At 32.2% G+C, this 58,883-nt stretch overlaps 9 protein-coding genes across 14 annotated transcripts; 4 read left to right on the forward strand and 5 right to left on the reverse strand.

Moving 5' to 3' along the window:
- The first annotated feature begins 1,217 nt into the window (after nucleotides 1–1,217).
- Nucleotides 1,218–2,237, forward strand: LOC101209142 (FCS-Like Zinc finger 2). Its single transcript, XM_004147200.3, has 2 exons — nucleotides 1,218–1,539; nucleotides 1,647–2,237. The coding sequence occupies exons 1-2, from the start codon at nucleotides 1,310–1,312 to the stop codon at nucleotides 1,855–1,857; spliced, it is 441 nt and encodes a 146-aa protein (XP_004147248.1). The 5' UTR covers nucleotides 1,218–1,309; the 3' UTR covers nucleotides 1,858–2,237.
- A 4,895-nt stretch (nucleotides 2,238–7,132) lies between these two features.
- On the forward strand, nucleotides 7,133–12,383 carry LOC101208900 (poly(U)-specific endoribonuclease-B). Of its 2 annotated transcripts, XM_004147199.3 has the most exons (8): nucleotides 7,133–7,350; nucleotides 7,432–7,500; nucleotides 7,597–7,665; nucleotides 8,640–8,690; nucleotides 8,780–8,848; nucleotides 9,554–10,162; nucleotides 10,866–10,937; nucleotides 11,824–12,383. In XM_004147199.3, exons 1-8 carry the CDS (start codon nucleotides 7,234–7,236, stop codon nucleotides 12,055–12,057), a joined length of 1,290 nt encoding a protein of 429 aa, XP_004147247.1. In that variant the 5' UTR covers nucleotides 7,133–7,233; the 3' UTR covers nucleotides 12,058–12,383. The 2 variants fall into 2 exon arrangements, with proteins under 2 accessions (XP_004147247.1, XP_011650368.1); XM_011652066.2 differs by lacking the exon at nucleotides 8,640–8,690.
- Nucleotides 12,384–13,856: 1,473 nt separating this feature from the next.
- LOC101213689 (eEF1A lysine and N-terminal methyltransferase) lies at nucleotides 13,857–15,227 on the forward strand. Its single transcript, XM_004147217.3, has one exon. It carries the CDS (start codon nucleotides 13,857–13,859, stop codon nucleotides 15,225–15,227), a length of 1,371 nt encoding a protein of 456 aa, XP_004147265.1.
- Nucleotides 15,228–20,447: 5,220 nt separating this feature from the next.
- Nucleotides 20,448–23,076, forward strand: LOC101213455 (beta-amylase 3, chloroplastic). The gene is made up of 4 exons (XM_004147216.3): nucleotides 20,448–20,977; nucleotides 21,117–21,327; nucleotides 21,540–21,650; nucleotides 21,974–23,076. The coding sequence occupies exons 1-4, from the start codon at nucleotides 20,469–20,471 to the stop codon at nucleotides 22,757–22,759; spliced, it is 1,617 nt and encodes a 538-aa protein (XP_004147264.1). The 5' UTR covers nucleotides 20,448–20,468; the 3' UTR covers nucleotides 22,760–23,076.
- A 671-nt stretch (nucleotides 23,077–23,747) lies between these two features.
- LOC101208656 (probable serine/threonine-protein kinase PBL19) lies at nucleotides 23,748–28,370 on the reverse strand. 2 transcript variants are annotated; one of them, XM_031882752.1, is made up of 5 exons: nucleotides 28,212–28,370; nucleotides 27,238–27,564; nucleotides 26,324–26,584; nucleotides 24,668–24,790; nucleotides 23,748–24,483 (listed from the first exon to the last, which is right to left on the reverse strand). In XM_031882752.1, the coding sequence occupies exons 2-5, from the start codon at nucleotides 27,355–27,357 to the stop codon at nucleotides 24,019–24,021; spliced, it is 969 nt and encodes a 322-aa protein (XP_031738612.1). In that variant the 5' UTR covers nucleotides 27,358–27,564; nucleotides 28,212–28,370; the 3' UTR covers nucleotides 23,748–24,018. The 2 variants fall into 2 exon arrangements, with proteins under 2 accessions (XP_031738612.1, XP_004147246.1); XM_004147198.3 differs by lacking the exon at nucleotides 28,212–28,370 and having other exon boundaries at nucleotides 27,238–28,191.
- A 4,014-nt stretch (nucleotides 28,371–32,384) lies between these two features.
- LOC101208413 (novel plant SNARE 11) lies at nucleotides 32,385–38,643 on the reverse strand. 2 transcript variants are annotated; one of them, XM_031882156.1, is made up of 9 exons: nucleotides 37,888–38,643; nucleotides 37,656–37,748; nucleotides 36,553–36,646; nucleotides 36,396–36,433; nucleotides 35,731–35,819; nucleotides 33,440–33,519; nucleotides 33,093–33,317; nucleotides 32,927–33,011; nucleotides 32,385–32,806 (listed from the first exon to the last, which is right to left on the reverse strand). In XM_031882156.1, the coding sequence occupies exons 1-9, from the start codon at nucleotides 37,962–37,964 to the stop codon at nucleotides 32,799–32,801; spliced, it is 789 nt and encodes a 262-aa protein (XP_031738016.1). In that variant the 5' UTR covers nucleotides 37,965–38,643; the 3' UTR covers nucleotides 32,385–32,798. The 2 variants fall into 2 exon arrangements, with proteins under 2 accessions (XP_031738016.1, XP_031738015.1); XM_031882155.1 differs by having other exon boundaries at nucleotides 32,385–32,816.
- A 1,433-nt stretch (nucleotides 38,644–40,076) lies between these two features.
- On the reverse strand, nucleotides 40,077–43,807 carry LOC101208169. Its single transcript, XM_004147196.3, has 3 exons — nucleotides 42,691–43,807; nucleotides 41,743–42,001; nucleotides 40,077–40,755 (listed from the first exon to the last, which is right to left on the reverse strand). Exons 1-3 carry the CDS (start codon nucleotides 43,521–43,523, stop codon nucleotides 40,579–40,581), a joined length of 1,269 nt encoding a protein of 422 aa, XP_004147244.1. The 5' UTR covers nucleotides 43,524–43,807; the 3' UTR covers nucleotides 40,077–40,578.
- A 4,152-nt stretch (nucleotides 43,808–47,959) lies between these two features.
- On the reverse strand, nucleotides 47,960–51,580 carry LOC101207927 (coiled-coil domain-containing protein 97). 2 transcript variants are annotated; one of them, XR_004214848.1, is made up of 5 exons: nucleotides 51,205–51,580; nucleotides 49,804–50,375; nucleotides 49,177–49,461; nucleotides 48,288–48,416; nucleotides 47,960–48,204 (listed from the first exon to the last, which is right to left on the reverse strand). XR_004214848.1 is itself a non-coding variant. In XM_031881603.1 (4 exons), exons 1-3 carry the CDS (start codon nucleotides 51,389–51,391, stop codon nucleotides 49,189–49,191), a joined length of 1,032 nt encoding a protein of 343 aa, XP_031737463.1. In that variant the 5' UTR covers nucleotides 51,392–51,580; the 3' UTR covers nucleotides 47,960–48,416; nucleotides 49,177–49,188. The 2 variants fall into 2 exon arrangements, 1 of the variants encoding a protein (XP_031737463.1); XM_031881603.1 differs by having other exon boundaries at nucleotides 47,960–48,416.
- A 2,126-nt stretch (nucleotides 51,581–53,706) lies between these two features.
- Nucleotides 53,707–58,124, reverse strand: LOC101207677 (calcineurin B-like protein 1). 2 transcript variants are annotated; one of them, XM_004147194.3, is made up of 9 exons: nucleotides 57,731–58,124; nucleotides 56,903–57,043; nucleotides 56,555–56,637; nucleotides 56,029–56,088; nucleotides 55,668–55,776; nucleotides 55,524–55,576; nucleotides 55,010–55,090; nucleotides 54,290–54,402; nucleotides 53,707–54,174 (listed from the first exon to the last, which is right to left on the reverse strand). In XM_004147194.3, exons 2-9 carry the CDS (start codon nucleotides 56,979–56,981, stop codon nucleotides 54,111–54,113), a joined length of 642 nt encoding a protein of 213 aa, XP_004147242.1. In that variant the 5' UTR covers nucleotides 56,982–57,043; nucleotides 57,731–58,124; the 3' UTR covers nucleotides 53,707–54,110. The 2 variants fall into 2 exon arrangements, with proteins under 2 accessions (XP_004147242.1, XP_031739254.1); XM_031883394.1 differs by having other exon boundaries at nucleotides 56,903–57,072; nucleotides 57,731–58,039.
- Between the last annotated feature and the right edge of the window lie 759 nt (nucleotides 58,125–58,883).

The raw sequence follows: 58,883 nt of genomic DNA on the forward strand, positions 1-58,883 counted from the left end.
AACACATCTGCGTATATAGGAATGAAGAAGGAAAACATTTTATTAGTTAAAATTGTTGTTATTTTCTTATAGCTTAAGGAAAATAAAATTGATAATGAAAAAGAGAGAGTATTTCCATAAAGGGAAAAAAGAGATTCTAAATTTAAAAGGAATAATAAAAAAAAAGAGAGAGAGAAATGGAAGGGTTCACGAGGGAGCCGAGAGCGTGGGAAGGTGGGTTTATGTGTTCGTACAAATAAATGACGTCACTAACGCTGGAAACTTAGAGTGTTAGGGACGAAAAAAGAAGCCCACCGCGGGCCCCCACCTACTTATTTCTCTACCAAAAGATCTTTTTTTATTTTTACTTTTTCCTATAAAAAATGACTAATACCTTTCCATTTACGCCCTTTCTCTCTCAACTTATTTACGTCCATGCCACTGAGTTGGTGAAACTTTTTACTTTCCTTACAAATTTACCATTCGTCCCTTATTTTATTTTCTATTATAATAATAAACATTCTAACCCATAATAAAATAATAAAATAAATTAAAATATTTATAAATTATAACCAAAATTTTGGATTATGTTAACAATAAAAACTGATATTTCTATTACTGTTTATCAATGTCACTGCATATTAGTATCTATCAATGTTTATTATTATTGATAAAATTTGAATTTTTTTTTGTATATATTGTAAATATTTTGTCAAATTTTCTATTTTTTTATAGTTCTTTTTATTAGTATCGTTTTAGACAATTCATGTTCCAAATAACTCTTAAGTTACTTTCGCCCGTAATTTTATTTTAGGGTTTATTATTAATTTTTGTCTTGAAAATCTAAGTAGCATAGCATAACATGTATCTCTTAAGAAAAGATATGGAATTTGGATGTTTTAAACGTGATTTGTAGAACAAAAATTATTTTGTAACAGTCGAATTTAGAAGAGGAACAAAAGTTATTTTGTAACACTCGAATCTAGGAGAGGATATAAATGGATCGATGTAAAATAATGCATAATTAGTATGCATACTAATACGATACACTTTTATTTCTTTTAAGTAACTTATTTACGGGGGAGATGGTAGGAGAGACTAACATTAATAATTGGACAAAGTTCAAAAGGGACAAGAAAGTAAATTGACATTGATTTCTTTTTATGTTTTTGTTTTTTCCTTTTTGCTCAATTTGCAAATTGGAGCCAACGGATTTTCAGTCTCTAAAAGAAAAAGGAAAACCATTTATAAAAACCTGAAATGGTTTTTCATTTTCTCATTTCTTCTTTAAAAACCAAACCTTCTTCCTTCTTCTCCATTTCTCTCTCCCATGGATTCCTCAAATCCCACCGCCGCTCTTACTAAACCCTGCTTCCTCCCCTCCTCCTCCGCCGCCGACGACGACATGGAACCCGGAATCTCATCTCACACTTTCTTCTCCAGAACCTACCGTTCACGATCTTCCCGTTTCGACGATCCTCTCCCTCTTCCTCATTTCTTGGACTCCTGTTTCCTTTGCCGGAAACCTCTCGGGAACAACACCGATATCTTCATGTACAGGTTCGTTAATCGTTAGTTAGTCCTTCATCTTTTTCCATTTTGGATTCAGTGATTTTTGTATATCAAGGGTTTGACACTGAACAATCTTGTAATGTTTTTTTTTACAGAGGGGACACTCCGTTTTGTAGTGAAGAATGTAGACAAGAACAAATAGAAATAGATGAAATGAAAGAGAAGAAATGGAGGAGATCATCAGCTGCTGCTGTGAAGGCGTTAAGGAATAAAAAAGACCAACAAAGAAGAAGATCTACATCTCCTAATAAATCTTCTCCTCCGTCGGAATACCCTTTCTGTGCCGGCACCGTCGCCGCCGCTTAGGTTTTAAAAGGAACTCATAAAAACAACCAAAAAAGGAAAAAAAACAGGGAAGAAGAAGAAAAAGAAGAGATGGGGTTTGAGAATCTGCAAAAGGGGGAAGAGATTTATGTGAGATTGATGTGTTTTTCGTTTCCTTTTTTTGGGATTTTTTGTTTTTGAGTTTGGAAAACTGAGATCACTCTCTGATTATACATATGGAGTTTTAGGGAAGAGGGTGATTAAATCTGTATCTAAACTATGGATTCTGCCTCTTCTTCTTCTTCTTCTTCTTGTTCTTGAGACTGTTTTTTTCTTCTTTTTTTTGGCCCTTAAATCTTTTGGGGTTTGATTTTGAGATATTAGATGATAAATAACATTGAGATTTTACTATATTTCATCAATATTCTCTTAATGGGTGTGTACAATTAGTCGTTAATTTACACTAATCTACTTCAAAACAAATTTTCTTAACAATCTGTTCTGTTTATACCATAAGTAAGTTTTTATATAATAAAATTCCTAATTGTCATGTCAGGTGTTCTTTGTGTAAAGGAATTTTGATTGATTCGTTATTTTTCCCAATTTTTTTTACAAAATTGTTTGAAAAGGGCTATACAGAGTATTAGCTTACTGAAGAACCATCTCACAATTATGCAAAAAGAAATGCATAATTGTTAATTTTGTTGACAGTGAAAGTAAGTTGGAATTAAATGCAAAAGAGTGGAGTTGTAAACTATAGTGCAGTAAAGTTTGAGATTTGCATCAGTTTGGAGGATTATAATAATATCTTTGATGCCAAATTTTTCATGAACAGTAAGAGAAGATTATTATAATTTTGCTAAGAGTCTCGAAGATAAAAGGTAAATAAATTTGTAAAACAGTTCATAAGAGAAAGAAGTAAAAGGAACCTGATTCATGCAAAGAGATATTAGTAAAAGGAACCTGATTAACAAATAAAAAATCCCACTAGTTTTTTTCCTTTCATTTGCTAACAAAAAAATAAAAAATATTTACTATTAGAAACAAAACTTCATAAAATCCTTTAAATAATTTTATAATATTTAATCTTTCTTGTTTATTCTTATGTTTAAATCTTTTATTTCATCCTTATCATAATTGTAATACATAATCATTCGAAACAAAATTACTCATTTTATTTATGCTTTATCACCATTTTACATATTCTTTTTAAAAAATATAATATTACATAAATTAATTTTATATATTAAATATAGGTAAATTATTGTGAATAATAAAAACATAAAAAATATTTACCAACCTACCATGAAAATTCAAATTATATGTCTATCCATATCAATTAAAGTTTATTATATTAATATGCATTAGTGATATATTTAAATTTTTATTATATATATACATATATTTAAATATTTTGATTTATTTTACAAGGTTAAAAAAGAAATAATTGCATACAATAAATATGTTAAAACTAATTGTAATTTAAAATGGGGTTACGTGTTATTTGAGATTTGTAATATTTTTTTAAAAAAGTTGTCAATTTTGGGTGATATTATAATAATTTAAGTGAATGTTAATTTAATTGAGTGAGGATATAAATAATTATGTATTGACCAATGAAAATAATTGATGAAAGAAGATTAATTATTGTATTGGGCCACAAAGAAATTGGGAATTGACACCTTAGACTTTACTTGGAGGAATCCATTTTCTTCCCAAGACTTTGGGTGCTTTTTTTTTTATATAAAAATAATTTATATAATCACCATCATCCATTATATATATATATATATATATATATATATATTAACCTCTATTTCCCCATTTTATTTATTTTAAAACATTACAATCATGTGGAAAAATGTCCTAATACAAAACTATCGAACTGTTTTACACGTAGATTAGGTCTTCGCTCGCTCTCATGTTCATTCCACTATAAAGTTTTCATTCATCGCTAGATTTGGTTTGATAATCGTGATTGATGATGATGTAATTAAAATGTAAAATAATAATAATAATAATAACTAAAACATACTTTATTTTGAACAAAAAAAAAAGTTAGCCAATTAAATTAGCCATCTTAAATTTCCTTTACCCATTCATGTAATTTACTTCTTGCGTTGGAATTTACTTTTTTAAAATAACAATTTAGTTATGAATTTAGTCTTGTAGTTTTAAAATTGTAAGAATTTAATTCATATGGTAAAAGTAAAATGTTGTTTTTTTTATAATTATATTTAACAATTTTGTGTACTATATTTATTTATTTATTTAGTTTACTATATGTAGAAAATGTTTGGAATACGTATATATATGTGTGTGTGTATGTATATGTGTATTATGTATATAGATATATAGAAAAGAGAAAATGGTTAAAGCTTGGACCAGAACTTAAAGGCCCAAATAATTTGTATGTTAAACTAAGATTGGAAAGACAAAAAGAAAGCCCAAAGCAGAAGCATACATACAAAAAAATGAATAAATTATAATCATTTCATCTTTTGTTTTTGTTTTTTTAAAATTAAAGTTATAAATATTCATTGCATCTCCAAGTTTCTTATTCCTTTTTATCTATGTTTTTAAAAAATCAAGTCACCAAACTGAGAAAAAAATAGTTTTTAAACGCTTATTTTTTTCTCGAGTTTTGGGTAATTTTTTGACTCTCTTGTGCTGTAAAAAAAGATAACCTTGATTTTTTAAAAATAAAAAATAGTTACAAAACACAACCTAAACGTTTCATCTTCTATAGTTGTTATTTTTTAAAGTAAGTGACGTTATGTTTATACATCCTAAAAGAAAAGGCAAGAGCATATCTTCAACGCGTTTGTATCTTAGTTTTTTTCTAAAATTGTATAATTTTCATGTCTCACATGGCCTTTGTATCGATAAACAATCTCGTATTGGAACTTTTTCCTCGATTGAGTGTTTAATGGTATGTTTGAAACTATTTATAAAGTAATTAAAATTATATTTTTCATCTTTAAAATCATTTCAAAACATGTTTTTAATAATTCAAAATTAATTTTAGTATTAAGAGAAATGCATTTAAAAGTGTAAAAGTTATATATAAAATTAATTTAAAGCATGTTTTGGTGTAATTTTGAAAAAGAAAAAAGTGGTTTTAACAATTTCAAAACTACACCTTAACATGTCGTTATTTTTATAGTATTTTTTCAATCCATACGATTTTGCATAGTGTTGAATTCTAAAGAATTGTACTCTAGTTTTCTATATTGTGTGCATTTTACGAGCTTTTTGTCCATACAAGCTGTCTAATAAAAGAGAAAGAGCCTTTCAAGAATGGAAGATCGAACGGTTGATGTTCGAGATAGTAATTAGAGCCTTATATATTAAGCTATACTTGAATATCTACTTGAGTCGTCACATGTTTTACAAGAACATTTTGAACTCTTTTTTCTACATAGTTTGACTTTCTTATAATGATGAGAATTCTTTGTTTGAAATTTAGAAAATTGATTTGAACAGTTGATTTGGTTTGATGTCTTTGTTAAAATTTATCGTACAAAACTTATTAAATATAAACTTGAACTTAAGTTAAAAGCTTCTTATATTTTTAATGTCCAATCTTAATTTTTCTACTTTTAATCATTCTTGAATTTAGTCTTCTTACAGCTTACGTGGTTGAAGACTAGGTTTAATGGTGTGACTGGATTAAAGGAAGTCATGTACGTACATGAATTCCTTTAAAAAAAAGAAACTAATCCCTAACTTAATCTATTATTTGAAATATAAATGATAGTTATTTGAACTTTGAACTATTCAACGAGTATTCCCACTTAGCACAAAATTTTGTTTGATGCAACAAATTGTACATTTTAAGCTACTTTAGTTGGACAAATTTTTTTAAAAAAGAAAATTTTAAATCTTTACATGCCATTTTTTTATAGGGTTTCAAACATTTTTATTTTTTATTTAAGTTTATAAAAGGTCTATGGTTTTGGTACAAATAAGAATGCAAATCTGTATGATCTACCTTTAAAATTGAAGTTTATATAAATTATTAAAATTTACAATTACGAACCAAGCATGTTCGTGATCTCCCTCTACAACATTTTCACCTTGTAACCATCGTCTACGTCGAATACATATTTTGATATGTGTCTGCAATATTGAGTCGTCTTGTCTGTTGAATAAATGTTCTATATTTTTTAAGGTTTGATCACACGTTGAACTCAAATCTTGTAAATAGTGTTCCACGGAGTAATTATGCACATCTTGAACAAAGTTATTCTGAACTATTGCAAATAATATAATTACATAATGTGCATGCTATAAAATTAGAAAACAAATCATATTAAAATTCTTACCATGCAATAATAATAAGCACCATCGGGTGTGATAAATATCATGTGGTAGAACTTTCGAGAAATCTTCATATACTAATTGTTTTCAGTTATACCTTAACAGTTCTGCAACAGGCTCCTCGTGCATAGGTAACCCCCAAACTAGATCACAATGTCCTGAAACATGATGGTGCATTCCCCACAAGGCATATGAAATATGTCAGTCAACGCTGTCGATCCACGACTTCAATGCCTTGTTATGTATCTGGTCCACGACTTAACCTAATCGTGAACAAGGTACACAATTCACTATTCTATTGTTTACAATACGTTTCTGCCTACTCTATTTTTAATATTATATTTTAAAAAAATTCATAAATAGCAAAACATTTGGAAAAAAGAAAAAAAAAAAAACAATCAAACCTGCAATAGTGGCAAGATTTAAGATTAAGTACACAAAAAAAAAAGGGTGTATACTCATTCTTAGACTAATGAAAAATGTGGACAATAATTTGGAAGGCTTAAATGCAAATTAATGCATATTGGATACAAAATTGAGGAAATCAATTACTTAAATTAGTTAAACACATAAAATATTGTGAATTTAACATAACCCATTATATTAAATTTCCATTCCCAAAAATTAATTTCATCCATATTATATCATTTTTATTAATTCTATAGAGATGAATTATCTAAACAAATACGTAACACAAAAAAATAAGAAACAAAATAAAAAAATCTACGTACATTTTTATCAAATATTTTACAAACAATTATACGTGTAGATACAAAATAATAATCTATCTTAACGTGTTTGAGCCTAAATAAAAAGTTATATAAATAATTTGGTTCATTTTACTAAAACTAAAATATCTATAAAGTGGGAAGAGTAAATAATAGTCATCATAATTTAAGACCACTCAGCTGTGTCGGCAAGGAAAAGAAGAACTAATGAGAATCAAACACGTGGCATTTTCCATTTAGTTTCAAGATTGCCATTACCCGCCATCTTCAATTACCTTACCTTTTATTCAACCACCTTCTTTCAACTTCGTTACTATCCTTTATCACACTCTGATCTCCATAGCTTCACATCTCAAACAATCCAGAAATGGAAGGTTTAATCAAGGGCCTCATAGATGTTGCAATCGGAAACGACGGCGACAACAACGATCAACAATCGCCTTCCCAATCTCGCGAAGATAGATCCAGATCCACTTGGGCACAGGTTAGTGATCAGTGAGTTTAGTAATAGTGTCGCTACTGAGCTATTGGGGTTCGATTTCTTTTATGTTTTGTAATGATTCAGGTGGTTACTGGGGAGGAAGATGGAGGAGATCGGAGAGATGGGTATCATCGGAATCGGAGGAACAATGAGGTTTATTTTGGGCTTCGATTGATTCTGGAATTTCATGGGTTTGGATTGGATTTGATGTGGGATTGAAATGTGGGGTTTTATTGATTGATTTTTTAGGAAGAGGGTCGCTCACGGCGTGAGGAATGGGAGGTTGAGGATTCGAGGATTTCTGGTCAACGGAAGCAGGTTAGATCTGTTTACTTTACCATTCGAAAAAGTTGAGATCGTTTTCTTCTTCTTCTTCTTTTCATTATTGTACTACTCTCAAGACGCTCCAATGCCGTCGTTTCCTTTGAATGAGGTTTAGTGTTTTGAACGCTTAGATCAATTGACGTTTTGGTTGAGTGTCTTAAGTTGAGGAATTATAATGTTGAATGTATGAGAGAAATACTATATCGAAGTTTTTTGAATTTGTACTCAAACGGTTATTAGGAGTATGCAGATTTTTTAATCTTTATCCTACGGTTATTGGTAAGCTGTCACATCAATAATTTTCTAAGGAGTGACGCAATTTTAAGATGCTTAGTATATGAGAGACATAATGAGTTTTGGGTGTTAATCTCACTTCAAGGTTCGAACTTGCGACCTCCTCCAACCAGTGTGATACCATTATTTATTAGAAAATTTAATCTCATTGAAGAAAACACAAAAACTTTTGGTTCTACCTAAAACACTTTTTAAGAATGGAGTGGTATCATTATTTATATATATATTACCATGATCTTAACTACTTCTAATCAATTTGGGGCCCTGTTAACTGTTTGGAATGTCAAATCTCATTCATATTTATTCATCGAGACTAAAAATGGAAACTCTACATCTTTTTTACTTGCCCTTTGTTGTGAAGATTGGTATACTATTCTTGACCATTTTTTTTATCTATAATGGGTATCCTTATACGTATATCGAGTAATGCTTCACTATGTTAGCCTCTTCCAATGACTTTTGATTTAATTTTTATCTTGGTATCACTCAAGTTGCTTATTTAGAAAGAGGACTTTTCCTTCAAGTGGTGATAACTACTGTAGTTGGTTTTATTAGATTCACTTATGTGGAATCATGTTTTCATCTATTTTTTTAGTATTTTAGTTCCAATAGCATTTTCATTTCCTCCACTCTCATTGGTATATTGCTTACTCACAAACGCAATGCATAAACAGAGTGAATATGGTAGTGAGCATGGTTACAACAGAAACCAGTGGGCTAAAGAGGTTTTTCTTGTTCTTTATTTTTCAAAGTCGATTTTATTCAATTAAATCACTTAGTTTTGTTCTCTCATGGAATTAACTGCACCATACAGGAGAGCTCTGAGGAGAAAAATGATGGGTGGGAGACAGTCCACAAAAAGCCAACTAGGCGACAACACAAGGTTACTTATTTAAAATCCGAAGAACATTTTGACAAAATGCATGTTTGGTGTGCTATTTTATATGATTAATTAGTCTAAATACGTCCTTGAAAGATAACCTGAAGCAAAATTTCAGTCCTTTTATACATAAACGAAAGCTCTTAGTGTTATGGCAAGATGTAATTGAGTTTGAATGTCTGAATCTGATGTTTCTGTAACATAACGAGAGCTCTTAATGTTATGGCAGGATGTAATTGAGTTTGAATGTCTGAATCTGATGTTTCTGTAACATAATGATTAGAATCATTGATTTGACTCTTGAAGTAAGCAATGTTTGTAAGCATGATAATCATGGGCATTTATGATAGTTTTCTGTAAGCAATGTTTGTAAGCACGACAATCATGGATATTTATGATTAGAATAAATTGTTTGGCTCTTGAAGTAAGCCATGTTTCTATATAATTGGGGTTGGACAATAGCATTAATAATCCATAAATCTCGTGTATGGCATATTGTTATTATACCTTGGCCGGAAAGAGTGTTCGTCTTGGGATCATGCTTCTTACTTATAATCTGTGTGGTAGTCTGCTGTTTAGTGGATCAGTGGTGTTTCTAATACAATATTATGTTTGCTTAGATTTTTTACTAGCAGTGAACTAGGTTCCATGTAGTTGCTTGGACTTAAAATATTTGCTCCAAAATTTGCTCGTGCAACAAATTTGTAGGTTCAAACAGATAATTGGGGAGGATACAAACGGCCTGCCAGTGAACAAAATTACTCTGATGAGGTGGAAGTCGGTGCTGAGCTAGAACCCTCAGAAGATGAGCTTGCTGATCTGTCTTATGCATGTAACAAGCTTTGGAAACTTGATTTAAATCGTTTGGTACCTGGAAAAGATTATGAAATTGATTGCGGTGAAGGGAAGAGGGTCAGTGGAAGGGAAGATATGGCACAAGGAAGCCTCTTTAGTTGGGTTAGCGAAGAAGTACTTAGAAAGCCAACATTTTCACGCTTTTGTTCTCTACTTGATAACTACAATCCAAATCAAGGGAGCAAAGAAGTTGTGACACCTGAGGAGAGGCAAGAGCAAGCAGCATTCATTGAAGAAATTAGTAGAACTGCACCAATTAAGTACCTTCACAAGTATCTTTCATCCAAGGGAGTTGCATCCAATGAGTATCAAGATTTTAAGCGTATGCTGACTAGCTTATGGTTTGATCTTTATGGTCGGGGTGGAACATGTGGTTCCTCTTCTGCTTTTGAGCATGTTTTTGTTGGAGAAATCAAGCAACAAGGAGAGCAGGAGGTTTCTGGTTTCCACAACTGGCTTCAGGTTAGTGCCCTTCTGAGATTCCTCTCTCTAACGAGCTGTCACAAAAGATAAAACTGGTAATTCCTGAAATTTAAGCTTGAAATACTCAGTCCGTACAATATCTATCTAGTCATGTTGAGGCCTTAATTTCCTGCATTCGGTAAGGCAGTAGCAATAGGAGCAGAATGAGGGAGGAAAAATTCCCCCTCTTGATTATTTTTAATTAATAATTCAAGCATAAAAAGTCATGTTTTGAGATTTGTTTCTTTACTTTGCTAAATTCAAAATTGAAAAATTGAGCAACTTGTTCACTGGTGCGGGCACTATTTTACCTAGTTGGAAATCCAAAAAGAGGGATTTTTTATAGACTCTAATTTTTTGTATGCCATTATATTCTTGCATTCTTTCTGGATGAAAGCAGTTGTTTCTCGAAAAAGATGAACTTGGCTCATTTCTCTGTTTCACAGCATTATAAAGCCTTAGACAACTATTGGATAAAAACTTTGATACGCAAATGATTTGAAGTTGGCTGTCGCCCCTGTACTTTTTTATCGTGTGAAGTTGGCTGCATCCTGTGGTCTTAAATGCGCAAATGATGTACAACGTTTTGTTCATAAATTTACTAGTCTATCATCTTCTTAATATTAGTATTTTATTTTCTGGAGTTTCCCGAACTTGCTATTTTTCTTATACCTTTTTTCATGTTCATTTATTCCAAATACAGTTTTACCTTGAAGAGGCTAAAGGGAGTGTTGACTATCAAGGTTACATTTTCCCCCGACGACGTGGCCAGTGTGTAAGTAACTCAACTTAACACTTCTTTTCTTTTCTTTTCTTTTCGGGTAATTGATGATGAACTGTGAAAAAATAAGTTTGAATTCCCATATCTCATCACAGTGGAATTTTCTGAAGTCATTTGAAACTTCATCTGACTTTTAATATTTAATCAGGGGCAAACATTGTAACCAAACCTGAAGTTTTCAAATGGAAAGATGATTATAGAACCCCATTTCCCTGTTCAGCATTATAAAAGAAGCCATATATTTATTTATCAGAAATCCAAAGAATTCTGAACATTTTGGTAGCTTCCCTAAAAGATTAACCTTCACATAGTTAATGTTGAGGAAGTTGTCAGAGAAGAAAGAGAGAATCACTTGAAAGAAAGAAAAGGTGGACACTTATTGTGAGAAAACCTTTTCACTCCTCTCAATGCTCACTCACTTTTCCTCACTTAAGTTTGTCTAACTTTCTCAAACTTTTTTTGATTTACAAATGGGGACACACCTATTTATATGCACGAAACCTTTGGAGCCCAAGAAAAGATTTTTCTAGACTCTTCTTGGATTCATAATATCCTAGATTCTATCTAGATATTAATGAATTATAGTTTCTTTGAGCATAAAAAAAGGTTAAGATATTTTTGGAGATATTTATTCCCAATTTACATATATTGAAAGTAAAGACGGCAAAAACCTTTTAAATTACTTAGTGCTACTTTCTATTTTAACACCCATTCTTCAGGCTATTAAATTTGTTTTGTTCCATCAAACATTAGTTTTGACGGGAACAGTCTTTCCCACTTTAAACTCAAGAGTTCACCTCACTTTTTGGAAGTCAAGCATTCTGTTCTACGTAATCTAATACATATCTCTAACTTAACGACTTCTTTGCCAACCCTGCAGCCCGATTCAGAAACTCAGCTACTTACCATTCAGTTTGAATGGAATGGTGTTCTCAAATCTGTCTCAAGCACTTTAGTTGGAGTTAGCCCTGAGTTTGAAGTTGCACTTTATACACTGTGCTTCTTCCTTGGTGGAGAGGACAACCATGTCGAGCTCGGACCATATGCTGTTAATATCAAGTGTTATCGATTTGGAAACAAAATGGGGTCAGTGTTTCCAATAGCAGAGTGTTGAAGTTCCTTCCCTGAGATTAATCCAATAAACATCTAAGAAAGGATTGTATCATAGATTAAGAGATGAGTAGTATGAGATGTAACACCTGTAGAATGTGACAACAATAGGTATCAATCACAATATGTGATGGAAAAAGATGATTCTCAGGATGTACTTATTTCCTTCTAGGAGGATACTGAAACTTTTGTATTATTACATGGATTTGCAAATGGTTTTGTGAAGATACTGAGTCCAGCAACTGATGTTTGTGATTATGACTTGTGAAAAGTTATGTATTTTGTCATGTGATGGAATATAGTGTTAAGAGCAGAAGATCTTGTTCTTTATTTTAAGCAATGGAAATGGGAAAAGAACAAAGATGAATGGGGAATCACGGTTGATCCTTTTTGGATTCTGTATAAAATATCAGCAAAATCATCATTGTGATATACTTGAAAAAATATCTTTGGATTGGAGTTGAAAGATATTTTAGGGGAAAGGTCTATTTCACAATCCTTTCGGAAAGGAAGTTCCAATTTTTTTATTTGTAGTTTTGAAAATTAGATTTATAAATACTATTTTCATTAATCAGTTTTTATATTTTGTTATCCACCCTATATGGATTTAAAAAATCAAATACGTATTTTGTTATCCACCCTATATCGATTTAAAAATTCAAATAAGTTTTCAAAAGTTAAATTTGACTGAGAATTCAATTGTTTCTTTAAGTGAGATGAAAGTCATATCGAAGAAAGAAATTGAGAGAAAACAAAACTAAACACGAGATATTATTAAGAATGACCTTGATATTTAGGTTTTAGAAAATTAAGCTTAAAAACCAGGCCTCTATCCAAAAATATCTTTGTTTTATCAGTTGTAAGCTAAATTATTCCAATTTTTTTTATTATTCCTTTATACCTTAACTACCTTTAAGGTTTTGGGTTCTTTCAACTATTTTTACTTGCCTTTAAGAAGGTAAGCAAGATTATTTGTAGAATATCTCAATTTCTTTTAGAACAACAATTAGAGTTGGAAGATTCAAATCACTTATCTCTATAATGAAAAATCATATTGATTATAGATGAACTAAATTTGCTTTTAGTAGTAGAATATCTCTACTTTGTTTTTCATTAAGAATGAATCTCATATGTTAAGCATTCTACCTTCTTGTTAAATGACATTTCAAAAAACCGACAAAACAACCTAACATCAATCCCTCTCGAATATAAGAGATAAATCACGAAAACTTTTCTTCAAAAATAGAAAATCTACCACGAAAAGTCAAAACTGCTAAACTATGAACAATGTTGTCCTCTTCAATAATAATTTTATAAAAGTGAAACATTTACCAAATAAGCAAAAAAAAAAAAAAAATCGAAACCTTCTCAAGAAAGAAAAATAAAAAATAAACCTGAAATTAGTAAAAGGTTTCATGACTTAGACCAAATTTGATTCTACATTTTATGATATAGTGTTTGATGAAAGTGTTAGTAATGTATTGTACATCTTTGTAAGATCATTGAAAATACAACTTCACCATCAACATAAATTGTAAACTTAGCTCAACTTCACGTCAATACACAGTGGTTTTAAGTTCAAATTTGTAATATTTATATTTTGCATATCAATTTTGGAAAGAATATTTTAAATTAAGTTCAAATTTTTAGAATTTCAACAAAAGAAAAAGGTAATATAGCAATTTCGTAAGAACAGCTCTGCCCTGTGTAATCTCAGCGGCTGCCCCGCCGTACGCCGGTGCCGGTGTTGACATAGCGTCGTCCCTCACACTAACCGTCGCCAGGAAGAAGAGAATCGAACCAATGGCGCTTGACGTGCATATGTTTGAAGCTTTAAACCCTTCTCGTTTCATAACATTCTCTTTCCCCAATCCATGTAACTCGCGTTCTTCTCTCCGGATCGCCGTCCTTGATTCGCCGATCCGACTCACTGATTCTCCTTCCGTCGCCGCCATGTTCGTTCCCCCGGGCCTTGAAACCGACTGGATTTTTTCCACGGAATCTGGACACTATCACCTTCTATTCGATTCCCCTGGAATTTCGCGCTTGATTCTAGTCGGAGATCAAGAACCGGTGACTGGCCATGATTCTCTTCCAATCTACAATCGTCAGGATTCGGCTTCGACCTGGAGTCGACTAGTGGTGAGTTTACAGCCACTTCTTCTTGCTTTATTCCCAAAATCATGTTTCAAAAATGGAATACCTGAAGTTCCGATTCTTAGTTTCGTCGATAACGTTATACGTAGGGTAGTTTTAGAGAGATGCATCGGTTCTTCCGTTGGTGAATTTCTGGTTGAGAATGTAGAAATCGAGAGAGAATCATTCGAAACTAGGGAATTTAGGAGACGATTGAGGTTCAAAAGGATGCCGAACTTGATTCAAACAGAAATTCGTCTAATTCCTGAGGATAATCTTAATCTAGATGGCGTTGAAATTCAAAACATCCAGTTCAAACCAGATACTAGGGTTTTGGTTCATCCTTACTTACCTCCAATGGTCGCAAGCCTTTCATTGATTGCGTCCTCCATTGACAAACAGATTCAAACTGGCCATAGACCGAAAGCCCTGTGTGTTGGAGTTGGTGGTGGAGCTCTACTCTCCTTCCTTGCAACCCATTTAGATTTTGAAGTTATGGGTGTAGAAATGGACGTGGAGGTTCTCAGAGTTGCACAACAGTATTTTGGATTGGTAGAGAATGAATTTCTTCACATCTCCATTGGAGATGCTACTGAATTTCTTCAATATGCTTCTAAATCAGTCAAGAAACAGAAGAGTGAATCGCTTGGTGTTCACATGTCTTCTTTGTATGATGTAATCATGTTTGATTTGGATTCAAGTGATGCTCGAAACGGCATGAGTTCACCGCCACTGGAGTTTGTTCGGAGAGATGTTCTTTTGAGTGCTAGATCAGTTCTTTCTGAACATGGGATTCTTATAGTGAATGTGATTCCTCTTGATAAATTCTTCTTTGATACATTGGTCCATGAATTCAGATCAATTTTTGATGATTTGTTTCAGATAGATGTTGATAATGGTGAAAACTTTGTTGTCATTGCTTCTGTTTGTTCAATCAAGTCTTTTCCTAATGTTACAAAGGAAGAGATTAACAGCTTTTCATCTAGATTGAGATTATTCCTCCCAGGAGCATACATGGACTCCATAAAAAGGATATGAATTTTCTTGAGAATTGTATCATTCTGAAGAGATGGGTTTTGATCCTTGGATAATGGCTTTCAAACCTAGAGCTTAGAACTGATTGCTGGCTTGAAGAAACGATTTTACTTGAGACCCCATTCATGAAGAGTTTGGGTTTTTTCTGTACGGACTTTGGATGACCTTGATTTCAGATTTGTAATGGTGCTTTGCTCGAGGTTTTGAAACTAATGAGGTATGATCCCCTGTCGTTGTCGATACACACGAAGAGGACGTTAATTTTCCATACTTCACCCTGCTCCCAAGGGTTTAGAGTGGGGAGCGTGAGTGAGAGAGAGCAAGGAGGAGTGACAACGCCAGGAATGTGAAAAGAATAACTCTTAGCCTGTGAAAGTACTATTGTATTACATTAGTCGAACATGAGAGCAGTAAAGGACCGTAATTCTATATGGATGATTAACACACTCCTAGTGCATTCTACGTACTTCATATGATTGCGATATTAAGGTCATCCATACAAGAAGACCCTAAGAGTCTTCAAGCTATGATAGAGGTTAGACCTTCCTCACCCTCCTTTGGTTAAGGGATGATGGTTTATTTCAATGCCTTGTGGGTTCTGTGATTATTTTGTTCATATAACCCAACTTTAGATGATTAACAGTGTGATTTTTTAATAAATAAATACATTACTCTACGGTTAGCATTTGAGGAGGCTGCAGAGTTTGTTTGTGTCATCTGGGTTATCATTTGTTTTGTTAGGGTTTTCAGAATGAAACATTTAAAAGAATTTTCCAAAGTGAAAACAGAGTTGGTGGGCCAAATGAAAACTTCTAAAATGGAGGTTCTTCAAGGTTTGGACGTTGGAGTATAAAACTTGTACACTAACATCCCCTCCCCAAATAAATAAATAAATAACGAAGAACTTGTACAACTTTGAGTGCTATGAGGGATTGTGGATGCAAATCTACATCTCAATTTGTTCTCCTTTTTCGTTATAAAAATAGTTAATGTACCATCTATTGAAACTAAATATCACAAGATTCTTATAACTATTATTTTATTTAGTTGGGTTAACATTGAGCTTATTCAACTACTATTAAACTTTGAGGTTAGAAGTTTGGTTCTTTCCTTATCAAAAAAGAAATTGTTTAAAATGTTTTTTTTTTAAAGTTGTGGTGGAGATTTCAAACATACATCCAAACAAATCCAAAATGAAAAAAAGTAACCGTAAATAACCTTAATATATGATATATATCAAAATTTTAATAATGTGTTTATTATAGCCTTTACCATATTTCAACTTTTTAAAAAAATTGTTGTTTAAAAAAACTATTTGAATCACTTCCTAAAGTTGAAAGATTGAAAGAACCAATTATATACATTTACCAAAAACAAAAGAAGGAGTCACTTCCATACTATGATTTTACAAAGTAAATTTGATGATCATTTATTGAATTGTTTTAAACATATTAGGATGAGAATGTTTTGATGCAAAAACAATTTTTCCTTTAGAATTTGCAACCCAATGTTATAAGACGGGAAGAGAGACTATAGTCATACTCATCAAGAACGTAAAACAAAACAACATTTTATTCTTAGTTTCCAAGAGAAACAAATTCATTTTCATTTCCTTGTAACGATCATTCTCTTTGAGAGTACGGCCACTCATTTCAAATGCAATTCTCTATATCAAATGAGAATGTAAAGCTTCTAGCATAAGGTTATCGAGAGTTACCCCAAGTAGGACTAAAACCACGCTTGCGAGCCCAAGCTCAATATAGAAGAACATGCATTCTAAAAGGAAAAAGTCAATTCCTTGGATTCTAGGCTAAAAAGTAGAGTTGGTAAATATATATCAATCGTTTGGTGAGACGCATAGGTTGAGAGGAAAGATGTTATAAATAACCTTATTTGTTGACTCCAAAGGGGATGAGTAAATACTTTTCAAAGAAGAGTCCTAATCTTACTTCGATCTCCTGTGTCTAACTTAACTATACACTCCTAAACTAACTTACGCATCGAGTTTCATGCAAGATAGCTGGAAAGGCAAGAGTGGACTAAGATAAGCAAATTGAAGGTCCAAGTTTATGAAAGGTCCACGATGACAATAAACACATGAAAACTAGAGTGCCAACAAACATTATTAGACAGTTGAAAAATAGAAAAAAATATATATATACCCAAAGTGGGAAATAATGGCATTGGTTCTGAAATGAAGTTTAAAGTATTTAGGTTTGTTTTTACACATCTCTGTTATCTCTCTTTCAATTCCCTCGCTCATTTTCCTTTTGATTTCATTAAATGGGAAAAGAAAAGAAGAAAGTTTGAAGGGATAAGAACCAATGGCCTCCACATAAAGATCTAATGGTTAGCCTAACAATTACATGGCCACAGCTCAGCTTTGTAGTCTCTTCTACAATAAAAGACTAAACTATCAAAATCAAAGTTTGGAGTTTTCCCAATCCAAGTTTCTGCCTTCCTTTGCAATTCAATTGGCCAACACAATTAGAATCTTTTGGTCTCCATCTATCATATTCACCCTCTCTCATTTTATGAGTTATTACATTAAAAATAAAGAAAGAAAAAGCCTTAAAATCACTTCACCACCTCAAGAGAGGAATGGCTAGCCTTGTTAGTAAGTCTATGTTTGGTGGTTCATAATAAGATAGGCTTTTAACATAACGTATAGTAAAAAAATTCAGGTTCGATTTGAGCATTTTGGACTCAATTTGTAATACAAAACTCATTATGTTTCAACAATTTTCAATCAAATCATCTTTTCATTGTTTTCACACTTTACGATCTCATTTCTGTTTCATTTTCGATTGCGTAAACACTCTTTTGATTTTTAATAATCTTGATTACATTTCAGCTCTCCAAACGATCCCTAAATTTCTTGCATAAGAGAGAAATGAGCAAAGGAAAAATTCATAGTTGTATGTGAATATAATGAAAGTCTTTTTTTTTTTTTTTTGTCAATTCGAATATAGCTCAATAGATAAAGACATTAACTGCAATCTCAATTCTCAAAAGTCAGTATTTTGGTTCTTATCCTACAATTATTAAATAGAATGATAAAAGAAATTTTCAACTTGTTTGAGAATGGCGTTAAAAGATTGTTCCAATTATCATAGAACTTATCCAAACATTACTTGGACTCCAAGGCTTGAGAATTCTTTGAAACTTTTAAGCTAAAGTATTATCATTTGGTCCCTTATGTTGTAAAACCCTAAACTTATTCTATGTTAAGTGAATGCCCTAAGCATGTGATCCTAACATACATTTTATTAATTGAGCTATTCACGATGTTTCTAATTTAGGCTAACTTACATTACACAAATAAAAGACCCTCTTAAGAGAATAATATATATTTTTTAAAATGACAACGTTCCCAATAATTCTTTATATAACGTAGCCTATAATAAGTTGGGCATGTGCCCACAAAACGAAATGCCACCCACCTCACACGACCTAGCCTATAATGGTTCGATACATAAGAAACAGACCCATTGAATATGTACTCAACTGACAATTAGTTACCATTCTAAACAATTTTGTATCATCATCTCACATTATACTTAATTTTTAAAAAAAACTTCACACACATATATTAGGGAACAAAGTAACACAATTAACCCTAAACTTGAAAAAGGTTGAACCTTGGGGCTGCATTTCCTTGAAACCCTATCTATTTTTAAGAAAAATCATACAAAAAAAGCAAAATGATGAAGATATGTTGTTAAAGATATGATTTTGATCTCTTCACCACATTGTACACATTGCCCAATAATATTACCATTTCTTTGGAACCAATTATTATTAAGCAAAGTTTGAAAATTTGATGAGTCCTACATCATTGGGACACTTGGGGGGATTTTTCATGATTTTATTTTAAGAAAGAAAATTATGTATTAATATTAGAACACTTGAAACCAAAGAAATGAAAGAGAACTCTTTGTTTTGAGCCACATGTGTGTGTGTACATATAGCCTAAAGATGCTTTATTTCTAACTCTTTCTTATCCTAATGAAATCAACACCATTAAAACTTTCAATATTTTCAAAGGATTTTTTCTATCCACACATAATAGAGTTGTGTGAAAAAAATGAAACATAGTCCACAAAATCACTTTCTTTGTGGGGTTTCTTGTGGTTTTGGCCAAGCAAATTGCTTAATTGAGGAAGAGATATAGTTTAGCTTTTGAGAGTTTCATTTGTTCTTTTTGCCTTTTTGTTGGTCTACCAAAAGAGGAAAAAAATAACCCAAAAGTGAAGCAAAAAGTAAGATATTTTAGTCATCTAGACCTCATAGAGCTTTGGCTACAAAAAAAACTAGATTTGTTTGGTAACTATTACGTCTTTTGTTTTGGTTTTTAAAAACTAAGTCTATTTTCTCCCCTTATCTTACAACGGTTTGCATCTTTCTTGAGTACGTAGCAAGAGTTGAAATCCTTAAATACATAACAAGAGTTGAATTGTTAACTAAATTCTAAAAACAAAAACTAAGTTTCTAATTTTTTTTCTTCACAAGATGGAGATGAAATGAGTGTTTGTAGGCTCAATTTTTTAAAATAAAATAGAAAACCAAACCAAATAGTTACTGCATGGGGTCTTAAAGCAGAGCAAGTTTAGTTCATAGGTATTGATCCCAAAGAAATATCTAAGAGATTTTAGGACTTTGAAGATATTTTCTCTCTAAAATGAGTCAGTTTTTGTAGCTAATTATTTCAAGTGTAAACAGAATAATCTTGAAGAAACTGAATTGAAACAGCATTATACCCTTCTGAGAATTTTTACATTATGTAAGTTGACAAATAGTGGAAAGAGAAATATTTGTAGAAGTAGAACATTTTTTTGAACTTGGTTTTGGTATTTTGAATGTTTTGACTTGCGTTTGCATTGATAGATATGATTGAAATGAAGGATGCATATTGGTAATGAATTGGGTTGATTTGGAATGGGTCGGTTGAACATTCTATTAAGAAGCTCGATCTCGAAGAATGTTTCGGGATTTCGAGCTCTACCATTCGAATAAAATGGAAGTAAATGGCGCGTAATATTGAAAAAGACTTTGAAATGGTAAAGCCAACAAGTTTTGATTTTATGTACTTTTTCCTTCTGAATGTGAGCCCACAGCCATTGCTGTCAGCTTCAAAGTTGAAAAGTGTATAAACTTTTTGAGAGATCTTTGTTCATAAATATGCAGCCTACTCTTCATACATTTCTCTACCTTCTCTTTGTTTTCAAGATATTCTAAGAAAAAATGACTTTAACATTACGATCTTCTACTTCGTTCATCAATCTGAAAGATACCAAGATCATAAAGGCACCCCTTCTTGAAGATCTCCATGGCATAATCTCCTTCAAGCAAGCAAAGCCACTGAGCCGTCTTCGAATAAGGAGCTCCCTACAAGAGACTAGGATTGAAAGAGGGGGTGAAAAGTTGGAGAAACTTCATTCTCTATCTTCAAATCATCACACAAATGACTTGAGAGTTCCTGTGTTTGTTATGCTTCCACTTGACACGGTTACGCTTGGAGGGAGTCTGAACAAACCTCGGGCGATGAATGCGAGTTTAATGGCGTTGAAGAGTGCAGGGGTGGAAGGAGTTATGGTGGATGCTTGGTGGGGATTAGTGGAGAAAGATGGACCTATGAAATACAATTGGGAAGGCTATGCTGAGCTTGTGCAAATGGTTCAAAAGCATGGCTTGAAGCTTCAAGTAGTCATGTCTTTTCATCAGTGTGGAGGGAATGTTGGAGATTCTTGCAGGTAAAGATAATCCAATGAAGCTTTTTCGAATCCTCGCTTTTCTCCGTTTTGTTTTTAACCTCTTTTCTCGATTGTAAACAACTAGTAATCATTCTCGACTTTGAGAAATTCGGTTGACCTTCTCTCTTTGATCTTTCAGCATTCCTTTACCACCATGGGTGCTTGAAGAAATAAGCAAGAACCCGGATCTTGTTTACACCGACAGATCAGGGAGGAGGAATCCGGAATACATCTCGTTGGGATGTGATTCTTTACCTGTTCTTAGAGGAAGAACACCAATCCAAGTTTATGCTGATTACATGAGAAGTTTCCGAGACCGATTTAGAGACTACTTGGGAGAAGTTATCACGGTAATCATCTATAATTCATTTAGTTCTCTTAATCCTTTATCGTCATCGGCCTCTTCGACTCTGCACGCATTTTAATCCTCCCACAAAATGATAGCTTAGCATAGTTATATTTGTTGGTAATCATGTAGCTTCAAAAACCGAGTACAAATCGATCGCATAGATAAAACTCAAGTCTTCTTTAGAAGGTGTTTGAAGTTTATTTGCAATTGTAGGAAGTTCAAGTTGGGGCTGGTCCATGTGGGGAACTCAGATATCCATCTTATCCAGAAAGCAATGGAACTTGGAGATTTCCAGGAATTGGGGAATTCCAATGCTATGACAAGGTAATCCATGATAGACTCGATCTACATCTTGTTTCGTACTAATCTCTAACTGGAAAGATAATCCTGGTACAGCAATATCAAACTAGGGGATGTTCAGCAACTTGATTTACACAATTGTAAATGTTCAATGTTATTATCCAACTATTCATAACTTGTGGTTTAATCTTTGAATAGTCTATTAGTGAGAACAAGATAAGGAGAAACAGTGGAAAACAACTTCTAGAGAAGTAGTTAGTTTTAAACGGTTTTTCGCAAACGGTTTTTCAAACAGTTGTTTCGTTTCAAATTTTGACAAAGAATGATATGTTTCCTATGTTCAACAGTACATGAGAGCATCCCTTGAGGCAGCAGCAGAGGCCATTGGAAAAAGAGATTGGGGAAGCAGTGGAGGACCTCATGATTCTGGTCAATACAACCAATTCCCTGAAGATACTGGCTTCTTCAAAAAGGAAGGAACATGGAAAACCGAATATGGCGAATTCTTCCTTGCGTGGTACTCGAGCAAGCTATTACAGCACGGTGATAGCATATTAGCAGCTGCAAAGGGAATTTTCCGTGGAACTGGTGCAAAACTATCAGCAAAAGTAGCAGGAATTCATTGGCATTATGGTACTCGTTCCCATGCTGCCGAGTTAACTGCTGGATACTACAACACTCGACACCGAGACGGGTACTCACCTATTGCAAAAATGTTAGCTAAACATGGAGTTGTGTTCAACTTCACTTGTATGGAAATGAGAGATGGACAACAACCTGGCCATGCAAATTGCTCACCAGAAGGATTGGTTAGACAAGTGAAAATGGCTACAAGAGATGCAAAGGTTGAACTTGCTGGTGAAAATGCATTAGAAAGGTATGATGGAGCAGCTTATGAGCAAATTTTAGCCACGAGTAGGTCAGATTCTGGAAATGGTTTGGCTGCATTCACTTACTTGAGAATGAACAAGAACCTTTTTGAACCAAACAATTGGAGAAACTTGGTTGAGTTCGTAAAGAGCATGTCGGAAGGCGGTCGAAACCGGAGACTTCCGGAGTCAGATTGCTGTGGCAGTGATCTTCATGTTGGATTCATCAAGGAGAAGAAGATCAAGGAAGTTGCTGCGGTGTAGATATGAAACAAGAACATAGTTATGATAGTGTGTTATAATTTTTTAAAGAAAAGGAGAAAAAGAAAAAGAGAATAGGAAAGTCAAAACTCTTATAATATTTTTACCCTCATACTTTTATTTGTAATGAGGTGATCTTTATACTTCCAAAATTGTAATTATTGAGTCCCTCAGTAAAACAGTTGGATGAAGAAGGGATCTCTATATAGATAATATAGGTAAGTGAATGAAGTGGAAAAATCTGCAAGATCCAAAATCATATGTTGTTCAATAATGTTCAAATTCATGAGTTGTAAATTACAATGGAGTTCATTAGTTAAGTTATAGTCCAACATTACTTGAGAGGGAAGGACTTTTGGGAAAGATCATGGGGAGGTTTGGAAAGGGAGATTTCCAAGAACGTTTCAAGCCATTTTGTCTATTTTCGTTCAACATTATCATAAATATTACCTTACTTATTACTTTACTTTCTACCTTTTAGGAATATCACTCTTTTTAGTCAATTGTTTTAATGACTAATTTCGATGCATCTTCATCAATTGATATCGAGACTAAAACAAAATTTTAACTTTTTTATTTGATACATCAAAGTCATAAACCTTTTTAGACTTGAATTCAGAATAAAATCAAAACTCGCTACTCAACCTAACTCGCTACTCAACCTAATCTCTTCTAAACTAATATTACACAATTTTAATGGAAATTTTTGTACCGATCTTGATATCAATCCGACAAAGATCTTTGTAACCTTCAAAGTACCAGAGAGAAAGGGAACTATTTGTAACCTTCAAAGTACCAAAGAGAAAGGGAAATACCATTATAGTATAATGGAAGAAGACTCTTCCTTTAAAATGTAACTTATCATACTTGTTACTAAACTATTGTTTAAGTAACTTCAATTTTGGCAGCCATGAATATAACGAAGTTAAGAATATTGTTATGTCTCTTCCCTTTTCGTTGTCGTTCGGAGAAGAGAGATCGAGAAAGTACAAATTGCAAGAATGATATATTATATGATATTTAGACCAGATTTATTACACCTTCACAAAAATCTATTCTTGACAAACAGAGAGTAACAAGAAGGAAAAAACAATTGTACAGCTTTCTCTCTAATAATTTAAGATTTACATATTCAAACATTTAGAATAAAATGTGCTAAAAGGGATGAATTTTTGGGAATTGCAAAAGGTCAAAACTTTCATACTTCATTCTGAAGAATGTAATATTCTCAGTCAGTAACTAAAGTGAAGTTTTTTCAAAGATCAAACCTTTCCTTGTTGTCTAACCACGACATGCTTTTGATCAACAAATTTTGGGGATAACACGAAACCATGAGAATGATTTTTACTGCTACTAGAGCTTGTTTTCTCTTCCGTCATTAGTAGCGCTTTCTGTAAACTTTCAACTACTTCTGTCATTGCTGGCCGACTCATCGCATTTTTGTTCAGGCAACGGTCTGCCAACTTTGCAACTTCCCGGGCGGAAGACAAGGAATACTGGTTTCGGAGTCGAGGATCAATTAACATGGTGAACATACTACTGTCAACCGGAAATTGTCTCACCCACTGAAGAAGTTTCTGCTCTCCCATGGGACGGTTTCTGTCTAAAGCTCGTCTACCCGTGAGAAGTTCATATAAAACCACACCGAAACTCCATACATCGCATTGGCTCTTTAGACGACCTGTCTCAACGTATTCGGGAGCAGCATATCCATGTGTTCCAACCACCTGATAAACAAAAAGGGAAAAAAATAGGTATTTGAGATTTGATCGTAACAATAAATGTGCAACCTAATCTTGGAAAAGGCACAATCTAGGGGAAAGAGGCATATAGTTTACTCCCGTCACCATGATATATTTTATACAAGTTGCATAATGTACAAACTATGAGCAACTAAGCTACTATACGTACTGCTGTAGAAACGTGTGAGTGATCACCACTTGGTCCTTCTCTAGCAAGACCAAAGTCTGAGAGTTTAGGCTTGAAGTTCTGGTCCAATAGCACATTCGAAGATTTAAAATCCCGATATATCACCTATGAAAATACACATGAAAAAATGATCTCAACAAATTTATATACATCCTAAAAATTAATAGTAACATTGGAATATTTTGAATGTCTTATCAAGGTTCAAAGAAGTGCACTATACACTAGTTAGTAATGGAGCCGTTTTGTATTTTGAAATATTTTTTCTAATAAAATTATTCTCCTCTACCCCGTAGACGTAGCTAACACACTGTTAGTGAACCATGTATATCTATGTGTCAATCTTTTCTATTCTTTTATAGTTTTTGTATTCTTTACTTATCGATTTCATAACAAATAAACAAGAAAGTGTTCTCTACATGTCCTGTCCTAATTATTTTCTTAAAATTGGTGTGTCGTACCCATGCTTCTTAGACTAACGGTAAGGGTATTTTAGTTGTGTTTTCCTTTTTTTTCTTTTCTTAAGTTTAAGGGTAATTTTGAAACTTTTAAAAATTTAGGAGTCTTTCTAAGCACAGATATAGATACGTTGACACTAAGGGGTTTTTTCTATTATTAAAATAATAGCCAATTGGTGTACTAATTTTAAGTTATATTAAATTAGATTTTTAAAAAGTGGGGAAAATTGGAGGGGTACAAAAAAAAAGAGCAAAGACGGGTGATGATGAGTGGTGGTCAGGCAACAAGCGCAAGCATAGGGCAGACGACAATGGTGAACTTCATTTTCTATAATTACTTAATAATTTTATGAACATGTTTCTTATTGATGCCAGTTGGGTGTTCGTTTATTTAATTTTTTGTAAGCACCTTGGCCGAGGGAGGATCTTGCCTTCCTCTTTTGTTACTCTTATTTTGTTGGTCATAGAATGGTTTCCTACAGAAATGGCACCCAATTATAATATATAAGTCAATATTAGACAAGGATTTTTGGTTTGTAGTTTTTTATCATAGTTTACTGACTGTTTCCTATGTTTAGAGTTTTTCACCCTTTAGACTGCATTTTTTAAATCAGAGCAAAATTTCAAAACAAAAACAAAAATTTGGTAGCTTAGAGGAAAAAAGTTGTTCATAAACAAACATAATTTTTTCAAAATAATGAACCAAAAACAGAAACATTCTTAAACAAGGGCGGGCTCCAAGTTCTCTGTGAACTAGGGGTTAAAATTCCTTTTACTAGGTTTCTAAAGGAATTCACTGTTAGGAACCAAGGTAGTATGAGATGTCTTTGTCCCACATTGGCTAGAAAGGGAAGACCAATGTGGTACTTAAGTGCCCTGGCTCTCCCACCCCAATAGTTGGCTTTTGGGGTGTGGTTCTCCAAGGTGCTTAAGTTCCTAACGTTGTCCAATTCAATCTGAATGTGGATTATATAATTGTAATGAGATGCTCAAGGGAACTTGGTTCTTGTTGTCCACTCACCAAAACTACATCACCTAAAAAGTTTACTAACACACGACATCAACACCTGAAGTAAGCAAGCAAGAAATTTTACCAATGCAACATTTAAGCTCTGAAGTTATGAGATCAACTGAAATTTGAAACAGTCAACTAACAAAAACTAATGCATCTAAATTGTGGTACCTGAGCTTCTAATCCTCCATGTAGATAAGCCAAGCCCTCAGCTGCACCAATGATAATCTCTAATCTTTGCTTCCATGGAAGAGTCGGCGACATTCTTTGGAAAAGATGGTGTTCCAAGCTCTTGTTTGGGAGAAACTCGTAGACTAAAAGCCTTTGAATCCCTCTCTCACCATTTTCAGCTGCGTAACCCAGAAGTTTAACTAGATTTGGATGACTAACTACACTAAGAAATTGAACTTCTGCAAGCCATTCTTTATGACCCTACACAACAGAAGAACTCGGCCATAAGAAACACTACTACACAAACAGACAGGAAAAAAGTTCAACTCATGTTGTTTAGATGTAATCTAATTACCTTTAGTACAAACTATAAATTTCAATTTATTTTTTCAATAGAAACAATGGCTTCCATTGCGGGAAAAAGAATGAAAAAAAAAAATACAAGGAAAATAAAAAGCCAAACCCACAAGACTAAAAAATTTAATGTTAAACAGAATCTGTTGGATGGTACATTTTCTTTTTAAGTTATTTTCAACTGTTTTCACAATGTCCCTTGATTTGAGAACAAAAAGACCACCCATAAGCGATATGCATAAATCCAGACACACAAATGTACTAAATAAATAAATAACAAACAAACAAACAAAGACTAGCACAAATCCAGGAATGGATCTAACATGAGATTAAAGAGAAAGTCAGCTAGCTTTCAGTTTCATTATTTAGATTAATGTGTTGATTACAGAATATTATATACAAGCAGATAATTAAAATATTGATAAACATTTATATATGATTAATGACATTGCCTATAAAATATTGAATCCCCAGGTCCACTCCAAGCATCCAGAAAAAAGATGTGTATCAAGGGAATTTAGAATGATATGAGAGAGAAAAACAGAGAAAGAAGGCCATACCTGCAAGCTATGCTGATTGAGTTTTTTAATGGCAACCACAACAGGTTCGCCATTGGGAGTTATGGGTTTAATTCTTCCTTTATACACAGACCCAAAACCACCCTCCCCAATCTTCAACATCCTGCTAAAGCCATTTGTTGCATCAACAAGCTCATGGAGAGAGAAAGCCCTCAAATTTTGCTCCTTCTCTTTGTACAATTCAGGAATACTCCTTGAAGGTAATGAATTGGATGGTCTGAAACCATGTTCCTTGGCTGATTTGTTGGATTTTTCTCCTTGGTTTAACTCTGGAGCAGATTTTGATATTCCTTTGGACTTTGATTTTCCCTTGGGATAAAAGAAACACTTCATCTTTTAAACCCAGAGAAAGGAAAAATGAAATGAAAAAACCAGTTTTCAAGAAGCAAATTCTTATGGTCTTACGGTCTTACGGTCTTATGGTCTTATGGTCAAAACTCAAAAGTAAAAAAGTCAGAAATTCAGAAAGATGTCATTCAATGGGGAAACAACAAATTCAAAGAAACCTGGAGAGGGTAGAAAAACAAATAAACACAAGGGGGATTTCAAAATTCCGATTAAGAACTAAAATCCCATGTGAAGAAAAAAACCCCACAAACCCAGAAGCCAAAATAGAGAAAAGAAGGAAGTTATATAGAGAAGAAAGCAAAACAGAGAAACCCAAAAGCAAAAGACATTTCATCAAACAGGATGTGAACAAATAAACAGAACCCAGATGGAATCAAGGCTTAAAAGTGAAGTAGGTGGAGAAAAGGAATAGAAATCGAAAATGGATTGTTAAAAAAAGCGAAACCCTCGTGCAAATAAGTGGAAAACAGAAGAAAAAGGGATGGAAACGATGGGATTGTAAGATAGGAAAGGGGAAGATGAATAAAATATAAGTATAAAAACAAGTATCGTGTATGAAAAGGAAAAGGGGGAGGAGAAGGAAAGGGAAAGGGACAGAAGTAAAATACCGGAATTTCCACAGCGGCAAAGACTGAAGAGAAGACCTTTCAAATGTGGGGATCAACATCAATGAGAGTGGCAATCATCATAACGTCATATTAACGCGGTGGGTTTGTTCATATTATAGTCATAAGTCCCAAATCAAAAACAGTGAAATTTGAACGCGTTCATTCTTTTTTCTTTAGTTCGTCAAACCCAACTCCAAAAGCCAAGAAGAAGAAGAAGAAAATAAGCTAATCTAATCTTGCTTTGTGACTCACTTCTAACAAACATATTATTGTTATCTTAATTTTCAAATAAGAAAGGCCATTTCATCTTCTTCTTTTCAAAATTAAACCTACTACGTCATTTGCAAATATAGTAATCATAATCGTAAATATATCAAAGTTTATCTATGATAAACTTGTAAATAAAAAAATTGTTGTTTAAATAAAAAGAAATTTGAAAGAAACCCTGGGTATTAATTTAGTTTTAAGATTAAAAAGCAAAGAGAATCCATTTCTATATTTTTTAGACTAGAAAAAGTCTTCCAATTTGACCAGAAAACGAAACTCAAATTGGATTCTTAGGATTGATTAAAAATCAAATCAAATAATCAAACAGATCATTTACAATCTTAATTAGATTGATTTAGGGTTCAAATATTTTGAGAGAAAAGGGTTAGGCACCATAAGAAATTGCCACAAAAACCCTCTTTTTAAGTCTTCATTTTGACTCATTAAAATACAAAGTGAACTTTGACTGTTTTTTTTCCTAATATCAAAAAGATAAAATAGTAAACTAAAAAGACTTTCATTATTAAAATTTGGACTTTATTATAATACAAATCAAATTCCTACCCATCAAAGTTCTTTGTAAAAGTATTCTTATTATTAATAAACTACAAAAGATCCATTAATTAAACTTTTAGTTTTGTATTTTGACAAATTTAAAAATTAAGTATGTAAATATCCTCTCTTTTTTTCATAAACAAAACCAAGTTTTCTTTTGGAAATTAATGTGATGTTGATTTGGGTTTTATTTTTCTATTATCAGACATTACACAATTATTCTCTCTTCATTTGTTACCATATTTTATACATGTAAGTAAAGTAATTCGATTTTTAGTCAAATTTTAAAAGAAAATCTTTTAAAAAATTATATTTTTGTAGTTTTTTAAAAATATTGGTAAAAAATAGGTAGACAAAGTTAACTATATATTTATATATAATAAAAAATATCTAATTAAAAAATATTTTAAATAACAAAATTTCTGAAAATGGCTACAAATATAACAAAATATCACAATTTATTTATGTTACTATTTGTATCTATCATGATATATGTAGACACAAACAGTAATCATATTTTACTGCAATCCATTAAAGTTTAAGTTATCGTTATTTTATCTTATCAAAACATAATTGTTAGATAATATAAAAATTTGAAAGAAAAGTAAACATTGTGACCAAGTTATCTTAAAATTGAATTTAGATTTTTAAAAAAAAACAAAAGAAATTAGAACATAGAATTTAAACAAAAAGTTAAAAAGTAATTCAAATAACAAGAAAAGTATTTAGGTCATTTGAAGGGATGCACAAAGGGTTGAAAACCTCAAACTTCATGACCACAAATTAATAAGACTCATTTTTCTTAAATACTAAAGTTGTTATTTTTACGCATATATCGTGTCGTTTTACGATTTTTAATGTCGTTTAGAGAATAAGAGACAACTATTTTTTCACGTCGCTTTCGAACGTCCTCGTTTTCAAGGTATTGTAATTGTTGGGTCATACATGTGTCTCGTTTCAATTTTGACTAAAATGTTGAGATCTTAATTTTACGAAAATGTTAATAAAACACCGACACTAATGGATATTTAAAAAAAAACTATAAAAGTTTAAAATAATAAATAAACCGTTTACACTTTTTAAACAAAATTAAAATGCTTATTGTTTATATTATATTCACATCAGTAACGTTACATTGTTTACAATTTCTGTTTCATAAATTATTTTTTGAAAAATGTCAGACAAAAATTTAATGTATTAATGTATTGTTTAAAAAAAAAGCATTTTTCTTATAAATAGATTTTTCTAATACAACAAACCACACAATGAGATCAGAACTTTTTCTTTAAAATGAAAAACTATATCAATTATTATTGAGCTAAGTTTACTTTAATTTTTTCATAATAATAGACTCTTTCGTTACAAATAGTTTAGAAATTTCTTTTTTAATAATAATAAAAAAAAAATTCTATATCACAAATATTCCTACACATTTCTGGTTGGTTAGGGAGATAAGTTAGAAACTTATAGAAATTAGTTTGAATTGAAGGAGTTGAAGAATTAATTTGGACCAAATCAGTTCTCAAGTGTCAATTTGATGCTTTCAACTCTAGTGGAAAAAAATTCCAAACTTTTTATAGGATTAAAAATTGATTCAATTATCAACTTAAGTTTCTTCTAAAATGAATAAGAACGATAAATTTCAAAAAAACCTTATTGGTTTTTCGAATTTAGGTATGAACATTAAAGGTGATAATCAGTATGTATCCTACCTCACAAATTTCCACCATTTCTCACAAGAAAAGTTCAAATTAAACACCAAATTCTCTCTCCCAAAAAGAATTACTGAAAGTACAATTCATTTATAAAGGTATTAATTTGATGTTAGCACAAATTGAGGGGGTGATATTGGGGCCATGCTAAATTGACTTTGAAATGAAGTTGGGAAAATTTTGTATGGGACTTAGGACTACCACTTTCTCCATTTTTTTTAAGGCTACAAATTGAAAGCACTTTCCTCCAAACTTTGAAGTCTCTCTCAAATTTGTTTCTCTCTCTAGCTAATAATAAATGTGAAAAAGGGTTTCATTTAGGGGTTAAATTAAAGAAAATATTTCCAACTTTGTTATTTATAGTAGAAAATTTTAAGTTTTTCTTTTCTTTTTTTGAAAATGGGTAGTAATCACGTAGAACCAAAAAAGTGGATTGTTACACTATTTTAGGTTATTACAAAATGTTGAATATATTCGGAAGAATTTTTAATTACTTTCGTGGCAATTTTAAAGCATTCTATAAATATAAATAAATAGTAGATGAGATTTGAATTCGAGAACTTGGAATTTTAAAGACAACCACTATGCCAAAGGTAAAATATACTACAAGGAACACATTATTTAATATATTTTTTAATTTATACTACAAGGAACACCTTAATGGATCTGTCTATGGTTATAAGTGATAAACAATGACAAACATCGGCAGATTACTATCTTCTAGCATCGATAGAGACAGTCTATTAACGTCTATGTTTGATATGCATTGAAATTTTTACAAAAACATTAGTAACTTGTAGGAAAATAATTCATAGGTATATTGAACATATGACCTCTTAGTTAGTTATCGGGACTATTTTCTTTTTTATCGTTAAGTCAACCCATGATGTTTATATTTAAGTGTTTGAGATTTTGTATACGTTTGTTTTAATTTGACATATCAAGACACACTTGCGTATGACAAACCAAACAAACTCGTGTATAAATTATTTTTTAGAAAATGTAATGAAACATGACTATTTTTGCTTTAAAAAATTCTATTAAAAAATATTTTATTTGAAACGACTTTTTTAAAAAAGAAAATTCTAGTTAATCCAAACATGTTGTAATACATGACTCTCATCAAAATTAAAAGCCAAAAATTGGTATACATGAGAAAAAAAAAAAGTAGTTCATAAAATTAACCTAAAGAATAAGATAAGAAATCATGTACAAGGAATCTTAAAGATTCGTACATTTGAATTTAATTTATACAATCTAATAACTTATTTCAGTATTGTGAACTCATTAAAAACAAGTTTTATCAACCATTCATCTTGATTTATTTATTTATTTTGCACATATGTGGCACGGCCTTGGCAACTATCACTCTTTAATATACATTTTTGTGCAATATTATGGAGTTAAGAGAATTGGTCACGTTGTATACTTCCAAATGTAAGCATGTTCAGGAATACTGATACATCCCAAAATGACCAAATACCAGCTTGATTCATATCTATTTACAAATGTTCAAGTTTAGTGTATACTTTCAATCAATCTTAAAATTTAGTGAAGATAGTATATTGTTCTATTAACCTTTCTTTATAAATTGTGGAAAAAGAAACACAACATACCTTTATAAACTTGAAAATATATATTGATGAGATTACACGATCATTATTTAACCAATTTCAATAAAAATTAACTTTAAAAGTACACATACAAACTTTGAGTACAGTGACCGATACCATATTTTAACCTGTAAATAACAATGACTCCCTAAACATAAATGCAAAACAATAGAATATGAGTAATTGTAATGTTACATTATACAAGACAGAACCATAGATATATATATCAATAAAATCTCGAAGACAGGACAGGACACAATGAGAATGAATATAATTTGTAGCTTTAAAGTAATAGGGTAACAATCTTGAACTTGGATATAGGTATATGAAAGAACCTGGCTAAGCTGTCCCCCTCCTTTTGCCAATATTATATGTTTGAATGAAGTCAGCAAAGCCCCTTTCCTTTCCTTCCTTCATTCAGCCCATCAGAGCTTATTATCTCACAAAGCTACAAAAGGCTAGAAGAATTTCACATAGCTAGCTAATTAAGCACAGCATTCCAAGAAGAGTGAGTGAGTGAGTTTCAGGATATGGATTATGATTCTTTCTCGTAACTCAGGTTTCTAACCAGAATTCCATAGCAGTTTTCGACTCTGAACAGGTGGTGCCAGCCCCGGAATGTCCCGAATGTCCTTGTTATTTGGATTCACCAACTAAGGAGAAGGAAGACAGAACCAGAAAATGTTCAGCTAAATATAGAGAGAGAGAAAGAAGAATGAGGAAATGGTAGGTACCTTGACAATGATAATGGCAATGACACCAATAACAATGATGAAGAGAAGGGCCATTATACACTTATCAGTTGCAACTTGTCTTCCTAATTCCTTCACCAGTTTGGATGCTTTCTTCAATGAGAAATGTATGGAGTCAAGCTCGTTCACGATCCTGCTCATTTGATCGGTCTGCGCCTTCAGAGCTGCAGCTGTCTCCGTTCCTACATTCACCGTTTCTTGAACTACCTATCGCACACATAGAACCACCGCATATCATTTTATTTCGAAGGTTAACAAGTGAACAGTTTTGCTCATTTGAAACTCGATAGAAAGAATGCAGAAATTAGATCTTCCAAAGACAAACCAACCTTTTTAGACCTCTCAATTGCTTCATCAGTTTCATCCATCATCCTGTTTCCATTATCAATCAATTGTTGATTTGTCATATCTGCAATAACATTAAAAGCCAATATATTAGTAATTTTCTTATACTATCTTGTTCACATCAGCAGTAATATTTTGTTATTTTTTTTTATAAGAAATAGATATATTCAAAGAACAAAAGAGAACAACCTAAGGGCAAGAGACAAGAGGGCCCCCCGAGAAAAACTAAAAAATAAGGGTCTTTCAACTGTTGAAAATCATAGAAAGGCTATAGTTACAAAAGTGTTTGGTGTAGTTCATACTCCACCAAGAAGTTGTGTTTTGAAACACTGTTTAAAAAAATCAGAAGAATTATAGTTGTCTTAAAAAATTCTGCTATTCTTCTCATTCCAAATACACAACAAAAGGGAACAGGTAGCACATCTCCACAAAATGTTACCCTTCGAACTAAAACCTTAGCTATTGAGCCCTTCAAGCCTCCAACTATCAACCTTAATAGGAAGGCAAAACTCCATATTAAAGATTCTGAACAACATATTCCAAGCTTTCATAGTAAAGACACAATGCAAAAATAAGTGGTCCAAGGTGTCCTTGTCATTGAAACAAAGGTAGCACATCAAAGGACTGAGTGCAGTGTACTGAAATTTTTTTATAAGCTTCTCATGAGTATTAAGAAAGACTTCAATAGGCGAGCGACCATAAGAAGAACTTCACCTTTTTGGGGATCTTAGTCTTCTAGACGTAACGAACCAAAAGTAAGGCGATGGCGGGGGATCTTTTGGTTAATTTAAGAAAGGTAAACTTCATAATGAAATTACCAGCAGCATTAAGATTCCAGTAAAGACCATCATGATCATCCGTTGGGGCCCACAAATGGAGAGTTTCCAAAATGGTGGCCACATTGTCAAATTCAGTATCTAACATATTTCTTCAAAAACCCAGATTCCAAGAGTGACTAACATTACACCAGGAGTCGGCCACGAAAGCATCCTTACTTAGCAAAATGGAGAACAAATCAAGAAACTTTTCCGAAAGGGATTGAGCCTCACACCAACCATCCTTCCAAAATCTGATTTTTGTTTCATCTCCCAACAAAAAGGCCGAGAAACTAAAGAACACCTCCTTATGTTTCAAAATGTCAGCCCATAACCTATAAGACCTTCCTCTATTCAGGTCTTTAGTAGACCAACCTATAAGGCAGATTTTCGAAATGGAAACCTTTAGTGGTCCTCTTCTCATTACAGCAATGAATAACACAGCTAAGGGCGTCTCCCACAATTGTAAAGAGAAAAGGGGCAAGCAGATCTCCCTGACGAATGCCCCGTTTGGCAAATATCATTCCCTTTGACCTGCCATTGACAATGATCGAGAAATTATTCGTTGATAAGTAGCCCCAAATCCATCTCCTCCATCTTTTACCAAAGCCTTTAAGCTTCATAGCCATATCAAGAAAGGACCAACCCACCTTGTCATAGGCTTTCTGAAGGTCAAGCTTCAGAAGAACACCTTTCCTGCCTTTAAAAGATCAATCATTGATAGCCTCCAAAGCTATCAAAATTGCATCTAGAATTTGCCTCCCCTCCATGAAAGCCAATTGAGTATTGCTAATTACAGAGAGAATGATCTTTTCAAGTCTCATCGCAAGCACCTTAGGAATGACCTTACACAGGGAGGTTGTGAGGCTTATGGGTATGAAGTCACTAACACGAACAACCTCTTTCTTTTTGGGAATGAGACTAACATAAGTTTTGTTGCATCTTCTATTAATGATCCCGTTTTTAAAAAAATCTTGAAACACCCTTACTAAATCAGATTTCAAATGTTCCACGGTTTTGTATAAAACTCTCCAGTCATACCTCGGACAGGGGACTTGAGGCACCAATCAAAAACAGCTTATGTGATCTCTATTTCAATAAAAGGGGTCTCTAGAGCCTCTCCAATTGAGACCATCACAAATGAAATGATAGGAGGTCCTTGTGCCATATATATCATATTTGTGTTATTGCAAAATCACTAAAAGGGGTCTCTAGCAGTAATGTTGTGTTATTGCAACTTCTTTCTTTCTTTCTTTCTTTTTGTTTAAATTATATGTTGCTATTACAGTAGACATCATATCTGTTTAAAATTTTGCAACCTATGCTGAAACCAGCTAACAGTTAACCAAAATATTCAGTTTTTTGCTCATTATAGTATTTCAAGCATATATTACAGCAACAATGTTCAGAAGTGGCTTCGATCATGAACTAAATGAATAACAAAAACAAAATATGCTTACTTGAAGCTAGCAACACATTTTCTTCCCCATAACTTTCACCAGGTCCATCAAAGAGATCGATTCGCTTGTTGTCAAGAGTGCTTGCATGTCTGCATCATCATTAACAACAACCATTGTTGATTATAAATGATTTCATCCATGAACAAAGATGTCAATATTGACATGTTATGATATTTGTTTTTTTTTTATATATATATATATAGAAACAACTGTTTCATTTGAGAATAATGAGAAGACACAAAGGCATATGAAAAACCAACCCACAAAAAGACAATAAAGAAAGGATTTCCAACTAAGTAAAATGTGTTTATTCTTTACATAAGTTCCTGAGTCAATCAAATGCTTTTCAACTGTATTAAGTGGGGTAAGGGAAAGGGAAAGGAACCTGAGTCAAAATAAGAAAATAAGTTCTTACAAGCAACCAAATACATTTGTTTTAACTCATTCAAGGAGAACAAAAGAAAATCACTGATTAGACAAGGAGAAGAACAGAGATATTCAGCAAGTCAAGTGAAAATGAAAAATTATATTAATGCTAAGGAAGTACGAGACTCAGAAACACACGACAGTTCTGGACACATTTTGGAGAAATGCAAATTCATAGAACTAGTTTTCACTAACAAAGGTATCAAATAACAGAGTTAAAAATAGATATTGAATCTTACTGCTTTTTAAGGGCAACATATGAGTTCAACTCTTTGATCTGCGCAAGAAGATACAGAATATTTAATAACTATGAACTATCACAGCAGAAATAAGAAGGAACATTTCTGAAATAATAAAAGAAATTCCTTTACAAAATATTCAAAGTTTCTATCTCACCATAGACTGCTTTTTCTCACTCAGCATTTTGTTAGTGTTAGCGTTGTTCCCTCCTTCTAAATCTTTGACTTCTCTGTCAAAATCTTTAATAAGCCTGTAAAAGAAACAAACAAAAAGTGTTTACCAAGAACAAGACAAAGGAACAATATCTTTAATGATAACCCACCATCATCAAGATTAAAAAGAATTTTAATTAAACATGAATGAAAGATACAAGTTAATAGTTTAATAGCATATTGTTGACTAAGTCCAGAAACTTCAAGATACAAGAATGAAATGAAGACTGCCCAATGTTCTCCATCCAAGAACGCCCAAGGAGGATTAACTAAGAAAATATATGTATTTCATTGCCGTATACCGAGGGTTAGAGTAGAATAGAACATAGAAAAAGAACAATGATTTCAAGTACAAATTCAATAGGTTTCCTCTCAAACAAGCGAGGTGTAATACTTGAGATAGAATCAGTAATTTAATGTGTGTGCGTGCACACACAAACAATCATAAATATGTGTGATCAGGAATTATTAAACATAATGGTGTGAATGTACAAAAAGTATATATACATATTTAGACATCGTACCTATTCATTGTCACTTTCTTAAATAAACATTACAAAAGTTCGTTCTTGACATCATCATTATTATGACTAATAAAGTCCACTTATTTTTAAAATATTTTGTTATCCATGTTAATCAAAACCTAGGTAGTAAAAGTAGTAAAACTTAAAGGTGTAATTATACAACTCATAATATATTAGCATTTTCCATATACAAGGAAACTTTACATCTTTTAGGAAATTGAGATTTATATATAGTTCCTCTAGTTATCACGGAGCTAAACAAGTCTCAGCTTAAGAGGCATAAACCTCTCACGATCCAAATCAGGAAAACATTCCAAAGCCAATAGTTTGGGGTTGCCCCTTGTCTAAAGGCAAGGCTCGGGCGAAAAATCGTTTAAGGCATTTCCTTCATACAATCACAGCACAAAAGAGATGGAGAGGTTAAACTTCAGAAACACCTTCTGATAGAACTTGAATTATTGGAAGAAAGTCCAGAAGACACCAAGAAAAGTAGAGTACAAAGAGAGAATGAGATGTAATATACCTCTTACATTCTCGCATCTTATCTGTCAACTCTTCCAATTGTCTACTCCGCCTATTTGAATCCTTAATTTTCTCCAGCTTCTGAAATCCATTTCTGTAAGTATAACAAAAACAAGGTCAAATTAGAGGTTTAAGCTCATAAAACAAGCTCTCGAACAATGTTAACCAAAGTTCCAGCCCATTATTGGTGCATTGAGGGGGAAAAAATAAAGAAAAACCAAAAAAATCCTTACGACAAAGCTCGGAAGATATCATTGATTTGTCCCTCGATATCTGCAAGTTCCTCGCTGATTGAAGATAATGTATCCATCTTCAAATTCAAACTTCCAATAAACAAAACACACGATTCTTGTCCTCTCAGATATTAAGGCACATTACAAGTAAGCTAAAATCTTCAAAAATTCTTCAAGATCTTAAGCTCCCACCTCCCAAAATTCTCAGAATCCAATTAATCAATGTCAACAAACAAATCCCAATGCGAGCCAAAAATCACAAACAAAATCAATCAGATCATCATCACCATCTCACATATTCATCATCTCTCGCGAAAACCCAATTGAAAAAACGAGGCCAAGACTTCGAAACATCAGCCAACAGATCCAAAAACAAACCAACTACAGACAAACCCAGAAGAAGAAAAAATGAAACCCGAATTCAGAGAGATCTGAACAATGCAGGTCAAAATGGCGATCTAAGAAAAAAAAAAACCCAACAACCAATTCCTTTCAGATTCTTCCCCTTAAAATGAAACACAAAAAAAAAAAAAAAAAAAAAAAACAGCTCCACCTCGTGATTTACACAGAAACCTCCAATGTATTGTACAGAAATACTTGGTTTTGATTGGTATTTTTTTTTTCCTAAGATCTAGAATTGAATAATACAAAATGGGGTTTCTTTTTTTTTTCTCTTTTATTTTGTTGGGTTTACAGAGGGGAAGGGGAAGAAGAAAGCGAAGGGGAGAGGGGGGTTTTTGGCTCTCAAGAAACAGAGGCGATGAAGTTTCAATTTTTTTATATATTTTTTAAGGAAAAATAAATAAAATTTGAAATTTGTTTTTGGGTCCCTTAATTTTGGGCCAATAACTAATTGGAAAATGGAAAATAGTTGTTTTGTTTGGTTGGAGGCTCACAAATCATAAATCAATCCCACTAAGTAACTCCTTCCTCCACCCGCTTCCTAAATTTAAAGATCTCAACTCGATACTTCTTATCTTCATAACATATAAATGTAAGTTAAGTTAAAATCTTATATTATCTTCATAACATATAAATGTAAGTTAAGTTAAAATCTTATATTGACAATATCTTTTATTATGCCTCAAATATTATAAAAAATGCATATGTAGTCATTTACGAATTCAACACTAAGGGTTGGAGTAGTACATATACAAATCCTCTAACCTAATGATGTCGCATTATATTCTGAAAACATTCTCTCTAATAATATCTGTTCTCTCTACCCATTGATGTAGCCAATACACCGTTAATAAACCATGTATATTTGTTTCATTTATTTTTAAAAGATGTCATCGTAACACCTACTCTTTCTATTCATTATTTAACGCAACAACAAAAAAAATATATACAAAAACAATAACGAGGGATAGTTTGAAATATGTCAACTTGTTTAGTGGGGCGAGGCTCTCACTCCCTTCAAATGCATGTGGCCATTTACTCTTATGTAAAAAGTTAGCTTTTTTTTTTTCTTCTAATGTTTCAAAAACTGAAGTTATAATTTTTTTCTTTTATTAGGAAAAACTATTGTAAGTTTTGAAAGCAAATTTCTTCCAATTTGACTTTATAAAGCCAACTGTGTCAATAGTGAACAAATAAAATTGATGATTTAAGATCAAATTACCTTTAAGAAAAATTAAAGTGGCCACCTACCCCATTTATTCCCATTAAATTGAAAATGAAAGATTGTTGGAAAAAATAAGCTTTTAGAATGTTATTAAAAATAATAAAGTTAATGAGAAAAGCTAATAAACATGAATATGACTATCGACTTTGTAACAAGTGTTTTATCCTTTAATTTGTACTCAATACACAACATACATTTTCTTCACCATTGTAATATATTACAATGTTATTTTCACATCTGAGTGAAGAGGAAATAAACCAAAAGAAAAAAAAACACACAACTAATTAAAGAGAAAAAGGCAGAAACCTTAAACCCGATTGACAAATTTGATTTACTTAACCAAAAGCTTCTAAAGAATTTGAGAATCTATTCCATACTATCGTTTCATTGACATTTTTCTTAGTTGAAAAGAAAATGTGTCGCTGTTGTAATGATAGTAATCCAAACAAACAAATATTTTCAATTATACTTCTAAACTAAGAGTAGTTGTATTGTTTCAATCATCTCATTTGAACTCTCTTTTAACTACTAGAGGAGTTCAAGGTAGCAAGAGAATGAAATCTTCAAAGAACCATGAGAGAGTGAAAGAAGGCATAAAGCTCTAAGAGCCGAGGCTGATTTTCACTATACAACAACACAACATTGGCAGGATAATTCCATCCTTTCGACCTACTGCTGCTCTGCTATACATACCATTACTTACAAAAAAAAAAAGAAAAAACAAAAGCACAAGTGTAACACTAATATCAAAGCTCAACTCTAGCGGTCTTTTCGTTATTGGTTGAACTCATTCTATATACAATACTTGCTACATTTAAAGTGAGAGAGAGCAGGAAATAAACCCATCTGCTCCTCAATCGGCCATCCGTTATGCACGCCTGTGCAAGCAGGTTCCAGGCAGGTACCTTTCAATTGTAAAAAAAAACTCATGGGAGAGTAAAGAATTTTGAACAAAAATGAACTTCCATTTAACAGCATTTCTTGTGTTTCTTCCCCTTTTGGAAAAACCTCATGCTGAAAAGGTCGTCCACAGATAATGAGTACTAACTACGGAATGTTTACAATCAGACCAGTAAGATTGGTGGGTTGGTGCTGGTCTCTTGATCCATTTGTTTTTGGACAGCCTTGACAGCTGCAACTCTTGCTGCGTTTGCTGCTTTGTTTGCAGCAGTTACAGCTTTGTTAACTCTTTCGTCCACTCTTCCTGCATCGAACGCTTTCTCTGCGGCTCTTCTTGCTTCCTGCTCCAGTGATGACACTCAGGTTAATATGATTGGTAAAAATACATAAGTTACTAGGAAGTTTGAAAGGAAGGAACAAGATCACTATTAAAAATCATGTTCTCTTTAATTGTACCTATATCTAATCATTAAAGTGTTCCTTAGAACTCAAGGACATAGATGTACAATCTGTAGAACATATCCTGCTGTTCAAGTAAGGTCGTCCTAATTATTGAAGTGTCATCAGAATGTCAAAAGATAAATCGTGTTACTGGCTTCAGTTTGTTAAAAAGAGTAGCATAAACTTTGAATCTACGCCACATTTGAGGCTTACTACTTCCAAACCCTACTGGGTTTTGACCAAGTTCCAAAGCTATCAGCAATGAACTGCTGGAGCAAACACATCATAAGCTCCACTCATGTGGGGAAAAAGTACTAATATGTTAGTGCACGTGCATGTTTATACACCTATACAGATTATCACAGCCACAAAAGGGTCAAATAGAGAGAGAGAGAGAGAGAGAGAGAGAGAGAGAGAGAGAGAGAGGAAGACAGATATTCCATTAAAAGTGAATGGCTCGTCCGGAGCAAGGAAACAATCTAAGGAAGAGCTTGTGCTGTACAGTAATATTTGATGTGACGGTGTAAAAATTGATAAAACAAAAGTTCCACTTATAGAAAGGTTGAATTACAATTCAGACTCCTATAAAATCCCAAGAAAATAATGAACTTGATCAGCCTTGAGGTCGGGCTCTTATACGCTAGGGACGAATGATCGAGAAGCAGAATGAATCACTTTTTTATATATGGGATCCATGTTAGTTACTGTGTGGCATTATTTGACAAATTGAGTGCGTTTTATATAGGGGAGCACATTAGAGAGGTAAGGAGCCTCTCAAATTCTCCTTTCCCCTTGTAATTTCTCTTAAACAAAAACAATAGAAGTGCGTTCAATCAGAAATTTTAGGTTCCAATATTATTCACTAAAACAAACAATAAAAATTTTACCTGAACCGCAGCGAGAACTTTAGCGTGGCTGACAGCATAAGAAGATCCTGGATGGCTGGTTTCAAGGCTGGGAACATCAAGAACCCCATTTTGCCAGTGACCAGATTGTGTCTCTCCATTCCTAAAAGTGTACACACCAAGTCCTTGCCTATTTCCTTCGTGCCAAGCTCCCTCATAAAGATGTCCATTGCCAAACCAATAAACTCCAAAACCATGCATCTTGTCTGCAAAATACTCTCCTGCATATGTGTCTCCGTTTCTGTATTGTGAGATATTATAACATTCATCAACCCTTTGTAAATTCAAATTTCTTGTATATCAGATGCATAAACCACTGAAGGAAACTCAAATAGAATCTGTTAACAGTACGCCACTTCCATTCACCATCTTCAAACTCGATAGAATAGACAAGTCTTCTTAATAATAAGCATAGCATAAGGCTCATCTATTCAAGAGACAAATCCACCATCCATAACTGCACATTATTATCGATCTCATCTCGGCAATTCCAAATACCATTTTTTCAAACTAGAGAAGAGAGATAACTCATCATGAAAATAATAATTATAATAAAACACGAGCTTGCCTTTTGAAGGAAAGAAATGGATTCAAATTACGACTAGTGAAAGTGCACAATCAAAGGAGAAGTTATGATTACTTCTTAACTTGAAAAGGTCGACTATAGTTTCCTAATAAGTTCCATTTGAATGTATTTGACTAACTAAGCTAACAAGGAAAATAAAACAAAGCAAAATCAAGTCATAAGACTCATCAATAACAAGCTAGAAACAATTTGATAATGATATCAACACTACCCACTCTAACATCCCATCATCAAATAAGAAAAACAGGCATAACCAACAAGATCACAAACGGAATAGACACAAAACTTCCAACAAAAACATACCACGAAATGATTCTCAAGATTCAGAACCACAAAAAACATACCTAAAATGGTAGTGACCCAGTCCATGTTTAACGCCCCACTTAAACTCCCCCACATAGCGGCTCCCATCTTGGCAAGTATGAACTCCACAGCCATGGCACTGGCCATTAGACCACTCCCCAGCATAGACATCCCCGGTGTAGAATCTATAAATCCCAATCCCATTCCTCAATCCTTGTCTGTACTGACCACGGTACCTACGCCCTTTAGCCCATGTTTCTACTCCATATCCATCATACTTCTCATCAATCCAATCGCCTTCATACCTTCCACTCATATGATAGTGATAAACCCCACTACCTGAGCACCTCCCTTTATGAAATTCCCCCTCGTAAACATCCCCATTACTGTAAACTCTGACCCAAGAACCCGACATCAACCGTTTCTCCGATTTGGGTTTCGATCCAATTGACCAACGAACATTGGAAACAGCCTTCGTTGCAGCAGAAGATGAGAAAGTGCTAATTGGGGATGATCGAACAAGAAACAAACGAATCGGAGAAGGAAGACGAGGGACAGCAAGATTGAGGAATACCAAAACAGCGATGGAAAAGAAAAGTAGAACAAACAACTTGAAAACAACAGAACGACGAGGGTTCGAAAGAAAGAAGTAAATAAAAGGCAAAGAGAGGATGATAAGTAATCGCGAGTGAACTCGAAGTAACTCGCGACAACGAAAATGGCGAAAGATTTGAAAAGCCAGTGATTTAGTTGCAAAAGGGAAAGAAAAAGAAGAAGGTGATGACATGACAGACGGAAATCGAGATAACAGAGAAGTGGATTGGGTCATAGAAAACCCTTCGTAGAACTCAGGGAAAAGCTTAGAAACCGCCATTGATGAAAAAATCGAAATGGGTTCTTCATGAACAAACCCAGAAAGCCGAATTCGGAAGAGAAATTCACACAGACGAAATCTTGGGTTGGAATTTGTTGGTTTCAATGATTGAAGAAGGGAATAATCTTCTTGTGGGGGGGGTTTAGGATCAAAAGCTCTGGGTTTTGTTGGGTATGTCTTGTTCTTTCGTTGGTTAATTCTATGGGACTGACATTGCCAAAAAACTGCAAAAGCTTAGCGATCTTTGTATGAAATGGTATCGCTGATTTTGTATCTGCGAGAAAGCAAGAAGACGAAACCAGATGATGTAAGAACAGTGACATCTTTTGTATTTACTGAAAATGCCATTTCCCTTTTTGGTTTATTATTATTATTTTTTAAAAAAAAATTATAATTCCAACTTTAATACTTCTTAACTTTTAAATTTTCGTATAGCAAATCGGATTTTAAATTATGAAATTATCAATCAATGTTTTTAGTAATTAAATTTTCATTTTTATTTGTGTTTAACAAATTTAATGTTGTGTTTATTAGAGCACTAAACTAAAATTTCTATAGAATTTGTTTTACATTTTTTCTACTTAAAAACATGTTAAATATGTTAATGATATTTTCAACCTAATATTTTAGCTCAATTGTTATCGGAATAAGTTAAGAATTAAAATTTTCTCGATTCAAATTCCTCCACTTTTTTATGTAGTCACTCACATGTATAGACGGGCTCTAAAATGCAATTCAAAGTTAAATTATTACTTTATTACTAATAACTACACACTTTGCTCACAAAAAGAATCCAAAACCTCGAATTAAAACACATAAAAAGGTAAAACATATGTTATTTTTAGTTAAAATATCATTTAGGTCAAATTCGTTTAATTTGTCACATCACTATAGTGTATGTATTTTTAATTATTTAATTTTAATCTATTTATAAATCATAAATTTAGTTTTTGACAAAAAATTTTAAATGAAATGTTTAGAAAATTAACAATAGATTGATAATAAAGAATTAAATTTAAAATGTACTGAAAAAAAAAACTAAAATTGTATGAAAAAAAAGTGTTTACACTTTTTTTTTCCCTTAAATTAGAAAAATAAAAGTCAATGATGAAATTATAAAAAGAAAAAGAAAAGTGAAAGATTACAATTCTTTCTTTTTCATGATTGTAATAAACCTAATACTTTTTTGTGTATATGGCCCTCTAAACTATAAACTAAATTTGAGATGAGGTAGTTGGTTGCTCTACGTCTATTATAATAGATGTTAACGTTATCTTATTATTTAAAATATTAATTTACATCTCGAGATCCGAGTCATTGCATCGAGTTAAAATTTTTAACTAATAATTAGAACAATTTAAAGGTTAGTATTTATAAGTATATAGATTAACACTTTCTTAGAAAGTTCTATGTTAAAAATGAATGTACAATAAAATATACTTGTTTCAGTTAAATTTCTAAGTTGTTACAAGTGAATCAATTTAATCGACGTTCTATAAAAGATTACATTTGTAAATCGCTCATACATTCAATTTTTATATTCGTGCATAGTTTTTCAAATACCTAATTAATGAAGTAGGCGGTTAGAATCAGTTCAAAGACAATTTTCAAATGAAATCATAATAGATGATCTAAATTGATATTGTTTGTCATTTATCAAGTACTACTGCTTAAGTTTGGTTATTCTACTTATTGACTCTAAATTATTTGGACAATATAACTGCTCAAATCAACTATAAATAATAGAGTTTTTTTAAAGAAATATAACAAAATGTAAAAATATTTACGCATTTTAGAATAATTTTGAAAAATGAAAAAACTCAAGCTTACAACGTGAAATAACAAAAAAATATCGCGATTAATCAACTACAAAAATATTTTAATTTAAACGATTGTATAATATAGTCTACAAGATCGTCTATATATTGGTACACGATCGTTTGAATTTATAACTTATCTATCTAAGATAGATAATGATAATGGTCTGTTTCTGTCTATTTGGGACAGCGACTTATCGTTTAGATATTGGTAAACGATCATTTAGATATTGGTAAACAATCGTTTAGATTTATCACTAATCTATCCGAGATAGATCATCTATTTCTATATATCTAGAATAGATAATGATCTATCTCTATCTATCTGGAATAGACGACTCTCCGTTTAGATTTTGATACATGATTGTATAGTGAAACAAAAAAATGAGAAATTTTGGAAGAAGAAACAAATAAATCACAAATAAGAAAAAGTAAGAATATAAAGAAAGATAAGTGATAAGATGAAGAAGATGCACAAGAATTCGATATTCGTCTCGGAAGATTCAAAACCAACGAGAACAAATCTATAATTTATGAAAAACAATGGTGACTTTATGGACTTTTTTCTTTATACATCTTTGTATGTAAATTAACCGTAAACAATTATGCTTATTGAATGATTTAATATTTTGTCCTTTGCATAATAACATCTCATCTTTGTATTTGACTTATAACATCACTTTAAGAAATTGTTAATTATAAATTTTATGGTTTTGGTTTTTAAATAAAAAAGTTATCGAACAAATAAAAATAATTGTATTCACTTATACACCGTAGATCTTTTTCCTTCCTTCAACTAACACGAGAGTTTGTTTACCCCTAATAATAATTTCATAACTCAAAATCGAAAAACAAAAACCCTAAATCCTAATTCTTTGACTTTCTATGTTTTTTTTATCTACTTTCTACCCCTAATTTAAAATAATATTTTTAGAAAAACTAGGAATTCAAATATTATTTAAAAAGAATATGAACAATAATAAAGAGATGAATATAACAACACTTTTAATTAATCAATTCCATTCATCATTCTAAATTGTTTATACTAAAATTGGGAGATTGTATCCATCACTTTATAAGGAAAGATTGTGAAAGATTGAGATCACTTTTTTTTCCTTCTCTATTTATTGTATTACTTTTTAATAAGATATTTAAAAAAAGAAAAAGAAAAAGCACCAAAAAGATGGAATTTGTGTTATGAAAAAAAAAAAAGAAAAGAATTTGAAAGGCTAATTCTTATCCAATTTGTGTGTTCTAATGGCCAAGTTTGTTCCACAATCTATTGTCCTTGTCATCTCCACTTCTTTCTCCTTATCCCATTATCCCAACATTAAATTTTATTCTTTCTTTTTATTTTAAAATTTCCATTTAGTTCATCATTCTTTTTTCTTCCTTTTCTTATCATTTTGATTTGACACATTACATTATAATATCAACAACAATAATGTTGATGACATCTATATATCAACTTTTTTTCCTTTCTACTTCCCTGTATTTTCATGTCTCTGGAAGCTTAGGAGGGAGGTTACTTGTTTGCTTTGGTCTTATCGATTACATTGATTGATTTGTCATATAAACTAACTTAGCTAAGTGACAAGTCGAAAAATTTTATCTCTTGAGAAAGAAATATGATTTTCGTATATATGTTTGTTGGGCTAAAAGATTATTGGATTGATAGTGGAAAGTTTATTGATATCTATTACTAATACCAAAACATCTCCATAACATTTCATTAATTAATTTATATTAATATTTTCAAATTTTAAGCTAAATTCTATTTTTTTTAAATATTTTTGTTTCGAAATTTAGGTAAGAGTAGGAATATTTCATTCACAAAATATAAAATTTACCGAAAAAAAATAAATACGATTTTCAAAAACTAAAAAAGTGGTCATTCGTGATGTATTTGATTTAAAAGAAAAAGTTAAAACAGGTTTGGAAATGATTTGAAACGTGACAAAAATAAATTTTACTATTTTAAAATCACTTTCAAATTTCAAATATCAAATTATATTTTTTTAAAAAAAAATAATGAAATGAAAGGGAAAAAAACCACTGCTTAGTCCAAATCTTTTGCAAATACAATGTTATGTTGATCTTATGGACATGGAAACAAAAATCACATAACCAAAGTTCCAAAGTCAAATTTGGAGTAAACTTCTTTTTGTTACATTTACATCATAAATAGTAACATTCATTATTTTTATGGTTGTAGAACATTGCTTCAATTTTACACTTATTATTTTTTTTCTTAGGTATGCCGACTTAGCCTTGTATGATTCGGTTTATTAGTCACATTCTTTAGAGTTCCATCGATTAATCATCCACATGATTTCAAATCATTTTTCTTTTGGACAAAAGTAGGTTACGAAAATGTAAGCATGCTTGAGGGAATTAGTTTGGTGAGAGATTTAAGCGATAGTGAAGTTTATCAAACAAGAGCATGTGACAAACGTAATAGAAAATTATCATATGAAGTTTATTTTATTTTGGTCACCCATAATTTTGATAATAATGGTTATTTTGATTTTTTGAAGTATTCAAACTATAACCAAAAGTTTTTTTTTAAAAAAAAACATGTTAAAACATATACTATGGTTTCAATTTAAGATAAGAATGTAATTTGATAACTATCATGTAATATAATAGAAAAAAAAAATCACTTTTTATACAACATTGTTCATGAACAGATTGAGAGTTAGAAGGCCAATAATGATCACAATCACTATTCACACATTCCATAAAGAACATGAACAGAACTACGAGATTTCAGTTGAGCCATATGCCAATACCAAGCAACCCAATTTCTCCCTATCGATTTCATTAGAACGTTTTCTCTATCCATTTCGCCAACTTTCTTTCTTCTGTGAGAAACAAAAAGCCAATGAAACTGCAAAACGCTAATGCCAAACTCCATGCCGTTAAAGTAACCATTTCTGAATCTTACCAGAGTTATGATATCGTTCACTGGAGTCTTTCAGTGGCATTCATCATCTCATCACAGATCATAGTAAACTTGTTCGTAATCGCATTTCTTCTTATGTTTCTCCAGTTCCCTGATCTGAATAAGAACTAACTGTTGTAATAAAAATAAAACAAAAGATTAGCATAAATGTTAATTCTGACATGTAAAAGAAGTCACAATTGAAAGACTCATATAGAATTTTCCAGTATTTAGTATTTGGCAAGATAAATGAGTACATTAGTAGAAACTAGAAAATGCATCACTCAACTTGTCTACCCGTGACGAGGATTCTACAAGTTTTATTTTAGTCTTTGTACTTTCAAAATGTCTTCTAATTTCAACTTTCAAAAAGTAATCCAGTTTTTATTTTAACCTTTATACTTCTAAAATCTCTACACTCAAATATTCGCTCACTCAATACATGTCAAAACCAAACTATCACATACTTGAATTCATATTTTCAATTTGTTGAAAAAGTTTGCAACCGTATAACAGCAAAAGGACAAAGTAATTAGTTTTTGAATAGGTACTACCCTAAACATTTTTTGACGAAAACGGAAAGGATCCCTAAATTCAAATACAAAAACAGGTCTTTTGAAAGATTAAAGACAAAATAAGGAGTGCTCCTATTTGAACTTACACCCGTCCTTTGGCATCTAATAGTTAAATTGAGCACATTCTAAAAGCAGTCTAACAGGAATTCAAATTCTACTCTCAGATTAAAGAAGAAAGACTTGTCACTATCTATGTATTTCCATGCTTAAACACTAGAAAGTTTGAGAGGTTATAAAATATAAAAGGCCAGAAAGCATCTGATATACAGGTACCAATTTAACATAAATTTTTTACAATTAGATGAAAGGAACTGCACCTTTCGTTCGCTCTAATCTTCATCGAAGTATTTCTCCTCGGCATCATCATTGGCTTCCCTCATCCAGTGATCGTCCAAGGTCTCATCATTGTCTATTTTTGAGTAATCTAAATGCTCGTTGTCTTCTCCCAACAAAAATTTCTGATGCATGATATATGTGAATTGATCCATCTGATCTTGCATATCTGCTTCAGATAAAGTTGCTACATGATTAGACCCACCCTCAGCAGCTTCACTATTCTCTGTTGCTGGCATTTCATGCTGATCATCCATGGCCCTTGTTATCTACAAGCGAAAGCATCAAATGTCAAACAACTCATTATCGAGGACAAGTGATCTCCACAAAGCATAATGCATTCAGATATGTTATTTCGTTCAATCCACAATGATCAGATGTATAAAACATTAATATCCAAAAAAAAATTATAAGCATTAAAAGCCTGGTATTGGTTAAATAGGCAGGACTTCAGATTGCAAAAGGAGAAGAATAATGAACAAGGCAGAATAAATCATAAGACTGATCTAAAAACCAGTTAAGCAAGCCAACCAGAATAATCAAACTAATAAAAAAAAAGTTATTTGTAAAGGAAATCAAAGGATGAGACAAAAGAGATAACACAAAATTACCTCCATGGAATCAGCTCCATTCGCAAGCTTATTATTACCTTTCGTGTCCTCCCCCACTTCCTCTTTCTCTTCCTCTGCTTCTTCTTCTTCTTCTTCTTCTTCTTCCTCTTCTTCCTCTTCTTCCTCTTCTTCCTCTTCCTCTTCCTCTTCCCCTTGATTTACATTATTACCTACCAAGTCCCTCTCAGCAACACCTAACCTGCGTTGCTCTCCTCTGATCTTAGCAACCAACATTGCTTCTTCTGATCTCCTCATCAGAGTCTCTGACCACCTTTCCCCTGGTCTTGCCATTCCTCTCCCACTTGGATCTTGAAACTTCCCTACATACTCATGATGCAAGAAAGGCTCTCTCTCCCTCATTGCATCCTCCGAAAAGTACTGACCATCATATATCAATTTATTTAGATATGCCCGTCTCCTATTTTTCACAATAACTGACCTAGTGTGTAATTCATCTGATGTTGGGTTCTTTATACTCCGAAGGTGCTTTAAATGCCAATTGATCTCGTAATCGTCCTTGAGAGCATCAAACTCATGCAGTTCATTGGATGTCAACTGTGATCCATATCGTTCTACATCAATTGAAGTTAGAGGTGCAACAAACATTAGAATATTTAAAATGAACAGAAAGAAGCAGCATTCAAGGATTAAAATCAAACTAATTACCAAATCAGTTTCTATATGTTATGAATTCAAGACATTTGTTTCCCATAATTCAAATAAAGCCAAAGTTATTTTCCCCCCTCATTTCCAGTAGCAAAAAGTGTGCAAATGAAGGAGATGCTGAACTCTTTCGTTTTCAAAGCTTAAAAATGATTCAAAAAACCTACAAGAAAATTGCTTCATAAATAACAAAAGAACTAATGCATCAAAATTTATTCCTTCCTCTCGACTGTAAAACACCCAAACACATGAAAAGAAATTAAAACCACTATTATTTTATAATTTGGTATTCACTGCTTCATTCTACAGAGTCTCCTTTGATAAACATTCAATACTAAAAAATTCTACTTGTTTGTTTCCTCAGCATTTTCTTACCTTTGTTTTCATCCTTCCTCAACCAAAAATTGAATTCTTAGCAAAACAAAGAAAAAGTGGAAGTAAGTTTATAACTTAATTTTCAAAAAACAAATGGAGTTCAATCTTCTAATGTAACTAGTGTCATTTTTTCATCCATTACACTATGAGCTAAATGGAACCATGCGACTCAGAATTCTGACACTCTACCATATAAAACAAGCATAAATCTACTCCTTCAAAATCTCCCTTTATTTTGTTCCAATTCGATAAAGTAAGCTAGGGATCTTATAACTTCAGATGAAATAATCAACATACAACAGAAATCCATGCCAGAAATTGCAAAAAAAAATACAGAATTATAGAGAGAGAGAGAGAGAGAACCAAGAAATACGGCGACATCGCGAGAAAGAAGGTCGAGCAGAATGGCCTTGCGCTGAGACGGATTCGAGGCAGTGGATTGAAGAGCACGAGGAAAGTAAAGATCTTCCTGCAACGAAAGCCTTTCCGACAAGCAATCCATGGCTTCGCAACTCAATCCTTTTGCACCGGCTGTTTCCGCCGTCTCCATGTTTGTTCTCTCGCCGCCGCGCTCTTCCCCGGTGAATAATAAACCCTCGGCCGGCTCAGTCGGTGACGAGCAAAAGGATTAAACACGTGAGCAGCACGTGAAGATAGAGTCCCATGAAAATATTTTTTGTTGTGAGCGTGTTTGGCAAGTCGATTACTGTACCCATGCACCGATTGAAGTTACATTCCACCTTTAATTCAAGCAATAATAACAAACGGAAATTGTTTGAAAAGACGAATAATTATTAACTTATCGACTTTTAAATTTGCTACTTTCACAATTTAGAAAATGTATTGACAGATTTATTACATTTTTTTTTGTTACTTTTCAAGGGCTCGATAGTAATATGAATGGTATAATAAAATTTTTAAAACGTCTATTTTAGTCCAGACAACTTTTTAAAAAGAATATACTTTAGTCTATTTCATTAACATTTTGCTAACTCACCTAACGTCGTGATAATAATAAGGACACGGCATAAACGGTTGAAATTACACTCTTAAATTTTTAATATTAATAATTAGACTCATAAATTCTAAAAATGTTAAAATCAAACTTTGAAGATGTCGAGTACTTAAAAAATTGAAGCCATAAATAATAAAAATTATATGGTTAAAGTTTATATAATTAGTACAATTTATATAATATGTAAATCTGATAATTTCAATAAATTTGAGGGATCGATTTAAGGATATAATTATAATTACCAGGGTAGTTCATGGATGATTTTTACAATTTTCACAACAATCATAATAAGCAAGGGTTGTTTTATATATAGCAAAATAACTAGTTTATTTAAAATAATCATCCAATTTATTAATTTTATTCAATCGTTTGTTTCGATTTTTTACTTAATTAAAATGGTAAATAGACGGATTCTTTTGGGAGAAATTTGATTATTTACTATAAGTTTGCAAGTTATGTGTACATGAGCTGAATTATGAAATCTTAAATGAATATGTCTGTAATATGTGAAAGTTAGAAAGTTTTGATTAGTCTATATGAGTTAGAAAATTTTGTATTTAATTATAAAATTGAGTGATTATGTTAGAGGTATTAAATTGTGAAATGTCAACCATATTTTACAATTTTTTACATGCAATTATTGCACTTGAAAAATATATGGTTCAAACAACAAAGTTATAATATGTTTTCACATTAGTCGAATGTGTACTAAATATAATACTTAAAAAAAATAAAGTAGACCATCGAGCAGTTTAGAGATTTTTATGACATCTTATATAAAATTGTAGGTTGTACTTTATTATTATCCATATATGTTAAAATTAAGAATGTGATCAAAGTCTCATATTGACTAGAGCATTTATCACTAATCGTACGACATCTTTTTTTATATATATAAAACTAATGCTATTGAACACCATGTTGTACTAATTAATTTCAATTTTTGTACTAAAGAACACTTTCATCAAACAAATTATTTTAGTGTATCATTGGTTCAATACGTAGGACGTTAGAGTTAATTGAAAGATGATTTTTGAAATTGGTTATCGAAGATGAAGTTGGTTGTTGAAAATGGTACACGTGGAGTTAAGACGTCAAAGTTTATAGTTCTCACCGTCAATATTGTTTTGTTTTTTTAAAAAATAAAATTCAACTTTACAAGTTTTGAAAAATAAAGAGCATTGACTTTGCTAAATCTCATTAATTGCAAGGCCATAAATCATTTTTGTAGACTATGTTCTCTTTTCTTTTTAGCCCATAGTTTTTTCTTCAACATCCACATGCTCAAGTTTCCTCCCAACTTTTTTTATAGTTTTTTTTTTCAACTCAAACTCAATGATTTGATTTTTCAAATAGGAAACAAAAAACAATATAAGACAATAAATTATATGTATTCTTTTTAGTACTTTTGCCAAGTGTTAACCCTTTTGGAAATTAATATTCTGTATAAACTTATATTTCACAAATCTTCCAATTTAATATAAAAATTAAGTACAATAAATTTTTTAAAACATTTTTTACCTTTTGAGTTTTTAATGTAATAGTTTTAATATTTTTGAAATAATATCATTAAATAGATTATCTATTATTTAGGAAGTTTTAAAATATTTAGTTCTTTCTTTATTAACACCATTTCCCAATTTTGATTCTATATTTCATAATTTTCTATTAAATATTTCATTCACTCTAGAAGATTTAATTTATTTTCTTCTATATTTCTAATAAAAAGTCGGTTATATTTCTTTTATTGAAATTTCAAATTTTGCTATATTTTAAATAGATTTTTTTTATTTTGCTATATTTGAAAACAAACTTTTAAAAAGCCTCTTCCAATCAAATAGTTTAGAAAAAGAGGGAAAAAAAATTGAAATTAGTATAGTATGCATACATTTATCTCTACTCCATTTTTCCTAGATCTAAGCTTCGTATATACAAATCATCTTTTGAGTCTTGAAGACTTGGTGGGAGGAAATGAAGCTGATAACTTCTTTCTCATTTTTGTACATATTTTTCTAAAACTTCTTCCCTTCTTTTTTTGATAGCTTAAAGCAAAAAGCCACAAAAAATTTTCAATGAAGATTTACAATTCAATAGTGTAAAGAGAGACCAATATTGCTCAAACTACACTTCAATACTATTCCGTTCATTTTTTTTTTCTTTTCTTCTTTTCTTCTTTTCTTCTTTTCTTGTTCCTGTTCTTTCCATCATCATTTCCCAAGAAAAACGAGAATCTTGACCTTTCTTAATCGAACTTTTATGTGGCGATCTCATCCACCTCAGAATTAAACACAAAACTTGGGAAGGTGGTTGTTATATCCCTGCCATAAAAGCAAAAAACAAGAATTTGAAAGGGTACTACTACTACGATGGATGCTTGAAACTTGAAAGCAAAGATATTATATTCATATGCCTTTTTTTTTTCCTTTTCTTTACCTTAAGTATGGAAGTGTCATGACTTTCAATAATGATGGATTCTTAGAAACAAAGTTTTGCCATTCAATCTTGTCTATCTTCCCATCTTGGTTCACATCAGCTTCCAAGAAAGTCTGTCCACAAATATTGAGAAAGAAAAACATATTATTCCATGAGATATAAAGGTGACAGCGACACGAAACTTGGTATCGAGTTCTTGAATGTTGCTCTACTGGCTGGAACATCGACACGAGGCAACCTAAATTCTTTTTCGAAATGACGATTTGCATATTGCATCATTGTAGTTCGCATACTTCGCAAATCATAGCCATGTATTTTGGGGGAAAGAGCGTACGGAAATTTGTGGTAATACTCTGCTACTAACAAATTCATTTCAACTATTGTCAGAAGTTTGTAGAGTGCAGGCCCTACAGGGTGTATGAATCCATTTCTAAAACACAGTTGGTACCATCTGTAAAAGAAACAGATCATAGGAGTGTAGTTTGCAATTGTCCACTCTTAGAACCAATTGAAGCTATTGAGGCTAATCCTCAACTCTATTTCATTCTTTCTTATTAAAGGTAATATTATTCACTTAAGTTCGGTTCAGAGATTGAAGCCAAAATTGTTTGACAAAATATGTTAAAAGTTCATGAAAACTACAGGAAAGTTAAAATAAATAAATAAATAAAAAGAAAAAACTAGTACTAGTAGTAATCCTGAAATTTTAAGGTAACTCACCTTATCAAGGATTATCTCTATCGTCTCATCAGCCAACTTCATCTCAGATTCACAGAGAAGAGCAATTAGCATTTGCTTCACCTGCCACAGTCAATAAATCAGAAAGCTCTTTGGCACTAACCATGAAAAATTATCCACAAAAGCAATGCATTGCTGTTCATTTAACTGTGTGTCGTCTCTCACTCAAGTTTATAATAGTTGGGAGATTTGAATTTATGACCTCTTGGTCGAGGATATATGTATTAACTAATTAAGCTAGGCTCAAATTGGCAGTAGTGTGTACCTAGTAGTAAATATTTTATGGAAGATCTGGACTTTGAATTATTCAAATAAAAAGGATGGAGACATATTGAAAACTTTTTCTCATCCTTGAACCTAACTAATAATTCTTTTTTATAAGAAAAGCCTAACTATTTATACATGTAATTCAGAATGGAGAAGGAAAAGTTGTCTACATTTATAATGCTACATGGCAATATTGATGTAATTCAACCAGAAGGCAAAGAAAGCATACCTCTTGCCGCTCAATGAATCCAGTGTTATCCAAATCGTAAAGCTTGAACGAAACTGTAAAGTATACAGACATCAGCCACATCTATATCAATCAAAAAAGTGAAGCAAGGTATGTTTTACATTAAGTCATATCCCAGGCACTTACATTCGATCTTGACTTCCTGGGGAGCATTAGGATGAAAGACATTCAACGATCTAACAAAATCACCAAAATCAATGAACCCTTTCTGCTGAACATCAAATAGATCAAAGAGCTGCATGCAAGAAGGATGCAACTTTAAGTATGCCAATATATATAGGTTAATTTAAACGCATGTGAATATATATCAATCAAATGGAAGCATGAGTCATTAAGAACACAAGAAGTACTTTGATTAACGCCCAAAATGTTACTAGAAATGAATTGCATCGCAATGTTCCAATTTAGAATAACTTTTTTTCTGGATGTAAATATGTCAAACCCAATGGAAATGACTAGCTGACACTTTTGATAGTATATATTTTACCCGGTTTGCAAACAGATTTTCCTTCTTTCTGTTCTTGAAAATTGCAAGCTGAAATTCTTCCTGCATAACCATTGCACAGAACATCTTCATGTTACTTATAGCAAAGAATAAACTACATTTGACTGAACCAACTAACGCAGCATAAATCAATAGCACTATCCCCAATGATATACATGTAGATAGTACACAAAAGATGAGGCAGCAGCAGTTATGCCGTAACAAGAACATGAATGCATATCAATTGGTGATACAGATGAATGTGTCATGCAGTCTCTAATTGGTAGAAAAGAGAAAAGACAGGCTATTCAATTGTGCAATAGCCCACAGTCAGATTCATAGAGGAAGTGAGGAACACAGGTAATTAGCAAAATGTTTGGCTGCCAACTCCTAAATCTAGTTGTGAATTTATTTTCCCAGACAATGCTCAAACAGCTTTTGTGATCAAAATAAACAAAAACACACACATGAAGAGATGTATAGCACCAACATCAAAACGGTGAGTCGTAACAGAAACAAACAACTTTACCTTATTTATTAAACCATCGTCAATCACAGAACTGCTGATGCTCTTGTACAGCTCAAACAATGCTTCAACTTCACTGACACTAACTGTTGTACCAAATAAAACAAACAAGAAGCAATGTGAATAATATATGAGAAAAATTCAGATAGATAAGAACATAGCTTGATCGCTAGAAAAGGACGGGCAAGGGTAGAATCAAAGTAGCAACATGTGGGAGTAGTAATTTTGAAATACAATAATTTGGAGCCATAGAAAAATGATTCAACATAAATGGTCGAAAAGAGTGTGGTCAAAAAAACTTCATTAAATACTGACAGCTAGATCTCAGAGATAATAAACAAAGCAACTTACAGGCCGTCTGTGAAGCAAGATATATAGGATCTTCATATCCAGGATATTGTCTGCTTCCTTTAGACTGAATACAGCCCATTTACTACAGACGAAAACTGGTGCACTACAAAGCAACGGCAGAGCAGCTTCTCCTTTGCTTCACTACAATATTTTATTAAAACCATCTTAACCTTCACAACAAATACAGATCCAGACACAAGCAGACCACGCACATGAGCAACAACTTTAAAAGAAAAAAAAAATGAACTGCAATAGCGAACTTCCAAATGGGAAGGAAGATAAAACTGTTTGTTTTCAATTCTCAAAGACTGGGAAATGACAATACAGAATGAAATATAAGGTCTACTTGTCCAGAGTTGAAGCTTCACTTCCTAACAAAAGCAGAGTGCAGGAACCATAAAATGGTCAAATTAACTAAAGGAATTGTGAACAAGTCCAGCAAAAGATATCCAAATCTCAACAAACCAATATAATGTGCATGAAAAATAACAAAAAGTCTCGCATTGAAAGTGAAAGATGAACATAAGACTAAGTCAGATACAAAACAATAAGAGATCCAAAGTTGAACCTCCATTACTTTCCTTCCTTCAATTCTCATACATCTTTTCAGCAACAACAACTAAATCAGTAAATCAAGTCAAACCCCATAAAGAAACCAAATCCAACCATCAAAAAACAACGAATTCCATCAAATTCCACATCTCTCCACTCAAAACCACAGTGACCCACATAAAAAAAAAACAACACACAAACCAAACCCAACAGAGGAAAAACCCCACAAATGACAAAGCAAGAACATCCCACAAGAAAGAAAAAAACACAACTTACCAGCAAAGTATTCAGCCTGAAAATCCCAAAAACTCGAGAAAATCAAAAGACGGTTAATGGGTAAGGAAGAAGAAGAAGAAGTAAACGGAATGGGTTGTGATCGAATCGAGGTTTATAGAGATTATGAAAGGGTTTTAGGCATGGAGGAAACAGCGGAAAATTGGAGGAGAAACAGGTAGATTTAGATTGTGCTATAAATTTCTGGTTGATTCTTGGAACAGAGGAAATGAGAAGAAGGATGATGGAAGTGCCATTTGGATTAGAGTGAGTGGGAGAGAAAGCGCCAAAGCAAAAACAAGATTATAAAGAGAAGAAGAAAGTGGAATTCATGGCTGAGTTAAAAAGGAAACTGAAAGAGACCTCAAGGCCCGTGACCGTGGCCTTCGCCGAATATTCCTTTCTTTAGTCTTAATTGTGTGATTAAGCTAATTATCTATTAATTAATTATTCTTCAAAATAACGTTAATAATGCTCAATTTAATACATTATTATACACGTACTCAAAAATTAATAAATAGTAACAATAATAATAAGTATATTTAGAAGATTTTTTCCCACTTTTGTCCTCCCTTTTGTATTTGTAATTCCTTCTCTGTCCTTTACTTTTCAATATTAAAATAAATACATTCATTCTCACACCTAAAAATATTTTGGTTATCTAGCTCGGGCTACATTCGTAAATATAAAATTTAATTATGAAAAGGTATAATTTCTTTTATAAAGCAAAATATTTATCAATCTATCCCGACTCGCTATTCAATCTACTACGAGCAAAAATACAATAACATTGCAATTGTACCTTAACTAGCTTTCACCTTAGCCATAATAACTTAATTATTATTAACAAATCTAAGTATAATATTTCTATTAGTTAATACATTAACTAAAATAAGCTTAATTCCTCGATAATTATCAAAAAATTTATCACTTCTAGTTGAAAGTTTAATTCCCCACGATGTCATTGTTTTAATAAAAAAAATTGTTAATTGAAACATTATAGATTGATTTTTAGTATCTACGTGAGCATAATTCAACTAATGTCGTGTATGCATCTTCGATCACAAAGTAAGAATCTTTTATGATCGGATTTAGAGTCTACTGATAGATGAGGACCAGGACCACCACTACAACAAATATCTATTTTTTAAAAAGA

The sequence above is a fragment of the Cucumis sativus genome, chromosome 3 (assembly GCF_000004075.3).
Source record: "Cucumis sativus cultivar 9930 chromosome 3, Cucumber_9930_V3, whole genome shotgun sequence".
Taxonomy (NCBI): Eukaryota; Viridiplantae; Streptophyta; class Magnoliopsida; order Cucurbitales; family Cucurbitaceae; genus Cucumis; species Cucumis sativus.

Coding starts and splice junctions, on each gene's coding strand:
- LOC101209142 (XM_004147200.3), top strand. CDS start 1,310: ATGGATTCCTCAAATCCCACCGCCGCTCTTACTAAACCCTGCTTCCTC. Junction 1,540..1,646: donor ACCGATATCTTCATGTACAG/GTTCGTTAATCG, acceptor TTTTTTTTACAG/AGGGGACACTCCGTTTTGTA.
- LOC101208900 (XM_004147199.3), top strand. CDS start 7,234: ATGGAAGGTTTAATCAAGGGCCTCATAGATGTTGCAATCGGAAACGAC. Junction 7,501..7,596: donor GGAATCGGAGGAACAATGAG/GTTTATTTTGGG, acceptor TTGATTTTTTAG/GAAGAGGGTCGCTCACGGCG. Junction 8,691..8,779: donor GAAACCAGTGGGCTAAAGAG/GTTTTTCTTGTT, acceptor TGCACCATACAG/GAGAGCTCTGAGGAGAAAAA.
- LOC101213689 (XM_004147217.3), top strand. CDS start 13,857: ATGGCGCTTGACGTGCATATGTTTGAAGCTTTAAACCCTTCTCGTTTC.
- LOC101213455 (XM_004147216.3), top strand. CDS start 20,469: ATGACTTTAACATTACGATCTTCTACTTCGTTCATCAATCTGAAAGAT. Junction 20,978..21,116: donor AATGTTGGAGATTCTTGCAG/GTAAAGATAATC, acceptor TTGATCTTTCAG/CATTCCTTTACCACCATGGG. Junction 21,328..21,539: donor ACTTGGGAGAAGTTATCACG/GTAATCATCTAT, acceptor TTGCAATTGTAG/GAAGTTCAAGTTGGGGCTGG.
- LOC101208656 (XM_004147198.3), bottom strand. CDS start 27,588: ATGAAGTGTTTCTTTTATCCCAAGGGAAAATCAAAGTCCAAAGGAATA. Junction 26,585..27,237: donor TCAATCAGCATAGCTTGCAG/GTATGGCCTTCT, acceptor TCTGTTGTGTAG/GGTCATAAAGAATGGCTTGC. Junction 24,484..24,667: donor ACTCACACGTTTCTACAGCA/GTACGTATAGTA, acceptor TTTGTTTATCAG/GTGGTTGGAACACATGGATA.
- LOC101208413 (XM_031882155.1), bottom strand. CDS start 37,964: ATGGATACATTATCTTCAATCAGCGAGGAACTTGCAGATATCGAGGGA. Junction 37,749..37,887: donor GATATCTTCCGAGCTTTGTC/GTAAGGATTTTT, acceptor TTATACTTACAG/AAATGGATTTCAGAAGCTGG. Junction 32,817..32,926: donor AAAACTGCTATGGAATTCTG/GTTAGAAACCTG, acceptor AAATTCTTCTAG/CCTTTTGTAGCTTTGTGAGA.
- LOC101208169 (XM_004147196.3), bottom strand. CDS start 43,523: ATGGCGGTTTCTAAGCTTTTCCCTGAGTTCTACGAAGGGTTTTCTATG. Junction 42,002..42,690: donor CTGGGTCACTACCATTTTAG/GTATGTTTTTTG, acceptor CTCACAATACAG/AAACGGAGACACATATGCAG. Junction 40,756..41,742: donor AAGTTCTCGCTGCGGTTCAG/GTAAAATTTTTA, acceptor TCACTGGAGCAG/GAAGCAAGAAGAGCCGCAGA.
- LOC101207927 (XM_031881603.1), bottom strand. CDS start 51,391: ATGGAGACGGCGGAAACAGCCGGTGCAAAAGGATTGAGTTGCGAAGCC. Junction 50,376..51,204: donor CGATGTCGCCGTATTTCTTG/GTTCTCTCTCTC, acceptor CAATTGATGTAG/AACGATATGGATCACAGTTG. Junction 49,462..49,803: donor ATGGAGCTGATTCCATGGAG/GTAATTTTGTGT, acceptor TTTCGCTTGTAG/ATAACAAGGGCCATGGATGA.
- LOC101207677 (XM_004147194.3), bottom strand. CDS start 56,981: ATGGGCTGTATTCAGTCTAAAGGAAGCAGACAATATCCTGGATATGAA. Junction 55,577..55,667: donor CCAGGAAGTCAAGATCGAAT/GTAAGTGCCTGG, acceptor TATACTTTACAG/TTTCGTTCAAGCTTTACGAT. Junction 55,091..55,523: donor GATTCATTGAGCGGCAAGAG/GTATGCTTTCTT, acceptor TGACTGTGGCAG/GTGAAGCAAATGCTAATTGC.